The sequence below is a fragment of the Zeugodacus cucurbitae genome, chromosome 3, assembly GCF_028554725.1.
Source record: "Zeugodacus cucurbitae isolate PBARC_wt_2022May chromosome 3, idZeuCucr1.2, whole genome shotgun sequence".
NCBI classification, from domain to species: Eukaryota; Metazoa; Arthropoda; class Insecta; order Diptera; family Tephritidae; genus Zeugodacus; species Zeugodacus cucurbitae.
Window position 1 is genome coordinate 41554182 of NC_071668.1, and position 72089 is coordinate 41626270.

General features: G+C 36.6%; 1 protein-coding gene and 6 long non-coding RNA genes across 12 annotated transcripts; 3 read left to right on the plus strand and 4 right to left on the minus strand.

The window, feature by feature from the left end:
- Nucleotides 1-7426: 7426 nt before the first annotated feature.
- LOC105219448 (uncharacterized) lies at nt 7427-14653 on the plus strand. Of its 3 annotated transcripts, none has more exons than XR_008470422.1 (4): nt 7427-7527; nt 9384-9587; nt 9656-9760; nt 9820-14653. It is a non-coding gene; the product is annotated as an uncharacterized LOC105219448 (long non-coding RNA). The 3 variants fall into 3 exon arrangements; XR_008470421.1 differs by having other exon boundaries at nt 7434-7527; nt 9283-9587; XR_852168.3 differs by lacking the exon at nt 7427-7527 and having other exon boundaries at nt 8885-9587.
- Nucleotides 14654-14709: 56 nt separating this feature from the next.
- LOC128920357 (uncharacterized) lies at nt 14710-17030 on the plus strand. Of its 2 annotated transcripts, none has more exons than XR_008470423.1 (3): nt 14710-15216; nt 16075-16354; nt 16433-17030. It is a non-coding gene; the product is annotated as an uncharacterized LOC128920357 (long non-coding RNA). The 2 variants fall into 2 exon arrangements; XR_008470424.1 differs by having other exon boundaries at nt 16078-16354.
- Nucleotides 17031-26480: 9450 nt separating this feature from the next.
- On the minus strand, nt 26481-28281 carry LOC128920352 (uncharacterized). 2 transcript variants are annotated; one of them, XR_008470415.1, is made up of 4 exons: nt 28161-28281; nt 27906-28106; nt 27394-27795; nt 26481-27312 (listed from the first exon to the last, which is right to left on the minus strand). It is a non-coding gene; the product is annotated as an uncharacterized LOC128920352 (long non-coding RNA). The 2 variants fall into 2 exon arrangements; XR_008470416.1 differs by having other exon boundaries at nt 27906-28091; nt 28161-28279.
- A 6256-nt stretch (nt 28282-34537) lies between these two features.
- On the minus strand, nt 34538-40540 carry LOC114805089 (uncharacterized). Of its 2 annotated transcripts, XR_008470418.1 has the most exons (6): nt 39945-40540; nt 38694-39872; nt 38414-38556; nt 38142-38349; nt 37787-38063; nt 34538-37537 (listed from the first exon to the last, which is right to left on the minus strand). It is a non-coding gene; the product is annotated as an uncharacterized LOC114805089 (long non-coding RNA). The 2 variants fall into 2 exon arrangements; XR_008470417.1 differs by having other exon boundaries at nt 34538-38063.
- A 6965-nt stretch (nt 40541-47505) lies between these two features.
- Nucleotides 47506-49628, minus strand: LOC128920440 (uncharacterized). Its single transcript, XR_008470512.1, has 4 exons — nt 48596-49628; nt 48357-48529; nt 47926-48302; nt 47506-47854 (listed from the first exon to the last, which is right to left on the minus strand). It is a non-coding gene; the product is annotated as an uncharacterized LOC128920440 (long non-coding RNA).
- LOC128920441 (uncharacterized) lies at nt 49511-51446 on the plus strand. Its single transcript, XR_008470513.1, has 3 exons — nt 49511-49567; nt 49622-49822; nt 49933-51446. It is a non-coding gene; the product is annotated as an uncharacterized LOC128920441 (long non-coding RNA).
- A 13153-nt stretch (nt 51447-64599) lies between these two features.
- On the minus strand, nt 64600-65587 carry LOC105220070 (ER lumen protein-retaining receptor). Its single transcript, XM_029045593.2, has one exon. It carries the CDS (start codon nt 65396-65398, stop codon nt 64760-64762), a length of 639 nt encoding a protein of 212 aa, XP_028901426.1. The 5' UTR covers nt 65399-65587; the 3' UTR covers nt 64600-64759.
- Nucleotides 65588-72089: the final 6502 nt, after the last annotated feature.

Genomic DNA, 72089 nt, shown 5'->3' on the forward strand with positions numbered 1-72089 from the left:
GGAGTGTGGGAAGTGTGTATCTAATAAAGTTTTTATTGAATCCGCCATGTCTAAAGCCCTGCGTCCTTGGTTGTCTACCATTAGCGCGGTCTGCATGTGGTCTTTAGATAAAAATCTTTTAATTTTTGCTGCGCCGCTTACGCTATCGACTTGTTGATAGAACAGGCGCCACGAATTACGTTTTGCTATTCTGAGTTTGTATTTATATTTGCGAAATGTGGTAGAACCCGCCGTTCGAAGAGGACAAGCATTTTCAAATGCAATAATAATACAATATGTGAGATTCTCCACCTCTAAGTCAATAGATGATTTGGAGTTGAGCTGATCTGTAACTGCGAGTCTACCTACCAAGCATTTTCAAATGCAATAATAATACAATATGTGAGATTCTCCACCTCTAAGTCAATAGATGACTTGGAGTTGAGCTGATCTGTAACTGCGAGTCTACCTACCAAGCATTTTCAAATGCAATAATAATACAATATGTGAGATTCTCCATCTCTAAGTCAATAGATGACTTGGAGTTGAGCTGATCTGTAACTGCGAGTCTACCTACTAGGCGCCCGAGTTCAGACAAATATTTGCACCAATTGATTTTTGATTTATTCCTAAACATCGGTTGCTCTGTGCCCCCGATGTTGACACTAAAATCAATGTACCTATGATCGGAAAATGAGTGTTCCAAGGAGACCCTCCAGTCCGACACTTGGCCTACCGCATTAGTATTGCATATCGTTATGTCTAAGACTTCCCTTCTACGCCTATTAATAAAGGTGGGGGTATTACCTATATTCGTGGTCAGAAGGTCCTTAGAATTAAAGTATTCGAACAGGGCTAATGCCCTAGGATTACGGTCTGAGCTGCCCCAGGCCGTATGATGGGAATTAGCGTCCGTTCCAATGATTAGCTGCATACCTGTTTTTCCTGCGTACTCCGTTATCTTCCTCAGCTCTTCCGTGGGGGGCGGAGACGAGGAGTCGAAGGGCAGGTAGAGTGCCACCAAAAGCAGTGATTGGTTGGTTACTTTAACCACAGTGATGTCCTCCGTCGACAAGTCTGCTAAATGAGAAAAGTTATAGTGTTTTTTGCATAAAATGCAGGTCCTTGGTCTGGATCTGCCATTAGCATAAAATATTTTAAGATTTGCCGAGCTTAATCCAGTAAGTCGATTACCAAAGGTACTGGGTTCCTGGATTAGGACAATATCAGCCTTACCTTTTTCTAGTCTGTCGACCAGAGTCATGGACGCCACACTGCTACGGTGTCAGTTGATCTGTGTGATCAGCATTATAGGGGGCTACTCAGGAGCTTATCCTCCTGAGAAGGGGTCAGCCCTGAGGAGCCTACCATTTCCGCGTCAATTCCAGTCGCCTGTCCCGATGCGCTGTTTGTTGCACGTGGTGGTACCTCCTGTGTCCTCGCACTAGTCTTGGTAGAACGGTCCTCGTCTGGGCGAACCTTCCCCGAAGGAGGTTTGCTTTCTACCTGACGGTGCCCTATTCTAAATTGGACAGTGGAGAACAACAGGTGAGCCCTACCACCTACAGATTCCAGGTACGAGTGGGAATCTGGGTCTATAACCATCACGATAACGTCCCATTCCGGAGTGCTACTGCGATGGAATATCTCCCACAGTTCCGTCCTCAGTGCCGTGTTCTGTTTGGCCAGCATCTTCACAATGGACTCCGTGGACATGACCGCCGCTCGTCCCCTAACGAAGATGCGAGTCTTTAGGAGTCTAGGGATCTCATCGTCGCGCACCATGCGTAGCTTGCAGTTATCCCATAGCTCCGGCAGACTCTCCACTATGAAACCAATGGCTGAAGTATCCTGCACGTCACCAAAAGCCGCCTCAAACATGGACTGCTGCCCCGTCGACATGCTCCCCCGGGTCTACCCGTGTCTATTACCGCATAGTTGAAAGGATGGGCCGCCTCTGCGTAAGACCTCTTGTCCTTTTCTATACTGGCGTTGCTCTTCTTGTTGGTCCCGGAACCTGAGGGTCCATTGCTGTCCCGCTCTGGTGGTCCCTTGCAAGGAGCTTGATGTTTAGCTCTCTTCGAGCTTTTTGGTTCCTCCGGTGTACGGAGTCTTTTCCCTGACTCCGAAGGAATTTCGTTTGTACTGATCGGGGGGGTCCCGCTGCCCTGAAGGCTTGTTCCGGCAGCCAGTAACCGCTGTTTGCGCGCTGCGCGTTACCAGAGCGTTTTCCAGACTTTCGGGCAAGTTCCCTGCCCCCTCAGCTTTTTGTTTTGACGAACATTTTTGTTCGTCTTTGAGCGGGGTTGGGGCCTCCAGAATCCGTGCCCCTGCCACAGCCAAAGCTGTGGGTGGATTACCACTTGGTTCCACCTGGAGTAATAATCATTTCGTTATTACCTTCGCTCCTTATTTTGGGTTGCATTTTTACCTTATGCTAAAGGTGGACGAGGCTTTTCAGAGGGCATTGTTCGCTTCATCCTCTTACTTCCCGAGACGCTTACTAGAAGCCATTGGGGGTGCCTCGTCCTACCCTCCTTCTTTTACAACACGGGCTTGGGACCGGCTATGGCGGAGTTTGTAGTTAATTTTAGTATTGTAAGAAATGCATTTAAAATAAAAACATAAACACTTTTTTATTAAAGTATATTATTTTAAAACATTACATATGTAGGTGGGTTTAAACATTTTGACGACAAATATGCCTCTGAAATCTCATAATTTATTTGAATTGAATAAATTTTGCATGCGGTCATCAATAAATATCATATTAGCACATATGATTGCATATAAATGTATCAATATATAAGCAAACGGGCTAACATTCGGCTATAATAGAAATGTAAATCTCTGAGCGTATTTTTCATTTAATGCTCAACAATGTTAACGTGGCGCTGTTAAAATTTCTCCTTCCGCGTTGGCTGTGGTGAGACTGGCTCATAGTGTTTTGTTACATTTTGCCAATTCACACGCTAGTCCGCAACAATGGACAGATGTTATTCGATAATTTAAAACAAACAAATCGATCCATTTATAAATTTTTCGTACAAAAAAATCACTTTGAACAAAATATATACATTATATTTAAGTGAATGGCTTTAGTACAGCAACAATTAAATTACTGTATGATCGTCTTCAAAATGTTTAAAAAGCTGGCTTCAAGACGACAACGACAAGTGCAGTCGTGTATGTGTTCAAAGCATTAGATTTTGTAATGAACCAACTCTATGAAACATTTGGAAAAAAATTCCTTCATCACGCTAAAACCCTTCTCTGAGTTCGATCACTGGATTCTGAAATATAAGTCACAAGTTAATGGTTATACACTTATCTTTATTTCTAATTCAAACAACTTAAAACTTTATTACTCAATACTCTACTTCACAACACCTAACTATAATAGCTGTCATCGATTGGTCACTTCTCTGCTCGCTATCTTTGGGCGCTGCTCGCTTGTCAAACAATTTACATGTGAAAGCACCAATAAAGTTATCTAGTTGATTTCGTGTAGGATAGTATGCGAATACCTCATTAAAATTTCTTTCGCCGCTTGCTGAGTGCTACCAAATTTTGTTTTACACATTTTAGAACCATTTTGCTATTGTGAACGGCTCAAAGGACAAATCAGTGTCAAAATAAAGAAATTGTTATACACAAATTTCAAATTAAAAATGACAGGCGAAGATAATCGTCAGTATTTTTGTATTAAATTTAGAAAAAGATGTGTAATACAACAACAAATACAAGACATTTGACAATTGATAATCTCATTTGCCTATATGTAAACGGTTAGATTATTGAACGAGTTTAGAACGAGATTATTTTCATATCTAAACATACTATTACTTGACCACTCTCTTATTAGAACTGAGTCTTGCTGCCAGTTTGGCAGCCCTTATATAGTCGATTGTTGGCAATACATCGCCACTCGAACACGTGGTACCCATTTTCGTTACAAAACACAGCCCCTCGGACATTCTGGCAACTACGAAATCGTTCTCTGGGTAAATCTGACAAGCTGTCGATTTCGATTGTTGTCTCTGGTTTGTTCTGGTACCCATTTTCGTTACAATATGCGTGTTTTATTTGTCCTGCAAATTAAGCTATTAGCTTATTTTGTATGGAAGACTCAGCCATCATAATTATGTTGGCTTGTCATAAGCTATCATAGCGTGTTTTATTTGACCACCACAAGCTAATAGCTAAATCATGAACTAATAAAACGCATTTAGCTTATTTCATATCTTCGCACAATGGGCCAGAAGGTAGGCAAAAGCGGCCAAAACTAAAAAATTGATCAAATTCGTTGGAAAATCCTTACTCGGGGGTTTTCGGGGTCGCTGATTACGAATCTGAAGTTAGTTTTTAAAAATTCAAAATGGCGGACCCAATATGGCGGACGACTTTTTTAAAAAATCATCGAGTTCACTTGCAAATAGTTACTCGGGGGTTTTTGGGGTCACTGATTGCGAATCTGAAGTTAGTTTTTGAAAATCCAAAATGGCGGATCCAATATGGCGGACGAAAAATTAAAAATTCATTGTATTCGCTCGAAAATCGTCAGTCGGGGGTTTTTGGGGTCGCTGAACACGAATCCGGTATTATTTTTCCAAAATTCAAAATGGCGGATCCAATATGGCGTATCAAACAATAATAATTTGTAAAAGAATGTAATTGGAACTCATATATACATGGGGTGCTTTTTGGTGTGAGTCTCCTTGCCTCTCACAAAATAAATACGATTTTTTAAGAAACGAAATTTTAAAATTCGGGGTGATTTTTGGTTTGAGTCCCCTCGCCTCTCACTTTGAAAAAATAGAAGAAACACATTTAGTCATATTCTTCATCTGTCAATTTAATTTCGTCTAATATTGAATAATCTTCGAACACACTTCTATTAATATGGTCTTCGCCATCATTATCATCATCATCATCGCTCTCTTGAGTGGTGGACACTGATTGTAATTCTTCGTCCTTGTTCGATTCTGGCGTTGCAAACAACGCTCTAACTTCTGCTGGAATAGTTAATACCTTCTTTTGATTATGTCGCATTTGAAGACTCATGCTAGATATAATTACATCTGAAGTATCCATTACTCTATTAAATACATCTATTCTAATTGAAAAGTGAAAACGGGCAAAAGTGGGCAGGATAAACTTAAAGTATATGAAAAAATGAATCGATTAAAACCTCGGACTTTTTTATATACAGGGGAATCTCGGGGAATCTGCATTCGGCAGCGAGCATAGTCGAAAAATAATATGCACCGGTGAATAACAATCTTGTGTATTATGCTTTATATATAAATTTTTAAAAAAATTTTTCTTGCAACTTACTTCTTTTTCCATACAGACTAAGAGACTAATTCGAAATTTTATGAAATATTTATCAATTTTAAACTATATTCATTATTTTGCGCAAAAAACGTAATCAAATTTTACTGTCGAATTGAAATTCAAAGTACTGCGGAGTTAAAAATATTTTATTAAATGTAACAGAAATTGGCTAAAATCTACTTTGATATGCGTAGATTACTATAAACAAAACAAAAATTAAAATAAAATAGTCGAGTTTTGGCCGCTTTTGCCTACCTTCTGGCCCACTGTGCTTCGCTTAAAAATGAATTGTGTTGGCAATGCGGGCTCGAACTATCAGCAGAATGTAAGTAAGTAAAAAAAAAGTTTAAATATAAATCAAATTTCCTTTTGTTTACCGCTTTTCTATAATATTCTGATCTTTTAAGGAATCTAAAATTAGATCCGGGATGGTCAAAATATATATGGATAAAGTTCAAATGAATTTAAAAATTTGGTTTGTTTACATTTTGATCTGTCAAAATGGCGTTTCTCGATGTTGCCAACTACAAACCAAACCAAACTATTGTGAATGAAAAAAATCGATGAAATGGCAATGCCTCTAGTTATAATATTTTGATCTTTTAAGGAATGTACAATCAGTTTTAGATCCGGGATGGTCAAATTAAATATGGATAAAGTTCGATAGAATTTAAAAAATTGGTTTGCTTACATTTTCATCTGTCAAAATGGGGTTTCTCGCTATTGCCATCTACTTTTTTTTGGAAGAAACCAAACTATTGTGAATTAAAAAAAGCGGTGAACTGGCAATGCCTCTAGTTCAATATACAAGCAATCATAGCTTATGACAAGCCAACATATTATGTTGGCTAAGCCTTTCATACAAAATAAGCTTAATTTGATGGTCAAATAAAACACGCCTATTGTTTTAGTATGTTTTTTTTTCATATATAGCAATTAAATCACAAAAAATTATTTAACTCTGTAATAATAACTAAATCACCTCTGTTTATTTTGGACGACCGATTGATTTCAAAATGCCAAAAATATTGCATTTCAATTTCTGCAACATAACAAGCTATTGTGTTTAATGCTTAAAAACAAAATGGAACAGTGAAATTCAACACATGTCTTTTCGTTTTCGATGGCAATTTCATTCGAAAACGAATGGCAGGGAATCTTAATAAAGGGAATAATTTAATTTCAAAAACATTATACAGAATAGGCATGTTTTATTTTATTAACACAAGGTAATAGCTAAATCATGTACAAATAAAACACAGTTAGCGTATTTCATATTTATTCTTTATAAGAAAATGAGTTGGCATTGCGGGCGCGAAATGTCGAGTGAAATTTAGTATATTTAAAAAAAACCATTTTCCCAGCTCTTTACCGCTTTTTAAAAAAAGGTGATATTTTAAAGTCTACAATCATTGCAAGTTCCGGGATGGACAAAATCAACATCGATAAAGGTTGTATTTGATATGAAATATTATATCAATTTATACATATATAGTTTTTTTTGGTTTGTTTACATTGTCATCCGCCAAAGTAAGATTTCTTGGTATTGCCAACTCATTTTTTTATGGAAATAACTGATGATTCACTACCGGTGTTTTATCACTGTGACTAAAAAATTACTTGTAGTGACAGTTACTGCTAGGCCATAATACCAGTGATTGCGGATTTTTCTACAAGCCACTATTTTACTGTAAATGAAATTTATCCCTGGTACGAATTTATTAACAGAAAGCGTATGCGGTGATTTGTTGGTGTTAGTGCTAGATATAGTAGATTTGTAGTATTAAGTAATTTATTGTGAATTTAATACTCTTCAATGGTAGATTTACGAAGTTTGATTTGCTGAATCGCGTTTATATAAAATTTTGGATATGACCTCTAATAAAAAATAAGAAGTGAATTGTGGCAGTCTTTCGACCCATGATTCAATTATACAAGGTTTGATAAGTAAACAGCTTCCTCACTCTTTTTTGACAACCCTTTTGCATTAACAAAACAATAATGTTTTTTTAAAAAAATTGTTAAAAATATTGTATATAGTAGCAGATTTTACCAATGCAAGGCAATACTGCTTCATTTTTATTTGTTTTTTTTTTTCGAATTTTTGAAGTGAAAACTTCTTATTATATTTACTTTATACATATATTATCGTACTACACTATCTACATATGAAGAATTGAATAGTTGAACAATTTTTGTTTTGTTGTGCTGGTAAGCCCAAAAATACTGCAAATGCTTTGCCCTCTAGCTCATTGGCAAAACCCAGTTGACACACGTCGTGTCGTTCCAACACGTGCTTGTGTTGACCAAAAGGTTTAATTTCACGTAAAAAAAGTGACATTAAACCTAATATCTGGTGTGTAAATGATTTGTGTTCGATGTAGCAGCGTTTGCATCCATAGTTCTGGATTTGCTTGCAGCATATATTCCTATCCCTTCGAGAGTTCTTCGCTGCTACCATAAGTGACAAGGTTGCGTACCTTTAACGCGCCGTATGAGATTTGAAATATCTGTATTGAAAATTAATTAGAATTTAAGGCAAGACAATATTATTATATTCAACAATTATTTACGTATTCCATGGTTTCGCCCTTGATGTTGATCATTGAGGAGATCTTTGATCTTTGTTGGCGAAGCTTCTATTGCGTGCTTCGAATTGACAGTGAGATGAAGTATGTATTACTGTATCACCCTCTTCAATTCCATCTTTTGGCTTTAGAAAACTTATATTTTACGTTTAACTTATTTAAAAATGCGTGGTTAAATAATTTAAACTTTAATTAGTCTGATTTAAAACTGATTAAAATGAAACACGCAAAATAATACTTCACAAGCAGTCATGGTATATGTAGCTCAAAACAAAACTTGATCAATCAAACACACGAGAACTTGCATGCGTGTTGCATATAGATGCATGCGTGCCTCATATACATGTATGTGTGTTGCATGTATGCGTGCAACATCCCTGCCAGCCAAAGGTGCTAAAAAAGCTGGTTAAACCGAAGCTTTTTAAACCCACAAAAGTGGTAAAAAAAGTGGTGAGTTTGCCATAGGCCAGCATAGCTGCTTGTGAGTTTTTAACCACTATTCCCCTCACACGTACAAAAACATGTGATCTTACATCTCTGTTGCGCTCGTTATGTAGTGTCATATAATTTATATACACAAAAATATAGCTGAACTGCTCTAATATCCCTAATCGTCAGCTGATGCAGGGTTGCATTTTTTTCATTTGTATTTGCATTTGTATATACATATATACATAATGAATGCTTGTTGCATATAAATGCATATATGTTTGTGTGTTTATTTATGAGTACAAATTTATGTTTATGTTGTTGTTTTAAAAGTATTGAAGTGATTGAAGATGGAGGAAGTTGGGGCGGTTGTTTTCCTCTGCATTACTTCTCTATTACTTTTTGGAGAGTAATGGAGTATTTGTTAGAAGTAAATAATTTTCATAATGTAATATATTATTATATGAGGCAATAATTGGTCCACTTCCCGTTCAAGCTCCATTACTTCTGGCATCGTCTACTCAGACTTTTCCTGCTCCAGCTCCAGCCCTCTCCCCAACAGCCACATCACTTGCTCCAGCTTTTCCTGTTTATTACTCCTCATCATTATTTTCTAATTCATCTTTAATTGATTCGTCTTCCGTTGTATCACCCTCTTCAATTCCATCTTTTGGCTTTAGAAAACTTATATTTTACGTTTAACTTATTTAAAAATGCGTGGTTAAATAATTTAAACTTTAATTAGTCTGATTTAAAACTGATTAAAATGAAACACGCAAAATAATACTTCACAAGCAGCCATGATATATGTAGCTCAAAACAAAACTTGTTCAATCAAACACACGAGAACTTTTGTTGTCTCTTTCTCTCATTCGGGGTGCTGTACGAGAGAAGAGTTGAGTTAATGTTTATGCACATTTTACCCTTTGTTGCGTATGTGTGTATGTAGTGGTGTTATTTGAATGTGTTGGAGTTTCAGTACCTATGACTTGCTGGGTATAAACAAAATTCGGAACAACAAAGCGAAAAAAAAGTTTTACTCCCATATAGGAAGGTAGCTATACTCGGTATGACCGCGGGGAATTCTACCAGCAGTTCTTCAACACATACAACGGCAATCGCTCATCAATCGTACAATACAAATTCGAACGAGAATTCGCCGTATGATGGAAGAAGAACTCGTAGTCCTTTGTGTCAGGAAGTAACAAAAATTATGCACCTAAAAATTCAACACAAAAAATGCTACAACAACAGGTATCATTGAAATGAATTTAATTGCAAAACTAAAACAAAACAATTTTGATTTTCTTATTATTTATCAGAGCATGAATATTGGTATTACTACTTCCCATGCGTATAATAATATTGGATAAACGCAAAATGGTGTAACATGAGTAACAGCAATAACAAATAATACAAATAACAAGGTTTGTTCTACGAATGCAAATATTTTAATTATTTCTAATCAACTATAATAATTTTTCAGGCATCGGATGATATACAATAAATTAGATCGGACTTTTGGAGTTTTGGAGTAGCAGTTTCAGTACTTATTTTCGACGTGCTAAACACAGTGTCTTCTATGGTACCCTTGGACCTACAATTACACAACGGAGAGTATAAATTAGCACAATCGTAATAGTAGTGAAATTTAATTTGTATTGTATAACAACACAAAAAATCAATAGTTAAAACTTTTGAGAAATTGCAAATTATAAAAATTTAATATTTAATACTAACTTCAATTATAGTTTACTTCGTACTGAAATGCTATTATTTAAAAATTAATCTATAATAATTATTAATAACTAGCAGACCCGGCCACACGTTTTTGTGGCTAAGGTATACATTAAATTAGTAAATCTTTCAATGCAGAGAAAAAATTCTTACGCATAAAGACGAAAACGTTATAGCCGATAAATTTTAAAATGATTGATAGACATTATTGCAGATCTGTGTTAAGCGTAAATCATCATAAATTGTAAAACTTTGATGTTTTTAATCGTATATTGGAGAAAGTAACAAATGACCAAATTTCATAGTTGACTTTATCTTGGCTTTGGTGACGATATTGATTACCTTCTTCACAGCCAGTCTTGTTCTTTTGCAACTCACACTACTTTTAATTGCAAGTGAGTGGGGATAGTCCAGCAATTTAAAATAGTCTGTGGGATAATTGAATACGTCATCCTGGTTTGTAGCTGTGTTAACGAAATTCTAAATTGTCGCATTAAGATCAAAAAAATCCTTGTTTTTTTACCACCAATATAGGTCATTCAAGCAGCCATTTATATGTTATGTCAGGAAAAACACGATGAATAAGCTCCCCTTTCGAGGCCATGAAGTGACAGAAACCCGTTAAAAAATATGTTGGAAATGTTATTAATCCCTCGAGGTGTCAACTGCGTCGCTACCATTTCCAACTATTTCTACAATCGTAGTATGATATTGATGGAAAAACACTCGTATGTTATTTGTTAATTGGCGATTCTTTATGTGTTGCCACAAATTAGATGGTTTTAGGAAAGTGATTAGTTCTTCAGCAACAGTTGATCCAGGAATAGTCTGGCGAAAATCACCTGTCACAACAGAATCATGTCATCACCAAAAATATTTTCGTTGTCGCGTAAATCTTTTAAAGTCCTGTGCAGTACCTCCAGCGACTTGAATATCTGGAAAATCTTCTTTATAGCTCTTTTTTTGGCGATTTTGCAGACCGGTGTTTCGTTGATTTACAATTTAGGAGTAATTTCAAGGCCGAATTGCCGTTGTCTGCCTACTAACAGGTGCCAAGTTGTCCCTATTCCCATTATAACTGGGCGTTGAAAATGAGTGAAATCGGTTCCGGAATTACCTCAACCCTCATGTACTATATATGCTGATTTTCGTTATTCTATTGCACTTTATTTCAAATTGTGTGTAATAAAATTACATCAATAAATTGCGAGAGTATAAAATGTTCGGTTGCCTTTCCCTACTTGTTACAAATTGTTTTGGGCTATCGACACAGCCTTATACAATTGAACAATGAGAAAAATATTTTAACAAAGCAACAACGACAACTTTCAAAATATTATTATTGTCGAGGTACTCGACGTTGAGTTGCCGGTGTGCCAAATAAAATAAGATGATTAGTTTTGATATAATTTAAGTTTTGTGTATTTGGGTGAGTGGGGTATAAATGATATACAATTTGTGTGTGTTAGTTTACAAACGAGTGGGTGTGTGTGTGGGTTAGATTATAATTCAATCTTAGATTTAAGGTAATATTAAATGTATATTTATAACCTGTTGAATGGGTGGGTAATCCCGCGTTGGTTGGGTGTGTTATCTCCTGGTGCTCTAGGGGTGGTTGAGTGATCCGCGGTGATCTCACTTGTTTTGGCGCCTTTTTGTCCGTCCGTGGATTCTTCTTCTCTTCTTGGGTTGTTATCTTATTGTTGTGTATATTCGCGGGTTATGTTGGCGCTGTTGTGCATTATTGCATTGCCCTTTAATTCGTATTATAGGACAATGTAGGGTTGTGTTCATCTGGCATGAACATCCCGGCCGCCTTGAAGGGTCTGCGAATAAAAATTATTAGTTAAGGGTCTTGATACGGGTTAATCAGTAATCTTGGGGTCTAAATCGCACAAGCACCGGTTAGAGTCCAACCGAGTGCGGTGTTTTGTGCGATCACGATAGAACTTTTCCTGGGTGTGTCCGTTCTTAGGGTCAAAGCGTTATATTCCTCCTTGAAGTACTTTCTTCGCGTTATAATATTTAGCTTCGTAAGGGTCGTGTTGTTTTTATATAACTTCTCTTTGTGGTATTCTCGTTGGGGCACAATGGTTGTGCGTAAGCATGAGGGCTTGCTATTGTAGAGTCCGTCCAAAGTTGAGTGCGATACTGGGTGTTGTTTAATTAGGGTAGAGTCGCATCCACTAAATTTGCTAGAATAACGGCTCCGCTTTGTTTTTGGGTAATTGTGTGGGGTCATTTTATTAAAGAATGACATTACCGTGGGTGAGATGTTTATTTCGGGAGTGGGTCCAGACAGAATCCAGCCGAATTCTGTTTCTTGGGCTAGTAGTGTCCCAAAAACATTCCTTTGTACTCCACTGAGTACAATTCGTGGGTACAAATCACTACCAATTATGATGTCCACGGGTCTGGGTTTGTAGAAGTATGGGTCCGCTAAACTAAAACCGAATTTTGCATTGACAATTGTTGAGTCGAGTGGGTGAGTGGGTAAATTATCGGTTAAAAATTTTAAGATCAACGCGTGGGTTGTTATCGTAAACTCTTTATTTGTTGGTGATCGAAGGGTGAGCTCGCAAGTTTTGCTAGCTGTTGCGGATACTGTGTTGTTTAATCCAATCACTTGCGCATTTCTATGGGTAGTGGGTATGTCCAATCTTCTTTGGAAATTTTCAGAAATTAATGTGGCTTCTGACCCGGAGTCTATGAGTGCTCTGGCTGTGTATAATTTCCCTTTGTTGTACACTTGCACTATAGCAGTACCTAACAAAATCTGCTTCCTATTTGAGTTGAGTGGGTCTTGGGTTCTATTTTGAGTGGACTGTAATAGGGTTGTGTAGGCTTGCGGATTTGTATTGAGATTGTGGGCCTGGGAGGTACTGTTTGGGTTTGAATCAAGAGCCGGGTTTGAGGCTCTTGGTCCTTGCGGGGGAGAATGTGATCGGGGTGTGATCTCTCTATGCAGAAGAGTGTGGTGTTTCCCTCTGCATATTCTGCAAGAATATTTGCTCTTGCAGTCTTTGAAATTGTGCGATAATGCGAGGCAATTATAGCAGTAGCCATTATTTTTTACTGTAGTTATTCGGGTTTCAACACTCATGTGTGAAAATTTCGGGCATTCTCGAATGGAATGTTGTTTTCTACATAATATACAACTCTCATTGTTTTGATATGTGTTTGATAAGCTGCTATCTCTTGGAGGGTTTTCAGTTGAGTAAAAATGAAGGGTCGAAATTCCAGAGACGTTTGGGTGAAAGCCATTAAGTTTCCTGTCCTTTCTGTAGGGTCCACTGTTGGATGGGGTAACTGGAGCGGGGTCAATCAGATTTTCTACTGCTTCCATAGATTTGTATTTGTGGGTGAGAAACGCATCGAAAGTTTTCCATGATGGTATTTCTGAGTTGTCTTCTAGGGTGTCTTCAAACTGATGAAGTAGCAAGACCCTACTAGTAGTTTCAATCCGCATAAGAATATTAAAATGGGGTCCCAGCTACTAGTGTCTATATACATATTATGCAGATTCGTAAGACAATTGTTGATGGTCCTCTGGAGGTGTTTAATCGCGCTTGCATTTTCTTGGGTTGCATAGGGTAAATTGAACAAAACTTTCAATTGCGCGTTAACTTGTACACGTTTGTTTTCGTATTGTAATACGAGGTCCCTCCATGCCATCACGAAACCATCATTTGTTAAAGGGGCGTTTTTGACTATGTCTCTTGCTTCTCCTCGGGTTTTTTGAACAAGATGAAATAGTCTCTCCACGTTGCTAATTTTTGGGTTGTGTATATATACAGCGGTGAACACGTCCCTGAAAGAGGGCCATGTTTCGAAATCGCCATAAAATATATCCGTGTCACACGGGGGCAGCTGCATTGAGGGTCTCGTGTCCATCGACGAGTTTTCTTCTGCAGCGGGTTCCTTTAATGGTATTGGGGTCTTGAGATCATCAATAGTTTTATTGATTGATCCCAAACATTTTAGATACGATTTATGCCCTTTTTTAAATTGTTCTTTGACTTTTGCGAAGTCAATATTCTCGGGTTTGTGTGGGGCTCTGCGAAAGGCGTCGTACGATTTATTTGCCTTATCGTAAATAGCATTCAGTTCAACTCTTTTTATTTCCAGAGTATAAACGGTTTCATCTTCGGGTGAGGTCTCACTATGTTCTTCGATGTATTCGAACAAATCGGACATACAAAATTTAAAATCTTCCATTTTCAATAAAAGTGTGAAGTATTTAAAGAGTCGGGTCGGAATAAATATTAAAACTTAAGTAAAACAAATTTGGAATTTGAGTTAAAGTTCTTTATTTGAATAGCAAAAAAATTAATTCCGAAATTTGACGAGTAAATATCTTTGGTTTGTTTTGTCCTCTGGGTGGTTAGAGGGTTAATTATTAAAATTTTTTTTCTTTGTGTCTGATATGTACACAATATTTGAGTTTGGGTCGCGAAAATTTTTAAGTTCCGATGAACAGAAAAATTTCCTAATGGGTATTTGCTAATTTTTCCTACCGGGTATTGTGGCTTACGCGCAGTTTGTTATGCGTGCACTAGCAATGCTCTGAGCAAAGCGGCTAATGCAAGTAGATATGTATATACGTGTGGGTATGTATGTATGTTTAGTTTTTTGAGAGGAGAGCTCTCGGAGAATATGTAAGTAAATATGTATACTGTACTGCACTGTACGTAATATACAAAGTGCAAGGCGGAATAAGGTATAAACGAAATTACAAATAGTTTGTATTTAATTCGTGTTAAGTACAATATTTGCTTCTTCACACTGTTATTCCGTTTCGCACTTGTAAATTATTTTTAAAAGAAATATATTTAAATATATTTAGGGTCACTTTACTTACAATATTTTTCACGTATCCTGAGTATGAGTTTGTTGTAGTTGGTAAGTGTTTGTTGTTGCGGTAGGATTTGCCTGCGGGTTATTCCAACGATGTTATTGTTGTTGGTGGGTCGATGAATATTCAAATCCCGAGTACAAATGTTGGTTAATTGGGTGGGTTCTTATTTATCGAGCACCGATCCGGCTCGAATGGACCAAAATGTCGAGGTACTCGACGTTGAGTTGCCGATGTGCCAAATAAAATAAGATGATTAGTTTTGATATAATTTAAGTTTTGTGTATTTGGGTGAGTGGGGTATAAATGATATACAATTTGTGTGTGTTAGTTTGCAAACGAGTGGGTGTGTGTGTGGGTTAGATTATAATTCAATCTTAGATTTAAGGTAATATTAAATGTATATTTATAACCTGTTGAATGGGTGGGTAATCCCGCGTTGGTTGGGTGTGTTATCTCCTGGTGCTCTAGGGGTGGTTGAGTGATCCGCGGTGATCTCACTTGTTTTGGCGCCTTTTTGTCCGTCCGTGGATTCTTCTTCTCTTCTTGGGTTGTTATCTTATTGTTGTGTATATTCGCGGGTTATGTTGGCGCTGTTGTGCATTATTGCATTGCCCTTTAATTCGTATTATAGGACAATGTAGGGTTGTGTTCATCTGGCATGAACAATTATTATTATTATTTTTTTTTTTTAATTTTGTTGTCAATTCAAATAAAATCATCTTTTTGTTATCTTCCTCACAATTTTTCGATATATACTTACTTTCTAATCCTTCCCTGGCCTTCCATAAATATTTCAAAACTAAAATTAGCCAAATCGGTTTGGCCCTTCTCGACTTTTTTCGAGACTAACGACACAAATTGTTTGTATGGGTGTTTAGAAAATTGTGGATTTAATACTTTTTCAGGCAATTTTTCTAATTTTTATTTCCGTAAGAACCATCCCGGTACCTCTAAAAACATTCTAAACAAAGAATTTGCGAAATCGGTTCAGCGGTTCTCGAGTTATGCGCTTAGCAACACATTTTGCGATTCATTTTTATATTATAGATGTAAAATACAATACTAATTTATAAATGTAAATACCTCATACAATTAAATAAATAAAAATAAAATAAAAATTTCAATTTTTCATTTTAAACGAAAAAGTAGGTGGCCTATAGATTGAAACTGGGAGACCATTAAACCAAATTGAAGTAACGAAACGGTGACCCAATCAATGACCAACAAATATCTTTCCTGTGACTAAAGGATGAGCCTGAAAATGATAAATCAAAAAATCTCCACTGATTAAATAAAAAGCTACTACAGAGGGCTCTGCTACCCACAACTTTCCAAAACAATAGAAAAATTAGAGCAGACAAACGTATACAGGATATGCACCAAATTCAATAAGAAAGAGCGAGCAAGATAATAGCACAGACATGCCGTAAGAGTAGAAATGATAACTATTTTCCTGCTGCTAGAACCAGAGAGACCAATAAAATAATACAATCTTTTTTTACAGGTAACTAATACGCCAAAAGAAAAGTAACTCTACTCGTCTTGTGCTTAAGGCAGACATATCGTTTCCGTACTGCGATGTGTACGACAATAAAAGCTGAAGAAACCATGTATCAGCATAGTGACACACATGTAGTATTACACTATGTTTACATCCATCAGCTGATACAAATAAATTCAAGCAAAATATAATAATGAATAACAGGCAGGAAAATTGATCCCGACTTAGTTATAACTTCATGCAATCTTAAAATATTATTGTCCATTATATATATGGCGCGTTGGGCACTTTTGTGGGTGAGCATTTTCAGCCGTTCTCGCGACTGATGAGATTTTACACAGATATACTCCGCGTGTATTCTTATAATATATGTATACTATACACACTCTTTGCATGGGCATTCGTTCGTACTCTCGCGACAGACGAGATTACATACCTATATGTTTACTCAGAGTGTTTAGGTATGCGAGAGCGCTGCATGCTATACGCAATCTTTGCATGGGCATTCGTTCGTGCCCTCGTGAGAGATGAGATTGAGAGTTTTTTATATTTATTTATATTATATTTTAATGAATATTAAACGGAAAATTTATTAATTTAAATATTTCATTTGACTTGTGTTGCTGCTATGGTATTGTGTTAAAAAAAAAAAAAAAAAAACAAATCTAAAGTGTTAATAGAATTAATAAAAACATTGTTGTAGTGCTTTTGTATACTATAGTGTTACTATATTTTGTATACAATATTACAACTGCTGCTCGTCATCACGTAAGTAAATTATTATTTTATTTGGTAAATTTTGTTACGTACATGTTTCGAATATTGGTGATATATGTATTTCCCAATGCCATTCTAATGGACAAACACTAATATTGGCTGCCGTTTATATTTCACCAAAACATTCTTTTCTTGTTGAGAGTTCTTGTATTCAAATTTATTCATTTATTCTAAAGCTGCTTCCGCACTATTTATGATGAAAATTAATAAAAGATTTGATCATTATCCTATGATTTTGAGTGGAGATTTCAACATAAACTTTGCAGATGTCAAAAATCAATCATTAATTGAATTTTTATATGAAGAATTTGATTTACCGATGTCCAATGATCGCAATCTTCTTCTTCATGACTGGCGTAGACACCGCTTATGCGGTTATAGCCGAGTCCACAACAGCGCGCCACGTATCCCTCCTTCTGGCAGTTTGGCGCCAATTGTTTATACCAAAGTCCCTCTCCACCTAGTCCTTCCATCTGAGTGGAGGTCTCTCTCTTCCTCGGCTTCCACCAGCGGGTACTGCATCGAATACTTTCAGAGCTGGGGAACTTTCATCCATTCGAACAACATGACCTAGCCAGCGTAGCCGCTGTCTTTTTATCGCTGGACTCTCCCTGGTTGGCGCGCTGTTTTGGACTCGGCTATAACCGCGTAAGCGGTGTCTACGCCATTCAAGAAGAAGAAGATGTATATGTCGTCGAATAACACATACAGCTCATCGTTCCATCGTCTGAGGTATTCGCCGTTGCCAATGTTTAAGGGACCATAAATCTTCCGCAAAATCTTTCTCTCGAAAACTCCTAGTGCCGTCTCATCGGATGTTGACATCGTCCACGCTTCTGCACCGTAAAGTAGGACGGGAATGATGAGAGACTTGTAGAGTTTGGTTTTTGTTCGTCGAGAGAGGACTTTACTTTTCAATTGCCTACTTAGTCCATAGTAGTACCTGTTGGCAAGAGTGATTCTGCGTTGGATTTCCAGGCTGACATTGTTATTACTGTTAATGCTGGTTCCCAGGTAGGCGAAATTATCTACAACTTCAAAGTTATGACTGTCAACAGTGACGTGGGAGCCAAGACGCGAATGCGCTCACTGTTTGTTTGATGACAGGAGATATTTCGTCTTGCCTTCGTTCACCACCAGATCCATACGCTTCGCTTCCTTATCCAGTCTGGAAAAAGCAGAACTAACGGCGCGGGTGTAGTTTCCAATGATATCGATATCATCGGCGTACGCCAGTAGCTGTACACTCTTATGAATATTGTTCCTTCTCTATTTAGCTCTGCAGCTCGTATTATTTTCTCCAGCATCAGGTTAAAGAAATCACACGAGAGTGAGTCACCTTGTCTGAAACCTCGTCTGGTATCGAACGGCTCGGAGAGGTCCTTCCCGATCCTGACGTAGCTTTTGGTGTTGCTCAACGTCAGCTTACACAGCCGTATTAGTTTTCGGGGATACCAAATTCAGACATCGCGGCATAAAGGCAGCTCCTTTTCGTGCTGTTTAAAGCAGCTTTAAAGTCGACAAAGAGATGATGTGTGTCGATCCTATTTTTACAAGTCTTCTCCAAAATTTGGCGCATGGTGAATATCTGGTCTGCTGTTGATTTTCCAGGTCTAAAGCCACACTGATAAGGTCTAATCAGTTTGTTGACGGTGGGCTTTAGTCTTTCACACAGTACGCTCGACAGAACCTTACACGCGATGTTGAGGAGGCTTATCCCACGGTAATTGGCGCAAATTGTGGGGTCTCCCTTTTTGTGTATTGGGCAGAGTACACTGAGATTCCAATCGTCAGGCATGCTTTCTTCCGACCATATTCTGCAAATAAGCTGATGCATGCACCTTATCAGCTCTGCCGGTAATCCATCGGCCACCGCCGCCTTATTGTTATTCAAGCGGGTAATTGCTATTCGAATTTCTTCACGGTCGGGCAATGGTACATCTGCTCCATCATCGTCAAATGGGGAATCGGGTTCGCCATCTCCTGGTGTTGTACTTTCACTGCCATTCAGCAGGCTGGAGAAGTGTTCCCTCCACAAACTCAGTATACTCTGGTCATCAAGCGGGTAATTGCAATTCGAATTTCTTCACGGTCGGGCAATGGAACATCTGCTCCATCATCGTCGATTGGGGAATCGGGTTCGCCATCTCCTGGTGTTGTACTTTCACTGCCATTCAGCAGGCTGGAGAAATGTTCCCTTCACAAACTCAGTATACTCTGGTCATCAATAACTAGATCACCTCCGGGGGTCCCACAGGAGTGTGCTCCGGTCTTGAAACCTTCAGTTAATCGCCGGATCTTTTCGTAAAATTTTCGAGCATTACCCCTGTCGACCAGCTTGTCAAACTCTTCATACTCACGCATTTCGGCCACTTTCTTTTTTTGTCTGCAAATGCGTGTCGCTTCTTCAGCTCTTAATTCGTAGTCCTTTAAACGTTTGCAGTGGTCGTCATCAAAATTGGGGTCTCTCATCCAAGGCTTTTGCTTCCTTTTCATTGGAGGGTATTTAAAAAAAAAAAAACGAAGTACCAGGGCATACACCTGGAATGTCCGGACCCTTAAATGGGAAGGTGCCTCTGCCCGGCTGGTTGTTCTCCTAATACGACTAAAGGCTGATATCACCGCCATCCAAGAAGTGCGATGGACGGGACAAGGACGGAAGAAGGTGGGTCCTTGTGACATCTACTACTGCATCCATATAAAGGAGAGCAAATTTGGTGTTGAATATGTGGTGGGAGAGAGACTATGTCGCCAAGTCCTGGCATTCACCCCGGTGGATGAACGTATAGCCACAATCCGCATAAATGCGAGATTCTTCAACATATCGCTTATTTGCTCCCACGCTCCAACGGAAGAGAAGGACGATGTGAACAAAGATACATGAGCGCCTAAAACGCACCTACGAGCGTTGCCCAAGCTACGATGTCAAAATCGTGCTTGGCGATTTCAACGCTAGGGTGGGTAAAAAAGGTGTCTTTGTCACAACAGTCGGAAAATTCAGCCTCCATGACGAAACATCGCCAAACGGCCTGAGGCTGAACGACTTCGCTGGGACCCGAAATATGGTAGTATGCAGTACCAGATTCCAGCATAAGAAAATACATCAAGCTACTTGGCTGTCTCCTGATTGAAGCACGCGTAACCAAATCGATCACGTTGTGATAGACGGAAGACATATCTCAAGTGTTTTAGACGTGCGTACGCTCCGAGGACCAAATATAGACTCGGACCATTATCTGGTTATAGCTAAGATACGCACCCGCCTCTGTGCAGCAAAGAACGCCCGTCAACAAACACAAGGTAGGTTCGACGTCGAAAAGCTGCAAACGCAACAGACAGCTACGAAATGCTCTACTCGACTTGCATTCCTGCTCTCTGAGAGCACTCATCACCATCTCGGTATGAGGGAACTGTAGAACGGCATTTAAAACTCACTGCTTACAGCTGCACCCGAAACAATTGGATTTCGGCAACGACAAAAAACAAGCTGGTACGATGAGGATTGCCGTCTCGCAGTGGAGAGAAAACAGACTGCCTACCTCGCAACGTTGAAAACGACCACAACACGTGCGGGATGGGCTAGATACCGAGAGCTGATGAGGGAAACGAGACGCATCTGCAGACAAAAATGAAAGAGGCCGAAATGCGTGAGTACGAAGAGCTTGAGAAGCTGGCAGACAGAGGTAATGCTCGAAAATTTTATGAAAAAATGAAGCGACTTAACGAAGGTTTCAAGACCGTAACATCCTCATGTAGAGACCAAGGTAGTTATCTGATAACCGATATCCAGGGAATACTGGGATTATGGAGGGAACACTGCTCCGACCTGTTGAATAGCAGTGAAAGTTCAACACCAGGAGATGGCGAACCCGATTCCCCAATTGATGACGATGGAACAGATGTTCCATTACCCGACCATGAAGAAATTCGAATAGCAATCACCCGCCTGAAGAACAACAAAGCGGCGGGGGCCAATAGATTACCGGCCGAGCTATTCAAATACCGCGGCGAAGAACTGATAAGGTGCATGCATCAGCTTCTTTGCAAAATATGGTCGGAAGAAAGTATGCCTGACAATTGGAATCTCAGTGTGCTCGGCCCAATGCATAAAAAGGGAGATCCCACAATCTATGACAATTACCGTGGGATAAGCCTCCTAAATATCGCTTATGAGGTTCTATCGAGCGTACTGTGTGAAATACTAAAGCCCACCGTCAACAAACTGATAGGACCTTATCGCCAAATCTTGGAGAACACCCGTGAAAAGAGGATCGACACATACCACCTTTTTGATGATTTTAAAGCTGCTTTCGACAGCACGAAAAGGAGCTGCCTTTACGCCGCGATGTCTGAATTTGGTATCCCGGCAAAACTAATACGGCTGTGTAAGTTGACGTTGAGCAGCAGCAAAAGCTCCTTCATGATTGGGAAGGACCTCTCCGAGCAGTTCGATACCAAACGAGATTTCAGGCAAGGTGACTCACTATCGGGTGACTTCTTTAACTTGATGCTGGAAAAAATTATACGAGCTGCAGAGCTAAATAGAGAAGGTACAATCTTCTATAAGAGTGTACAGCTGCTGGCGTACGCAGATGATATTGATATCATCGGAAGCAACAACCGCGCCGTTTGTTCTGCTTCTTCCCGCCTGGATAAGGAGGCGAAGCGAATGGGTCTGGAGGTGAATGATGACAACACGAAATATCTCCTGTCATCAAGCAAACAGTCGACGCATTCGAGTTTTGGCTCCCACGTCACTGTTGACAGTCATAACTTCGAAGTCGTAGATAATTTCGTATACCTGGGAATCAGCAACACGAACAATGTCAGCCTCGAAATCCAGCGCAGAATCACTCTCTCCAACAGGTGCTATCGGCGAACCAAAATCAAACTCTACAAGTCCCTTATCATTCCCGTCCTGTTTTATGGTGCAGAAGCTTGGACGATGTCAACATCAGATGAGACGACACTAGGAGTTTTCGAGCGGAAAATTTTGCGCAAGATTTATGGTCCTCAGAACATTGGTAACGGCGAATACCGCAGACCATGGAACGATGAGCTGTACGAGTTATACGACGACATTGACTTAGTTCAGCGAATAAAAAGACAGCGGCTACGCTGGCAAGGTCATGTTGTCCGAATGGACTAAAACACTCCAGCTCTTAAAGTGTTCGATGCAGTACCCGCCGGAGGAGAACGATGAAGGGGAAGGCCTCCACTCCGTTGGAGAGACCAAGTGTAGAGCGACCTGGTTACACTTGAAACAGCGAAGGAAAGAGAGGAGTGGCGCGCTCTCATCGATTCGATGATTACATACATACATACATAGCTTTTCGATTTTCGCCATTTTGTGGGCGTGGCAGTGGATCGATTTTGCCCATATTCGAAAGCAACCTCCTCAGGGTGCCAAGGAATATGTGTTCCAAGTTTCATATCTCTTAATTTTTACTCAAGTTATCGCTTCAACTCCACTCGTCATCCTGATCATTTATATATATATAAGCCCATATCTAACTCTTTTATTTCTTGGTGACTCAAACAACCGTTTTGTGAACAAAACTGTAATACTCTGTGCAACATGTTGCGAGAGTATAAAAAATTAATACAGACACATACTGATATGAAGAAATTCAGATATGTCAACACGGATGTAAGCCATCAGATTTATTAAGCCGCGGTATAGACCCTTTAGAGATTATACATGAGACGGTATAGCTGCAAGGGCCGCAATGGTTGTCGTTTAATCCCGAAAAGTTGCGGAGATTCCAGATGGATCAAGAGTAGTATAATGCATCATGCGCATATTGAAACGAAACAGTGGCATTCATATCATGAATTTTGGCAACCTTGGCGGCTAAACCAAGTAAATTGTTACGTGCTATAAACTCAGTGAATATTTTTCATGAAAATAGAAAAATCAAATTCTATAAGTGACGAAAATCGAAAGTGATAGTTAGGAAACCCGGCAGGAAGTCGAAGTGAAGTGTCACGACGCAGAGAAACAGCTGTTACAAAAAAATCCAATTCGGACAGCAGCTAATAAATTCGGTCTCACCATCTCTGACCTATGAAAAGACTATATACAATAAGTACACTTATCATATTTTATTTTATTCTAATATTCTTATCAAAAACACAAACCATTGTAAGCCATAAACTTTATGTTATCTATTACTATTGAAGGTAAAAATATTTTCGTAAAAGTATACCCAGAAATATTTATTTACAAAAACTATTGCAAAGGCAGAATTGCCATTAGTTGTAGCATTGAAATCCTTGCTGAAAATTGTGGTCAGAAATCCAAAATAATTTATTTATTTAACATATAAGGCCATATAAAATAACTGTATTATGTTTCGTACCCCACCCCCTGGAGGGGTTCAGGAAATACCACCAAGCCTACAGAAAATATTAGTTTCTGAAATAGATGCATTAAAACAAAAATTGAAAGAAATAGAACAATTATGCCAAGAATTAAAAGCTGAAAATCATATCAAATCAAAATAAAGAACAAAATAATCGCCCACTTGAGTCTAAATATAGCCAATCGAAATACGAAACTGATGTAGAGGAATTGGCTTTGGAGACAGGCCTAGTAAAAAGCGTAAGGATGAAGCTTCACCAGAAGTGATAACAAAAGAAAAAGCAATATCATCGAACGGTGAAAACCACACCGTAGCTAAAAATGATAAACCGAAGTATGAACAACGGCCTTCGCCCATTATGATTTCAAATATCTCTGATTATCAGGAACTAAATACCCAAATTAAAGCTATTACCAAAAGTTATTTTGTTCTAAAACTCCTAAAAACGACATTCATAAACTAAGTGTCACATCAAGTGATGACTATTGATCGGCGAACGAAAATGTTGTCTGCTTCCGGAGCATCATAGTGTAACGAAAATGGCACCAGAACGAACTAGAATTGACAATCGAAATCGAAAGAGTTCCAGTAAGAGTCCTTAATGAGTGTAAGTCCCTAATCACAGTCTCCAAAGTAGTCATATTAGGGCAGTGTCAGGAGATTGAGGCCGTAATAAATTGCGAAACAGATCTTGAAAGGAAAACGATATTTCGAACGAGATTAAGGCTTGGGCCGAGGAACTGGAGGTATACCATCAAAATAAGGCCTAACAACTTCTTCTCAGATACTCCACCATACTTGATAAAGATGAATCCAAACCAAAATTGTGAAACATTTCATCAACACTGGAGATGCAAGACCAATTCGCCTCCTCACAGCGCTCCATTAGCCAAACGTGAAGTTGGAAGTTAGCCAGACCAAACGTGAAATGAACGATAGCGTACTTGATAGTACTTGTGAAGAAGAAAGATGGCAACGTTAGGTTCTGTTTGGACTACAGAAAGGTGATTGATGTTACCAAGAAAGACAGTTATCCATTTCCTAGAATAGATGCAGCATTAAAATGGCTTCTGCAATTCAAGAATCCAGAAGGACAATTGGCATGGTGGATTGAGAGACTCCAAAGTTTTTTCTCTATAGAATATCGCAAAGGCAGTAGTCATGGGAATGCGGATGCAATGACCCGTCGCCCTTGTAATTTAGAATGTAGACATAGTTCAAGAGCAGAGGCCAAAGACATTGTAGATATCCGATAAACGTCAATAACTTCGACAGAAGGCTGGAATCCAAAGGAATTACGAAAATGTCAGCAAGAAGATCCAGATTTGGAACTGGTAATGCATGGAGTGGAGCTGAACCAACGTCCAACGAGAGAGGAAATAGCTGCAGAGTTGCAAAGGCATATTGGGAACAGTGGAACAGTTTAAAGTTGGTATCTAGCTGCTTGCATCGAGCGTGGGAAAGCGAAGATGGACAAAGTTCCCGAGCTCTTATAATCGTTCCCAAAGTCAGAATTCCTAATGTTCTCAAGCAGATTCATAACGGTCCATGTGGAGGGCACATGAGAATCACGCAAATGTTGGAAAGAATGTTAGGGAAGCCAACAGTGTCCTAGAAAACGAAATGAGAGAAATTCATGCTATGGTGAGACAGCGGACACAAATCATGAGTGATAAAATGAAGGCAAAATACGACAAGGCAATGAACTTCGAAGGATTTGTGTAAGGAGATTGGGTATTTTTTAATAACCGACAACGGGAGAAAGGACTGTCTCCTAAAATTCAATGCAGTTGGGAAGGACCATACCAGGTTGTTAAACGGATAAATAATGTAGTGTACCGCATACAAACAATTGGTAGACCTAGGAATAAAATGAAGGTGGTTCAACTAGAACGGCTTGCAGCATTTGGTTCTGGAAGTATGTCTAATGGGGACGATCAGACTTAATTGGAGGGCAGTGTAACGAAAATTACACCAGAACAAACTAGAATTGACAATTGAAATTGATAACTTGCCAGATGTATCTAGACATCAATAATCGTAGTTGCCAGAATGTTCGAGTGGCGATGTATCGCTTACAATCGACTATATAAGGGCTACCGAATTAGCAGCAACCCACAGTTCTAATTAGAGAGTTGCCGAGTAAAGTGCAAGAAACTAGAAGTAAAAAGTTGTAAACTCGTATAACGTGTAATAAAGTGTTAAGTTATTTGAATTAGAAATAAAGATTAGTGTATAGACATTAAAGTGTGTCTTTTATTTGGCAATCCAGTGATCGAACTCAGGGTAGAGTTTCAGCGTAAACAATTTTTTTTGGAAATCCGTTACATTATTTTACGGTAATCTTGCAAATATTCTCATATCATATCATACCATTCCAGTGGCAACCATGCATAGTTTACTCAATTCACAATCAGCTGATAATTCGAAGCGTTCATTTGGTTTAAAAGATAAGATTAAAAGATAATTTGGGGTAATATTAAATATTTATGTGTTATTAACTCATTTTACATTTCAGGATTTTGTTTTAGAAACCAACCCGGCAAAACGGGTAATTTTCAGCTAACATATTACAGCTATATTACTCTAAAAATTAGCAAAAATTAATTTGTATGTTACTTTTGTTCGAAGAGTCGGAAAGAAGTAACAATATTAGTAACAAGTACATTTGCCCCCTATTGGTCAAGTTTTGACAACTTACAGTCTAAAACATTCATATATTGCATAAAAACATAGGCATTTTAAACTTATTATTAAAATTTAAAATTTACAATTCATTTTAATATTTTCCTAAAGTAAACTATACAATTTATGTTCTAATTAAACGTTACAAATATGCATTCTTACTTGATAATTTTATTTTAAATACATAAAATCTTATTTTATTCAAAATTTAAATATATGGGGCATTCTCTGAAAAAAAAGGCACTTGAAAAAAAGTTCTTTATTTTCTTTGGCAGTTATATATCTTATAGTACATGTAAATCCTAAAATAAAACGTATGGTTTTAGGTCTGTGTAACGCGGGGTTGCCATATTATAAGGGGCCAAAGTTTATTGTAAAAAAATTTTCGAACCGCTATAACTTTAAAACTAATGAACATATTTTAAACCACCATGTGACTTTTTGGTACAGAATTTCTCAAACTTTGAAACTGTATATCGTAAAAATTTTTAAAATTAATATTTCATAGCAAAAAATGAAAAAAAAATTTTTTTTGGAATTTTTAACAACTTATGCCCCCTTTGATTTTTTTCGAAAATATCTTAAAATGTTCCTTATTTCATCACCTTTATACCCCCCAAAGGGAATTTTGGGACAGCAATATTTGTATGAGCTACAAATAAAAAACCAACTCAGAACATGATGAAAAATCATTGATTTACGCACTATTATTATCAGAATTTAGCGTAACCCAGGATTAACGACGTGGACGTAGTAGACATTTAATCCCTTTTTGTTTGTTATTTTGATTTTTGCTTTTTTTTTAAATTATTACGTAGACTAGATTCAAGTAAGTAATAATTTTAAATGAAAACCTGGCAACCCCGCGTTACACAGACCTAAAACCACATGTTTTATTTTAGGTTTTACATGTACTATAAGATATATAATTGCCAAAGAAAATAAAGAACTTTTTTTCAAGTGGATTTTTTTTCCAGAGAATGTCCCATATGTATTGACATTGTTTGCAACATATAGCATTGATCTTCTGTGAAGTGTCGACAGGTTTTCCATTGCCTGTGGGTAGAAAATGATTTCTATCATTAAAGAAATATATTTTTGGCATATGCTAAATTAAGCAAAAACACTTCCACGTACTGTAAATTTGGCTATATAGGCGGTTTCCATCAACGATATTAGCGGCAGCACCAGAAACCAAATTGTTTACATAAATTAAGCCTTTTTTATGTCCAGAGGCTGTTACATTGGCCGACATGTGGAATGGAGGTGGTCTTATGGCTGGCCCTGTAGGATGTAGCCAATAATACCGAACGTTGTATCAGCTGTGCAATATATACCCCAAAATGCCGCAAGCAAGCACTAGTAGGGCTCTCAATAGATTTATATTTTGACATAGACACACAAATATGCAGGATAAACGCTCGTTAATTCGACCAAAAGTGTTGCTAAGGTAATCGACCTGAGCTGAGTGTAGCGCCGATATGTTGCTTTTTGTTTGATTAGCGGTTGTACCACACGGTTGGTTGCCATTGAAATGTTCTGAAAATAATATAAAATATGGATCTGCACATATAAATATATTTCTAAATACACTACATATTTCACTAATTAGTTTATTTAAAATATTGTCCATATACAATGTTACTAACCTGAATTTCATATTTGGGGTTCGTTCCTCGTTAATATTGCAAACAATTTTGTATTTGTGGCCTAAGTATTACAGTCAATTAAGCGGGAAAGGCACTTAGGCGGAGGCTCTTCAGCGGGCAGTTTTATATGTAAATTTAGGGAAAAACATCGTGCCGCAAAATATGGTCACATAAGCGGGAAAGGCACTTAAGCGGGGATCGCTGTACTTGTAATTATAAACATATAACAAATAAAATGTAAATAGGGGTACTTACTTTATCGCGCTGTTTCCTTCGTACTTCTTCTATATATAAAGAAAAATAATTTAATTTTTATAAAAATAATTACAAACAAGTAAGGAAAGGCTAAGTTCGGGTGCAACCTAACATTTTATACTCTCGCAATTTATTGATATACTTTTATTAAGATAACACACAATTTGATCCATATATTCGACATAAAGTCCAATAGAAAAACGAAAATCATCATATATAGTATATAGGCTGAGGTAATTTCTGAACCGATTTCACTAATTTTCATCACCAACATACATTTTATGTAAGATTATATGCTCATTTAATTTGGCTAAGATATTTCACATATTAAACGCCCATCGTATTTTTGAAATCCTATAATTAGGTATATGAGAGCAAGGGGAAGTTATGACCGGATTTTAAACATTTCTGGTACAGAGACACACAATTGGAAGAAAAATATTTCCTCTGAATTAAATTAAGATACCTGAGGGGTTTATCGAAATTTTCGTTGAAAAATTCTTCATATTCGATATCCGGGGCATTGAAAAGTTATAGTCCGATTTCGACAATTTTTTCACAAGTGATATCACAGATCATATACACTATTTGTGTAAAGTCTTATTCCGTTATGTTCATTGGTTCCTTATGAATACATTGTAAAGTGAAGGAATAAGATAGAATTCAAAATTGAGTTATATTGGAAGTTGTCGTGGGTGTGAACCAATTTCATCCAATTTTTTTTATTGAAATCTGTCGAGTACTTCCTGAGATATGGATTTTACACATAAGTGGGCGTTGCTACGCCAATTTCCATTTTGTAAAAAAATTTGAGTGCAGCTCCTTTCTGCTTGATATATATTACCCTATATATATCTCGTTTTTGACTCGTCTCCTCAATGTGTTCAGCACTAGATGCATGTACTACAATGAACCGTTCAAAAATTACCGCCATAGCCGTCATTCATTTGAAAAGAAAATTTGAAGTGAGTGGATGTGAGTGCGTATTAATAATTAGTTACTGATATTATTTTCTATTTATAGTAAATTTTCTTTTTACAGATCGATATATGTTTGAGTGGGTGCTGCAGAGTATTTCAAAGGAATATAATTGCAGAAAAAGGTCTTGGAAGGCAAAGCGAGCTGCAACGCACATCTGGTGGGTACATGCAAACACAAACATGCCAAATTAAAAATAGGAGCAGAACAAGGATTATGCCACTGGAGGCAGATGTGTGAGTCGATAATACATATGTATGTATATACTATAACATAAAATCTTTTGTTAGAATATAACATAATACTACAATAGCGACTCCAAGCAGAGGACTCGCAGAAACAGATTAGATTGCATTAATATACACCAACATTGCAATAATAACAACGTAATGAATGCTTATGGTGACAACATTGACAAGAGCTGAGGTCAAAGAAGACATTATAGATGTCCGATTAATGACAATAACTTCGACAGAAGGCTGGGATCCACAGGAATTACGAAAATGTCAGCAAAGATCCAGATTTGGAACTGGTAATGCATGGAGTCAAAGATTTTATTAGGTTGGTTGTCGGCAATCAGTCACGGCAATCAACTCGTTTCCCTTTTTATATCTTAGGATCTATCCTTATATATACCTTATACCTTACGTGCAGTCGATCGCAACGATAGGCACTCTGTTCTTTCTTCACTGCGAAACGAAAATCCTCATCGTACTTGCTCGTTTTCTACGCAGTGAGCTTGATATGCCGTTTCATAGTTCACTTATATCGAGATGCCGATTAGTAATGTCAGAGAGCAGAAAAGCCAAGAAGATTAATGAAATTTCTTGAGCAGGAATCCGGTACTACAGACAATCATATTTCGGGCCCCAGCGAAGTCAGACCGTTTGGCTGGAGGCTGAATTTTCCGACTATTGTACCGTGTCTTTTTTAGCTAACTCATACACCACTACACATGCAAAGATTTTCAGCTTTTAAGTTCTGAACACATAGACGACGACAAGCGACGAGCGACATCTGTCAATCATATGTGAAATGTAAAATTATTCAAAGTTCTAACAAGTATGACGTTATTTTGCCAGCAGAAGCATAAAATAGCTTTGATATGTCATTTATATTAACAATCGATTATTTAAAACAAATAAATCGACCTATTTTTACATTTTTTGCATAAATAATTTCACTTTAAACTAAATAAGTAATTTTATTGAAGTGAAAGATTTAAGAACGGCAACAATGATATTTGATATGTAGCTGACGTCTTCAAAATGTTCAAAACGATGGCTTCAAAATGACATTTCCCTACAAGACGGAGCTAATTCATACACCACTATACATGCAAATTTTTTCAGTTTTTACCAACACATACACAATACCAAAATTTGAATTGAGTGGATGTAAGTGTGTATTAATAATTTAATTTTACTGATATTATTTTATATTTGTAGATCGATTGTTATAGATCGATACTATGTTTGAGTGGTTGCTGCAGAGTATTTTAAAGGAATATAATTGCAGAAAATGGTTCTTGGAAGGCAAATCGAGCTGCAACGTAGATGTGGTGTGTACATGCAAACACAAACATGCAAAACCAAAAATGGAAGCAGAACAAGGATAATGATACTGGAGGCAGATGGGTGAGTCGATAATATCGAACCTTACATATGTATATACTACTAGCGGACCCGGCCACACGTTTTTATGGCTAAAGTATACTTTAAATTAATTCTTTATTTTTTCAATATAGTGAAAGACTCTTACACATAAAAATTAAAACGTTAAAGTCGGTAAATTTGAAATTTATTGATATAAGTATTTGTAAATTTTTTTAATCGCAAATGCACATAAACTGTTTATTTTTTATTTTTATTTTTAATCTTATATTAAAGTAAGTAACAAATGAGTAAATTACAAAGTTGTTGATGATATGTAACATTTAATGTTATTAACTTCGTAAATTACAATTGCTAACTATTTAAAATTAATACAATATTCGTGTCTACATTAAATACAACAGAGTTATCATCGTCATTATCATATTGGCTAAAAGATGTCCACTACTGTACAAAGTAGTTAATAAGTGAAAACTCAATATATTGTATCAATTTAGCAAAGAAGGCGGTCGAACATCCCATTCATCTCTAAAATTGCCATTGATTATGCAGCGTATGAAACTCGTTTGCGCGAGCGCTTAAAAATATTTTATAGGCTTTATATAGAAGATCTACATATCTATCTTAAAAGATCTACGGAACAACCGAAACAAATTTGGTGGTGCATTGATTTTATTATCAGAGATTTTCGGCAAACATTGCCGGTGGTTCCACGTTCAACGCCAGCTGATGAAATTAATGCATTCATCCAATTTGTGGAAATATGTGAAGGTATTGCATTTATGTGAGAATATACGTGTCATGTTGCAAAATGATCAATTTAGAGTAATGTTCTCTAAACAATTCATAGATATCGGAAATGGAAAATTTCCTATAGATGTACTAACGGGCTGTATAACTTTTCCTGGAAGTTTTTGTCAATTACCTCTAATGTTGCTCAAAATTACTTTTTTCATAATTAGTTGTATTGAAAAAATTAAAAAATCAACTCTTAGGCGGTTCGAAATTCACCGAATCAGGTAGTTGTAAATTAAGTTTTATTATTATTGTAGTACTTTATGGTACACAATATTTTTTGTTTGATTATCTGTCGCGTAAACATACAATTGACCATGCGAGAAACATGGGTTTTCCAAATTAATACCACAAACACCTAACGACTGCCCCTGGGATTTATAGCCATAGCGAAAGCAAGCCGAACTGGAAACTGTAGTCGTTTAAACTCGAATGGTACGTCAGTTGGAATCATTGGGATGCGAGGTATCAAAACGTCCTCTCCTTTATACTTTCATTTCAATATTATTGCTTCTATTACGTTATTAAATAATTTCTTTATCACTAATCGTGTGCCGTTACAAAGTCGTGGTTGGTTAATATTTCGCAACATTATAACTACAGATTCAACTTTTAATTGAAGATTGTGAGGCGGCAATCCATGCAAATCGAGCCATTTAAAAATTCAGCTATCCACCAGATCATCTTCATTAGTTGCCGTATCAACTGATTTATATGTCTTTATTTCACCTTATTTGCCATTGCAGAATTTTTTGAAATATTGCAGGTTAGCGTTTCGTTGCTTTGCATATTCAATGGCAATTTTAGAGCTGAATGGGCTGTTCGACCGCCTTCAAGCAAAGTTGCTGCAATACCTGACGACGCCAGACCAAGAGCAATTTCATTTTTTGAGCGAATTGTTGCCAATATCAAACTAATCAAAAACGTTTTTCCTGTACCACCAGGAGCGTCCAAGAAGTAAATCCCTCCGGTTCCATCACGTATTACTCTCATAAGAGTATTAAATACATACTTTTGTTTTTCGTTCAATAGTGGAAGATTTATTTGAATTGATTCTTTCAATGTATTTAGATCATACAATTTTTCACGTTGTATCTCTTGATCAAAAGCATCGTGCATTGGGCGACAGGGCGCGGCCATCCCTAATTGACATAATTGCTTGTTTGACATCATCAAGCACATATCCTCAATTGAAATTAACGCTTCATTGTAAATTTCTTCACCTATTTGTAAATTCTGATTCCCTGTTCTTTACGTATTGTAAACAAAATATCGTCACACATATTATCTTTGTATTTTAACCACAAATCAATTGGTTTTGATGGGAAGCATGTTGAAATGATAATGGAAAATAATGTTCGCATTTGATGAGCTCGTGATGAAATTACAGCTTCATTAAGGGTTTGATCCCAATGTGCATCGTTTTCTAGCAATTGCAAACGATGACATGCTTCTCTGTAAGATCTACACAATTCACCATTAACTGTTCGTAAATGTTGAAAGGATGTTGGACCCCTTACATTGACCAATAGCAGCCGTAAATAAAAACATTCATCGTTGTTTGGATGAACGGAATAAATCCGACCTATTGCATCGGTTGAATATATACCTGGGTATCCTGGAACTGGCTTTCCTTGTTTTCTTCGCATAAACTTTTTTGATGACTGATTCCAAGTATAATATATCGCCATTTCAGAATAAAGTAGTGTTTGTGCAAAATTATCATTTTGACACGTCTCGAAAAAACTGGTTAAGGTAGTAGATGGGGGCTGGTGAGCTCTTTGTATTGCATTCTGGGAAGTGAAAAATACTCTTTGTCTATTTTCTAAGTGCACGGCTAAGTGAACAACTGTTGGGTGTCTTTCATGAATTGGAAAAGAAAAAATTCGCCAAAATGCTTCATTGCTGCTAACATATCGGCCCATTTGGTATTGTGTTACTTCATCATTTGAATTCTCTGCACCAAATCCAATCACAGCCATATCACTTCCTTTAATTACGTATTTACATATGTACTTGATAGATTTGACTGAATGGCAAGATTCAACATTGATGTGTGCTTTAAAAGTTTTGGATAAGATCGGTGAATATGGAACAATCCAACGATTATCTATTTCAATTTCTTGCTGGTTAATTTTGACAATTGTTGATCTTCCATTGTTTGCTAGTGATCGGCGACGATATAGTGGATAACCATCATTTCCTGTAATTGTTTCCGATATTAATGTCCGTGCATGTGTGTGCATGCGGCAATCCACGTTTCTGCCACTCTACAGAATACATCCAACAGCGTGTCTCACCAAACACACAATGTTTCACAATGAAATCCATTAAAGATTTCAACCTTTGTCTGAAGACTCTTGCTGTAATGTCATGACGATCAATGGGCGATTGACCAGGGAATAACGCATGTTTAATTTCTATCCATTGTGGATTGCATGTAAACGTAATGAACAAATCTGCTGTGCCGTAATGACGAACATAGGACATAGCGTCTTGAGCATATTCATGCATATGCCGAGGACAACCGATATAGGTTGCAGGAAGAATGGTCATCCTGCCAACATTTTCTGCATTCCCATCCGAATTGATTACATCTCGAAGGTGAATATACTCTTCAGATCGAAGTTTGGTCTGATTCAACCTGATGAATCTCCCTCTCAGTCTCAATCTTAACATACATATCAACAACATATTTGTGACATAATCGCCGGCATTTCAATATGTGATTGTCTTCATTTTCTCTGACCATTAGGCGGTATGAATAATAGTTCATTGAACTAAATTTTTTGTTGATTTCAAAACCTGTAATTGGATTTATCATCTTGATTGAGAAATCGTAGCCATCTTCACCTTGCCAAAATATAATGGGATATTGCAGAGCATCATATGAGCGATGTGTTTCCTTAATACGTTGTAATTTATTATTTCGACGATGTAAAACAATATCACGTGATTCTAAATTTTCTCCAACTACAATAATAGGTGGAAGTAATGGAATCAATTTCACTTTTCCATTTGCGCAACACAATCCATTGGCTTCATTTTTGTATTTCAATGCCTTGCAATATTTGCAAACCGAGTTCATAGATCCAATACGAACGCAGTTGTAGGCACTGTAATCAATTGTCATATCGTAACAGAAAGCAGCCCGATTCAAACTTGCTCCATTATTATTTGATTGTCGCGCTTCACGGGTCTGACTTACCCGAATCCTTTCACGTTGATTGCGATCTTCATTTTCCTGGGCAGTACGATTATATTGATAATTAATTTGATTTGTTGCATTTCTGATTCTTCTTCCTAAATTTGTACGTCTTATAGGAGGCATGTCGTGAATAAACACACACACTACACTTTTTATTTTTATAAGAATTTTTTCTTTAAATCTGTATATATTTAATATGTACTTCAAACAGACTTTTGTTTTCATGTGAAATTTTATTACAGACGTGATGGAATATCGGCACAAATAGCAAATGTATACTCGATCATCATCAATCACATACGGTTAAAACATTCAGTTGTGTTTTACATTTCAATTCATATTTTTTTACTTATTTTTTGAATGTTTGAAATATATATGTTATTTCAAATACAAAATTTTTCATTTGTTTTTAAATATGTTGTCAATTCACATATTTTTTAGAATTATTATCTTTTCCGCCATTTTCCATATTTACATAGTTCGCATGACTGCCATAAATCGGTTCAGCCGTTCTCGATGTTTTGTTCATTTTAACATCTAAAGATTACCAATTGTTTGTATTTGAAATTTGAAAAGTATGGATTTTAGACTTTTTCAAGGATTTTTTTAATTTTTCTTCCCGTAAGAACCATCCTTGCACTTCAGGGAACATTGTGAAAAAAGAATTTGCGAAATCGGTTCAGCGGTTCTCGAGTTATGCGCTTAGCAACACATTTTGCGATTCATTTTTATATTATAGATAACATAAAATCTTTTGTTAGAATATACGATAGTACAACAATAGCGACTCCAGGCGGAGGACTCATAGAAACATATTAGATTGTATTAATATACACTAACATTGCATTAATAACAACGTAATGGATGTTTATGGAGACAACAATAACCAGAATACGGAACAACAAAGCGGAGATAAAGTATTACTCCCATATAGGAAGGTAGCTATACTCGGTATGACCGCGGGGAATTCTACCAGCAGTTCTTCAACACATACAACGGCAATCGCTCATCAATCGTACAATACAAATTCGAACTAGAATTCGCTGTATAATGGAAGTAGCACATGTAGTTCTTTGCGTCAGAAAGTAACAAAAATCATCCACCTAAAAATACAACACAAAATATGCTACAACAACAGGTATTATTGAAATTAATTTAATTGCAAAACTAAAACAAAACAATAAAAAATCTCTCACACTATAGAGTCATCTTTGAACCACCCTGTAATAAAGTGAAAAAGTTTACACAATTTGATATGAGCAACTTCGCCCACATCATCGAGAAAACCGCGCCCAATAGTTGCGATTATTTTCCTATACATAGCTTTACATCCTTACATAGAAGGTGTGTAATCGATTATATTCTTTGCGACTTTAGTGGTTTTAAAGCCGCTTGACTATCCTAGAATATGAATATGTGTTTAGTCGTTAACACTATTTTTGACAGACAGGCTTTCTTTAATTGCAGTGATCTCTGCTTGGAAAACACTGCAATGATCCGGTAACCGGAAAGCGATCTGGTATCCAGTTTCTCTGAAAATACCCCATCTCCTACTCGTTTGTCTAGTTTTGAACCTCTGAATCTTTGTCCATTTTTTCCATTTCCCACTCGTCTCTAGAGGGGAAAGATATGTGTAGATCCGAGTTTAGATTAATTTCTATAGGATGGCGAAATTCCGTAATATTTGGTAGAAATGGGAACTTGCCGAGTATACTAGAATGTCCCCTATTGCAATTTTGCAGTAGCGAAAGTGCCGATTTCGCCGCCTGCTGCTTACAGAATAGATCTATAGGCAGTAAATACAAAATCGCATCTAATGCCTGGCTAGCGCTGTTCTGAGAGCTCCACTGATACATATACATGCCGCTCTTTGTAAACATACCATACGCTTTACTGCGTACTTCTTGTCAATTATTGGCAACCAGACCAATATCCCATATATCATGATCGGCCTTACCACAGCTGTGTAGAGCCAATGTGATACGCGGGGGTTAGTCCCCATTTTGGTCCAACCATCCTTTTGCAAGTGTATAGTGCTAAAGCTGCCTTCCTTACTCTGGCATCCAAGTTTGGTTTCCATAATAGCTTCCTGTCTAAAATTAGCCCCAGGTAGCTTGCTTTCTCACTTATAACATGTACTCCCCCTTTCTCTAGATCTAACAACATACTGTTCATTGTTAAGATCCATAGTAGTGGGGATAGCACGCCTCCTTGAGGTGTATCCCTATGGACAGATCTGCACATCGTTGAAGTTATGAACCTGCCTAGAAGCATTGTTAAGATCCATAGAAGTGGGGATAGCACGCCTCCTTGAGGTGTATCCCTATGGACAGATCTGCACATCGTTGAAGTTATGAACCTGCCTAGAAGCATCTGTTCTATAAGTTTCATGAGTGATTCTGAGACATCCAGATCTTTAAGCGCGTTGACTATGGCCTTAGGCTGGATGTTGTTAAACGCGTCTTCTATGTCTAAGAAGGCTATGCGAGCGTATTCCTTTACTTCCTTCCTGAGCCCTTTCAATCTCGGTCACCACCGAGTTTAAAGCTATTTCCGTGGTTTTTCCTTTGGAGTACGCGTGTTGTGAAACTGCTAGCTATTCCGGAGTTAGCCTGCATCTTATATTAATTTCTATTAATCTTTCCAGTGTTTTTAGTAGAAATGAAGAAAGACTGATTGGTCTAAAATCCTTTGGACTAGTATGAGAGCTTTTACCCGCTTTTGGTATGTATAGTCCCTTCGAGAATGGTTATTAACCAGCCCGATACGTAACTGAACGATTTCTGCAATTGAGAAGATTTAGAAGGCTTGAAACTGTTAATTGCCAATCTTATTTTGTCAATTGATATTAAGTCTCCAATATTAAGATCTGTGTCCACTTCAGTATCTAGTGTATACTCAGCGGTTAAGCTCTCTGAGCTGCCCGGGAAGTGAGTATTCATCAGCAATTTTAAGGTTTCTTCACTGGATTCCGTCCAGCTCTGATCTGGCTTCTGTAGGTACCTAACGTTATGTGTAGCTTTTGCTATTACCTTTCTTAACCGAGACGCTTCTGTCGTGGTCTCGATTTCTTCACAGAAGAATTTCCACGATTTTCGTTTTGATTTCCTTTTTGTATGACCTTAGAAGGCTGTAGTATCGTTCACAGTCCTGCTCTACTTGGGATTGTTTCGCTAGAATAAACTGCCTCCTGGACTCTTTCTGAGATTTCTTAAGCTCGGGGGACCATCATCTATGTCTGGTTTACGAGTTACTCTTTCTATCAGTTCTTCCGACACAAGTGTTATATCTAATACTTCTTGTCGATTTCTAGTAATAAAAGTTGGCGTGTTACCTCTATTGTACAACAAGAGCTTGGTGCCTAATAATAATTAAAGAGCAACTCACCTCTTGCGTAGGTATCTGAACTACCCCATAGTGAATGATGTGCGTTGGAGTCGCATCCAAGTATAAGCTCTTGGACATTTCTCTTTCTTGCACCAACCTTTTTATTTGCAGTGATGGTACCTGCTCCTCATTATACGTCATGTGACAAGAGACAAGCTGGTAACTACCTCTACCCGTCTCCCAGCTTACTGCCGTGGTGTCTTTGTTACTATATTTGTACAATATAAAAACATTAAGACCCTTTTAAGCCAATATAAATGTCCTGTTCTTACCTTCGTAATGTGACATGTATAGTTTATAATTCGACGTCCTCAGGCCGCAAATCTGCCCTCTATTAACCCATGGCTCCTCAATGAGGACAAAGTCAGGCTGATCTGTTGCCATGCGGTTAATTAGGGCTACTGACGCTACTTTGCTGTGGTGAAGATTAATTTGTAAGAGATGCATTAGTTAAAGTTACATCTATATCATCTTGAGAATCGCTTAAAAGCTCTTTCTCAGAATATAAATTAGAGAGCCTGTCCTGCATTTCAGACCTTGAGGAACACTCACCTTATTCGAGGCTATCGACATCGCTCGAGGACTCCATAGGATCTTCCTCCACTTCACCCATCTCATTATCCGAGGTAAGATGGTTGATAGCGCCGGCATCTATTTTATATGTCTTTAGTGAAGCCATAATTAATTTCACCGCTACTTTTGTTCAGCGGTTCGATTGAGTCATTCGTTAGCAACAACAAAATCTGCATCACCCGATTCGGTTGTCGCTTCGTCGAATGCCTTAACAAACTTCCAACCCTCTATTAGTAAGTTATTCTACGAATATAGATATTTTAATTATTTCTAGCCAACTATAAATATTTTTCAGGCATCGGGTGATGTACAACAAATTACTTCGGACTTTTGAAGTAGCAGTTTCACTACTTATTTTCGAAGTGCTAAACACACTGTCTCCTATGATGCCCTTGGATCTACACATAGTTAACAATTAACAGATCTCAAAAAAACATTTTGAAGCGCCGAAGTTGTTCATCTTGCTTCTGATTTGACTATGCAGGGATTATTAAGCTGAACTTACAATTTATCGTTTTCAATATTATGATTGTTAATTTATAAATTTTGAACGTTCGCAATAGCACTAAATTTATTAATTTAAATGTAAAATATTGTTACAATAGCATTTATATACAAATGAACGTACGAATATTTGTAACAATCGTAATAGAAGTGATATGTAATTTGTATTGTATATCCTGCAAGTCAGGTACCAGCGAATTCTTCTGTGAAAGGCCAGGGAGCGGTACTAGCAGTTTCAATGAAAGTTTCTATGCGATCCTTAAGGATGAATTGACAAAAGTGTCCGAAACTCTTGTGTACGTATGATCGTTCATCCCTTTCTTGCACATTACATTCATCATTTAAAAATTTATATATATATCTTGCACAATTCGGGGTATGATCTTGGTACAATCACGAATGAAAGACCCAAAACTGCGAACGAAAATTCCCCGTGCACTTTCAGTACTGCGACCCACAAAAGCCCTGAAACTATACCCGCTATTTAAGGTTAGTTCTTCTAAAACCCGAAATGAAAATTTAATAACAAAATTTTTGACATCTGACAAAGGCTGGAGGAAGAGTGGCAAATATCAAATACTCTGTGCGGCCAGGAAGTGTAAGATGCGCGCATTATGTGAGGACTCTTTTGGTTTCTTTAGATCCATCCAATTTCTGGGAGGAAGATTTTTATAAAACATAAAGTAAAATTTGAATTTTTACAACATAAAAGTTGGTAATAATTACCTTATGTTTCAACACTGGCAACGTTCTTGTCTTAACATCCATTTCCATTGAACTAATTTCGGTGAATCCTTGTAAAGCAATACGACAATTAAATTTACCCTTTAGTTTCTGTGTTTTAGCTGCTAATGGCACGGCCAACTCATTGGCAAAACCCAGTTGACACACGTTGCGATGATAAACGGCAAAAGCACCTAAACCATGCTGTTCCAATTCTTCCCGTGATTGTGTTGACCAAAAGGTTTAATTGCACGTAAAAAAGTGACATTAAACCTAATATCTGGTGTGTAAATTATTTGTGTTCGATGTAGCAGCGTTTGCATCCACAGTTTTGTGTTTGTTTGCAGCACCGAATTTGCTGGATTTGCTGCACCGCTTCTAGAGTTCTACGCTGCTACCATAAGTGACACCAATTAGGTTACGTACCTTAACGAGCCGTATGTGGTTTGAAATATCTGTATGGAAAATTAATTAGAATTGAAGGCAAGATAATATTATTATATTCAACAATTATTACGTATTCAATGCTCAAAACAACACTTGTTCAAATACACGAGAACTTCGGTTGTTTCTTTATCTCATTCAGGGGGCTGTACAGAGAAGAGTTGAATTAAATGTTTATGAACATTTTACCCTTTGTTGCGTATATGTGTATGTAGTGGTGTTATTGAAATTTCTTTGAATGTGTTGGAGTTTCAGTACCCATGACTTGCTGGGTAACAACATAAAAAACCAATAAAAAACTAACTTTATAAGTAAAATTTGTAATTGTATCAATGTATAGTAATGTATAGGTACAAAAATGTTTGTAAAAATTAAAGTTTACATTGCTCTGAAATTTATATTTAAAAACTAATCTATAATAATTAATAAAAACGTAAAACACTATACAATTCAATAAATAAATATAAAAATAAAACAACTTTTTCAATATTTTAATTTTTAAACGAAAAGGTAGGTGAACTACAGAATGAAACCATGGAGACCATTTAAGCAAATTTAACCCGAATTAACCCACGATTATCATATGGTAACGCAAAATTTATCCCTATCTTCATAAATAACATGAAAATTACACTATAAAACTACACACTACGTTGGTTTTTTGCATTTTCCGGAAAAGTTAAATATTGAATATCTTATATTTACATCTTACATCGTAAAACAGATTTAATTTTCGTGCTCAGGGGGCCAAAATACTTGGGTGTATTTCATTTCCTAAAAATCTGAAACGTAAAAAGTTCTGGGCAGTACCGGGTTAAGTAACGAAACGGTGACCCAAAAATAAGCAGTACATTTACTGTGACTAAGGAGTGACCCTGAAAATGATAAATCGAACATTATCCACTGATAGAGGGCTGATTAACACCTCAATTGTGGAAGGCTACTGGCGAATAATCGCCATTGTAGTTGCGTTGCCTACTGAGACTAGATTTTTTATTATGATAATCTATTTATCTCAGTTGCCAAGAATATGCAGATAACAGCCCTGAGTTAACATTTTTGACAATTATTTTGAAATTATTTGGCAGCATTGTTCAAATGTGAGTGACAATTTGTGCAGTTACAAAATACAAATACGTGAACAAAAATATTTTATTTGAATCATAATATAAAAAAGAACTATAATGGGTAGTTATTAACTATAATTCATGAGTCGGGAAGAAAGCTTGAATGTCGCATTAATTCGACGGCTAAATAGAGATCGTTCCAATCTTTTGTATATTTCACTTATGAAGTACGCTAAGAATTAATATGTTGTTATTTGTTATGTTCACTATATTTTGTATATTTTCAAAAAGATCAAACAAATCTGGTAACACGTCAAACTGTGAAGTTTAATTTTTTCTCGGTTCTTGAATTTGTGCTTAAATTTATTAATATAATTAAAGAAAGTTTACTTTTAATAAGTGTAATCTAAAGCTAAGTATTTGTGCTAATTTGCTTTTGTGTTATATTTAAATTTTAATTGTATTTTAACTATTTTCTTAAATTCTGGTGCCGAGTCTTTTAAATCATTTGTTGTTTTTATCAATTATCAATTTTATTTCCTACTTTGCAATTGTTTGTGCGATTGCATATTGTTTTTGTTTTAATTTGCTCTTTTTCTTTTGATTCGTCTTTTTTTCTTTCATTTTTGCTCACAGCTGTTTGCGTGTTATTTTTAAGTGGCTCAGTGCTTCTCAAACTGCTCACTATTATATTGGTTGTGATCTCGGCTAATTCAGTATAACTATTATTGTTTTTCTATTTACTATTATATCATATTTTAATTTTTATTATTATTTACTATTCTGTTTTTTCCTTCAATTTAAATTTTTTTTTTTTCATAATGACTTGCAATTTTCCGAATTGTACTATTAAAGACGATTCTGATCGTTTTGTTTCTTGTTGGCTTTGTGACGAGCTTGCCCATCTTAAATGTGCTGGATTGACAGGTAGAATCTTAGATTCTATTCTCGATGGAAAGGGTCTGCGCTGGTCGTGCTTAAAGTGTAGACCGACAGATATTGAATTATTTAAAGTTTTTAAACAGGCGCGCAATAATTTTAAAGAAATCGGTCGAGAACTTCAAAACCTTACAGAAAAATTTAAGCATTATGAAGTGTTGTTTCAATCATTTAAATGCCTGAATGATCAAGATGATAATGCTAAGCCTTCATCAAAACGTAAACGTCCGTCTAATGAGGAACCTGCCACTTTGTCCGTGAAAAGTATGTCACCGGTGAAATTAGACCTTATTAATCTCTCATCTCCTTGCCCTCAAGGAGAGAAGCCTTCCTCTTCAAAAGTGCTTAATCCTCCGAAAACAATTAACGATAACCTTAAGCGGAAAACTATTCAGGATCCGCCTCCTATTAACTCTGAGTTTGTGGCAAAAAATTTGGTAGTAATACCTCAACGAAAATCAATTTTCGTTTCGAGATTCGCTTCGGATACCACAATCGAAGATATAAAGTTTTACATCTCGTCGAAATTAAAAATTAACGATATTGATATTGATGTCAGAAAATTTAACTTTAAATACGAAAGAAACATATCTTCTTTCAAGATTGGCGTTTCAGCTGTTAATTTTCAATTGCTACTTGATGAATCATTTTGGCCACCTGGTGCTTTCGTGCGCGAATTCGAGCAAAAGCAACAAAAACAAACTGTAATTGCTCATATTCCAAAAAATGCCGCGGATTCAAAAAACTAATTATAAAAAATTCATTACAAATTCACTATCAAAATGTAAGGGGTTTAAATACAAAATTAAAAGAATTGTATTTGAACAGCACTAATTGTAATTTTAAAGTCATCGCTTTTACTGAAACTTGGCTTAAACCTCATATCTTTGATAACGAAATATTAAATAGTGAATTTCAAATCTTTAGATGCGATCGACTGGACAGAGTCGGGGGGGGGGGGGGGGGGTGTACTATTTGCTGTGCATTCTTCAATTCCATCTGAAGAAGTAGAAGTTCCTCATGCGGACTTTATTGAATTTAAGTGCATACGAATTTGTATTAATAAATGTTCTATTTATCTAACTTTATCTTATATTCCGCCTCAATCGGACTTATCTGTATATACGCAGCATGTTAATAAATAATGTTAATAAATAATGTTTTTTCAATTGCTAAGAATACTGATTATATAATTGTTCTAGGCGATTTCAATTTACCGTGTGTATCTTGGAAATCTGTTGACGATTGCATTACCCCTTTTTGCACTCGTTTAAGCTTTAATGAGTTTTTGGAAGAAATGTCTGGGATGGGTCTTAACCAAATTAACTTAATTCCGAACAAGTTTGGTAAATTCTTAGATTTGGTCTATGTTGATAATACTTCAACAGTTTCTGTGGTCCGATCTGATCCTTTAGTTTTGCCAGAGGATTCTTATCACCCTGCCTTGGAAATTAATATCGAAATCATAGACGAATTACTTGTATGCAACAAACAGGACCTTTGTTCTCGGTTCAACTTTGCGAAAGCTAACTTCAAAAAGATTAATTGTGAACTTTCAAAATTGACTTGGCCTGATTATAGTGGTAATATTGAATTAAATGTATCACATTTTAATGAAACAATTTTTAATATTTTTGAAAGATTTGTTCCGAAATGTTTTATTATCAAAAGAAAAAGTTTAAATTTGTGGTATTCGAATGAGCTATGTAAATTAAAAAATAAAAAAGCTCGTGCTTTTAACTTTATAAAAGAACTGGAGCTCTTGTTGACTATTTAAAATATTCTAAATTGTGTCGTCAGTTTGAGAAACTTAACAAAAAATGTTATAAAAACTACATAATCAAAGTAAAAAATAATATTATTCGTAATCCGAAATTGTTTTATGGTTTCGTTAACTCCAAACGCAGGATTTCAAATTTTCCGTCCGCGATGAAATATAAATCAACAATGTCATGTGACAATTATATTATTTCTAATATGTTTGCAGAATTCTTCAAATCCAATTATTGTTCAAACTACCCTATGAATGTGCCATATCATCAAGTGTTATGTCCGAGTACTGTAATTAATACACCAATTATTTCTGAAACAGATGTCTTAAATTATTTAGTTACGTTAAAAAATTCGTTTAAATATGGCCCTGATATGATTCCCTCAAGCTTTCTTAAAAATTGCGCAAAATATATCTATCTGCCCTTAACTAAGCTTTTTAACCTATCTCTTAAACAAGGTATTTTTCCGTCAATGTGGAAAAACTCTTTTATATTACCTTTGCATAAAAGTGGAGTTAGATCATCTCTTGAGAACTATAGGGGGATAGCTAAAATGTCAGCTATACCCAAACTTTTTGAAGCTATTGTCACTGACCAAATAACTTTCTTAATCTCTCCTTTAATTTCATTCTCTCAGCATGGATTTTGTAAAGGGAAATCTACAGTAACTAACTTGCTTGAATTTGTAAACCATGTGTCAATGGGTTTTAGGGATAATAAGAATACTGATGTTATATATACAGACTTTAGTAAAGCATTCGATAGAATAAACCACTCAATTCTTTTGCAAAAACTGAATCTTCTTGGTTTTCAACCAAGACTTCTTGAATGGGTATCCTCATATCTTACTAACAGAAAACAACAAGTTTTATTTAATAATACATTATCCGATTCAATTAGTGTCACTTCAGGGGTTCCACAGGGTAGTCATCTCGGCCCGATTCTGTTCTTGTTGTTCATCAATGATATACCTTCAGTAATTAAGTTTTCAGAAATTTTATTATATGCGGATGATGTAAAACTTTTTAAATCATATACTTCTCATAACGAAAGGACTGAGTTGCAATCGGATTTAAATAATTTAGTTACTTGGTGTCACAAAAATGATATGCCACTGAATCTTAAAAAATGTAAAACGATGTGCTTTTCCCGTAGAACTGTTGATCTTTCCCCCTATGTAATAAATAACTTCAGTTTAGAGCAAGTTTTTAGCTTTGTTGATTTAGGAGTTAATATGGACCCTAAACTAAATTTTAATTCTCATGTAAATTCAATTGTCTTAAAAGCTAAAGGTGCTCTTAGCTTTGTTAAACGTTGGTCTAAAGAATTTAGTGATCCGTATATTACTAAAATTCTTTTTACAACATTGGTAAGGCCTATATTGGAGTATGGTTCTGTGGTATGGAATCCTAGCTATCAATCCCATTCTGATAAGCTTGAGTCCGTTCAAAAACAATTTTTACTTTTTGCTTTAGGCCACTTACATTGAGATTCAAGATTGAATCTTCCCCCGTATACTAGTCGTTTAAAACTTATAAATCTTCCCACACTCACTAGTCGCAGAGAAATGCTAGGTATAATTTTTCTAGTAAAACTTCTGAATGGTTTAGTTTGTAGTTCATTCCTTTTGTCTGATATTAAGTTTAATGTCCCATTGCGTTCATCCAGGCAGTTTAGACCATTATTTCTAAAATCTTCCAGAACAAATTTTGAGTTAAATGAACCATTCTGCCGAATATGTCATGATTTTAATTCGCATTCCAGCACATTTGATCCATCTGACTCAATATTTAGCATCAAAAAAACTATTTTGTCTTCTCTTAATAAATAATATTCAGAAATTTTTAACTTTTTGTTTTTATAAATTTTTAAAACTCAGCTGTTGAAATGTTTCTTTCTGTAGCTGAGCAGTTTGAGAACCGGACGCTTAAAAATCTCTTGCCTTTCTAGACTCGGCAAATTCCGCTCGTATGCGGACTGCGCCCCACGCGTCGGATGGGCGGGAGGAGGGTAATCGTTTGGGTTAATAATAATAATAAAAAAAAAAATAATTTTCATATCTGTTGGCCGCGTTTTAAATTCATCAACCGATCAACTTCTGAACATTTGAGCAGCGCTACGATTCTTTTTATTGAAGGTAGCTATTAGAAAGGTCAAGGGAATGACTTCGGAATTTCACAACTTAAATACGACGATGTCTGTGATTCTTACAGAAGTGACCACATTTATGTAACATGTGCACATTTCATATGCTTAAAATATTGCTTGAAATATTGCTTAAAAATATAGTATTATTAAAATATTAGCTTCTGCCATTCTTTTCCAGTCCTATAGGGTGACCTGAATCTATTTATTTCGGCTTCGAAACCATTCCATAGTTCTGCATTTTTTAAATAATATTTAAAAAGCAACTCATTCAATTATATATTAATGTAAATACATTTTTTTTATTTGTATTTACAATTTCTACGCCATCTGAATATACTGCTTTAGTCAAAACTACAATACTGGTCTTTATCAGTAGCCTGCTTTTGACAAATTTGGATACTATAAAAAGGGTTAATAGTAATAGATAATATGCAAAAAAATGGCGACTGGCGATTAGTAGCCTGTCATATTCGCCAGTAGCTTCTCTTAATGTATTTTGCGGGCTACGATAGCCTGAAGGCGACTGAACCAGGCTATTATATGTAGATACATAATATGGGTGTAAATAAAAAACTACTACATAGGGCTCACCACAACTTTCCAAAATAAGAGAAAACTTAGGGTGTGTTCATATCCCTGCAAAACGGATAGTGTTACTTATCTTATGGTGCATTGGTTACCAGTAAAAAAGCTCATATTATTTTTGTGGTCACGCTTGTTCTAGCATCTGGAAAACGGTTACCACTTCTCCTCTTTTACAACACGTCGGTGTGGTTATCTTTCTCGCTCTATCTCATTAATTTTGGTGCAAATGTCCTTCTGCTCTCATTTTTCTATTGTTTTGGAAAGCCACACGTCACTCTGTGGTTCGCAGAGCCATCTGAAGTCGTTTTTTTGCTTCATATTATTTATGTTCACCCCTTAGTCACAGGAAGTGGTCATTTGTGTGGTCACCGTCTCGTTACTAAAATTTGGGTCATCTCGTTCATGCTACCGGTTACCTTTTATTTCGTTTAGAAATAAAAACAGAAGTTTATAGTTTTTATTAATTTCTATGTATTTAATTGTATGATGTATTTACATTTATATATTAGTATGGTATTTTATATTATTAATAATTATTATAGATTAATTTTTAAATATTAGCATTTCAGTACAAAGTAAACTTTAATGTTTACAAACATTTTTGTGGTTATCATATATACATTGACAAAATTTACATATTTTACATATAAAGTTTGTATTAATTATTAATTTTTTATAATTTATAATTACAACCTTTAAAATTATTGATTTTTTGTGTTATACAATACAAATTACATATCACTACTATTACGATTGTTACAAATATTCGTATATTCATTTTTATATAGATGCTATTATAACAATATGCAACTGCTACTCCAAAAGTGCGATGTAATTTATTGTACATCATACAATGCCTGAAAAATATATTTAGTTGGTTAGAACTAACTAACTACACATGTTACAAGCGACTGTCCACCATTATTTATTATAAGCATGGGAAGTAATATTACCAACTCTGTTAAATGATAAAAATATCAAAAATATTGTTTTGTTTTAGTTTTGCAATTGAATTCATTTTACTAATACCTGTTGTTGTAGAATATTTTGTGTTGTATTTTTAGGTGCATGATTTTTGTTACTTTCTGACACAAAGGACTACGAGTGCTTCTTCCATCATACGACCAATTCTAGTTCGAATTTGTAATGTAAGATTGATGAGCGATTACCGCTGTAGGTGTTGAAGAACTGCTGGTAGGATTCCCCGCACCCATACCAAGTATAGCTAGCTTCCTAAATGGGAGTAATACTTTATCTCCGATTTGTTGTTCCGAATTCTGCTAATTGTTGTCACCATAAGCATTCATTACGTTGTTATTATTGCAATGTTGGTGTATATTAATGCAATCTAATCTGTTTCTGCGAGTCCTCTGCTTGGAGTCGCTATTGTAGTATTATGTTATATTCTAGCAAAAGATTTTATGTTATAGTATATACATACATATGTATTATCGACTCACACATCTGCCTCCAGTGGCATAATCCTTGTTCTGCTCCTATTTTTAATTTGGCATGTTTGTGTTTGCATGTACGCACCAGATGTGCGTTGCAGCTCGCTTTGCCTTCCAAGACCTTTTTCTGCAATTATATTCCTTTGAAATACTCTGCAGCACCCACTCAAACATATATCGATCTGTAAAAAGAAAATTTACTATAAATAGAAAATAATATCAGTAACTAATTATTAATACGCACTCACATCCACTCACTTCAAATTTTCTTTTCAAATGAATGACGGCTATGGCGGTAATTTTTGAACGGTTCATTGTAGTACATGCATCTAGTGCTGAACACATTGAGGAGACGAGTCAAAAACGAGATATATATAGGGTAATATATATCAAGCAGAAAGGAGCTGCACTCAAATTTTTTTACAAAATGGAAATTGGCGTAGCAACGCCCACTTATGTGTAAAATCCATATCTCAGGAAGTACTCGACAGATTTCAATAAAAAAAATTGGATGAAATTGGTTCACACCCACGACAACTTCCAATATAACTCAATTTTGAATTCTATCTTATTCCTTCACTTTACAATGTATTCATAAGGAACCAATGAAGATAACGGAATAAGACTTTACACAAATAGTGTATATGATCTGTGATATCACTTGTGAAAAAATTGTCGAAATCGGACTATAACTTTTCAATGCCCCGGATATCGAATATGAAGAATTTTTCAACGAAAATTTCGATAAACCCCTCAGGTATCTTAATTTAATTCAGAGGAAATATTTTTCTTCCAATTGTGTGTCTCTGTACCAGAAATGTTTAAAATCCGGTCATAACTTCCCCTTGCTCTCATATACCTAATTATAGGATATCAAAAATACGATGGGCGTTTAATATGTGAAATATCTTAGCCAAATTAAATGAGCATATAATCTTATATAAAATGTATGTTGGTGATGAAAATTAGTGAAATCGGTTCAGAAATTACCTCATATATACTATATATGATGATTTTCGTTTTTCTATTGGACTTTATGTCGAATATATGGATCAAATTGTGTGTTATCTTAATAAAAGTATATCAATAAATTGCGAGAGTATAAAATGTTAGGTTGCACCCGAACTTAGCCTTTCCTTACTTGTTTGTAATTATTTTTATAAAAAATAAATTATTTTTCTTTATATATAGAAGAAGTACGAAGGAAACAGCGCGATAAAGTAAGTACCCCTATTTACATTTTATTTGTTATATGTTTATAATTACAAGTACAGCGATCCCCGCTTAAGTGCCTTTCCCGCTTATGTGACCATATTTTGCGGCACGATGTTTTTCCCTAAATTTACATATAAAACTGCCCGCTGAAGAGCCTCCGCCTAAGTGCCTTTCCCGCTTAATTGACTGTAATACTTAGGCCACAAATACAAAATTGTTTGCAATATTAACGAGGAACGAACCCCAAATATGAAATTCAGGTTAGTAACATTGTATATGGACAATATTTTAAATAAACTAATTAGTGAAATATGTAGTGTATTTAGAAATATATTTATATGTGCAGATCCATATTTTATATTATTTTCAGAACATTTCAATGGCAACCAACCGTGTGGTACAACCTTTAATGATAGAAATCATTTTCTACCCACAGGCAATGGAAAACCTGTCGACACTTCACAGAAGATCAATGCTATATGTTGCAAACAATGTCAATACATATGGGACATTCTCTGGAAAAAATCCACTTGGAAAAAAGTTCTTTATTTTCTTTGGCAATTATATATCTTATAGTACATGTAAAACCTAAAATAAAACATGTGGTTTTAGGTCTGTGTAACGCGGGGTTGCCAGGTTTTCATTTAAAATTATTACTTACTTGAATCTAGTCTACGTAATAATTTAAAAAAAAAAAAGCAAAAATCAAAATAACAAACAAAAAGGGATTAAATGTCTACTACGTCCACGTCGTTAATCCTGGGTTACGCTAAATTCTGATAATAATAGTGCGTAAATCAATGATTTTTCATCATGTTCTGAGTTGGTTTTTATTTGTAGCTCATACAAATATTGCTGTCCCAAAATTCCCTTTGGGGGGTATAAAGGTGATGAAATAAGGAACATTTTAAGATATTTTCGAAAAAAATCAAAGGGGGCATAAGTTGTTAAAAATTCCAAAAAAAATTTTTTTTCATTTTTTGCTATGAAATATTAATTTTAAAAATTTTTACGATATACAGTTTCAAAGTTTGAGAAATTCTGTACCAAAAAGTCACATGGTGTTTTAAAATATGTTCATTAGTTTTAAAGTTATAGCGGTTCGAAAATTTTTTTACAAAAAACTTTGGCCCCTTATAATATGGCAACCCCGCGTTACACAGACCTAAAACCATACGTTTTATTTTAGGATTTACATGTACTATAAGATATATAACTGCCAAAGAAAATAAAGAACTTTTTTTCAAGTGGCTTTTTTTCCAGAGAATGCCCCATATATTTAAATTTTGAATAAAATAAGATTTTATGTATTTAAAATAAAATTATCAAGTAAGAATGCATATTTGTAACGTTTAATTAGAACATAAATTGTATAGTTTACTTTAGGAAAATATTAAAATGAATTGTAAATTTTAAATTTTAATAATAAGTTTAAAATGCCTATGTTTTTATGCAATATATGAATGTTTTAGACTGTAAGTTGTCAAAACTTGACCAATAGGGGGCAAATGTACTTGTTACTAATATTGTTACTTCTTTCCGACTCTTCGAACAAAAGTAACATACAAATTAATTTTTGCTAATTTTTAGAGTAATATAGCGGTAATATGTTAGCTGAAAATTACCCGTTTTGCCGGGTTGGTTTCTAAAACAAAATCGTGAAATGTAAAATGAGTTAATAACATATAAATATTTAATATTACCCCAAATTATTTCCAAAAAAAATTGTTTACGCTGAAACTCTACCCTGAGTTCGATCACTGGATTGCCAAATAAAAGTCACACTTTAATGTCTATACACTAATCTTTATTTCTAATTCAAATAACTTAACACTTTATTACACGTTATACGAGTTTACAACTTCTTACTTCTAGTTTCTTGCACTTTACTCGGCAACTCTCTAATTAGAACTGTGGGTTGCTGCTAATTCGGTAGCCCTTATATAGTCGATTGTAAGCGATACATCGCCACTCGAACATTCTGGCAACTACGATTATTGATGTCTAGATACATCTGGCAAGTTATCAATTTCAATTGTCAATTCTAGTTTGTTCTGGTGTAATTTTCGTTACACTGCCCTCCAATTAAGTCTGATCGTCCCCATTAGACATACTTCCAGAACCAAATGCTGCAAGCCGTTCTAGTTGAACCACCTTCATTTTATTCCTAGGTCTACCAATTGTTTGTATGCGGTACACTACATTATTTATCCGTTTAACAACCTGGTATGGTCCTTCCCAACTGCATTGAATTTTAGGAGACAGTCCTTTCTCCCGTTGTCGGTTATTAAAAAATACCCAATCTCCTTACACAAATCCTTCGAAGTTCATTGTCTTGTCGTATTTTGCCTTCATTTTATCACTCATGATTTGTGTCCGCTGTCTCACCATAGCATGAATTTCTCTCATTTCGTTTTCTAGGACACTGTTGGCTTCCCTAACATTCTTTCCAACATTTGCGTGATTCCCATGTGCCCTCCACATGGACCGTTATGAATCTGCTTGAGAACATCAGGAATTCTGACTTTGGGAACGATTATAAGAGCTCGGGAACTTTGTCCATCTTCGCTTTCCCACGCTCGATGCAAGCAGCTAGATACCAACTTTAAACTGTTCCACTGTTCCCAATATGCCTTTGCAACTCTGCAGCTATTTCCTCTCTCGTTGGACGTTGGTTCAGCTCCACTCCATGCATTACCAGTTCCAAATCTGGATCTTCTTGCTGACATTTTCGTAATTCCTTTGGATTCCAGCCTTCTGTCGAAGTTATTGACGTTAATTGGATATCTATAATGTCTTTGGCCTCTGCTCTTGAACTATGTCTACATTCTAAATTACAAGGGCGACGGGTCATTGCATACGCATTCCCATGACTACTGCCTTTGCGATGTTCTATAGAGAAGTCATAACTCTGGAGTCTCTTAATCCACCGTGCCAACTGTCCTTCTGGATTCTTGAATTGCAAAAGCCATTTTAATGCTGCGTGATCTGTCCTTACTCGAAATTGCTGTCCGTAAGTCCATAAGTACCTTTGGAAATATTTGATACACTTCTGTGGCTTACTTATCGTCTGGCTATAATACGCGACCACTTTCTCATTCCCGTCAATCACTTGTAATAGAACGCCTCCTATTGCATAGCCGCTAGCATCCGTGTCCAAGACGAACGTTGAGCATGGAATTGGATATGCTAACATTGGCGCAGTACATAATCTCTCCTTCAGTGTTTGGAAAGCCAATTCCTGTTCTTCATTCCATTCAAAGGCTTTGTTCTTCTTCGTGGGTTCATGGAGGCTACTAGCTACGCTGGCAAAATTTGAAACGAATCGTCGGTAATACGTACACAGTCCAAGGAAACTCTGCAATTCATGTAAATTTTGAGGTCTGGGCCAATCCTTTACTGGCTCTATCTTGTCTTGAGCTGTACCAATGCCCTTCGTTGTGACTTTGTGTCCTAAATAACTCACTTCCTTCTTCAATAGTGAACACTTCTTCGGGATCAGTTTTAAACCAGCGCTGTCTATGCGTTGAAAAACCTCTTCCACCTTTTTGAGGTGCTTATCAAAACTCTTACCCAACACAATGATATCTTCAAGGTATACCAAACATGTCTTCCAGTGCAATCCTTTTAACACTTGATCCATAAGTCTCTCAAAAGTAGCAGGAGCGTTACATAACCCAAAGGGCATTACAGTAAATTGCCATAGACCATCTCCAACGCTGAAAGCTGTCTTTTCTTTGTATTCTTCGTTTACTTCCACTTGCCAATAGCAACTTTTCAAATCGAGTGTTGAAACCTAATTCGTGCCTGATAGCGAGTCTAGAGTGTCATTTATTCTAGGTAATGGATAACTGTCTTTCTTCGTAACGTCATTCAACTTTCCACGCAGAACCTCATGTTACCATCTTTCTTCTTCACAAGTATTACAGGTGAACTATATAGACTCGATGATGGTTCAATTATGCCGCTATCGCTGATTTCACGTATGGTCTGGCTTACAACTTCACGTTTGAGAAGAAGTTGTTTGGCCTTCTTTCTATGGTCTATCTCTAGTTAGTCGGTCCAAGCGTTAATCTCGTTCGAAATATCGTCTTTACCAACAGAATTTCCTTCAAGATGTGTTTCGCAATTTATTATGGCCTCAATCTCCTGACACTGTCCTAATATAGCTCCTTTGGGGACCTACACTCATTAAGGACTCTTGCTGGAACTCTTTTGTCTTGTCGTGTCATAGCCCGGTTTTTCCTATAAGTAAGTTTGGTGTAGATTCTCTTGCGCCTTCAACAACCCACAACGTGTTTGTCCCATGATCTCCATCTATTTCTGCCCAAATAACACTTGTCTAACGTTGCATTTGTTATCATAACCAAAAATAAGAGGCACTTCCATATTGGTATAAGTCATAATTTTGTTTTCCATGTCTAATTTGATTCCTTTACTGGCTAGAAAGTATACGCCATAATTTTTCTTAGGTGTTTCTCCAGATTTTTCCAGCATTTTATGCATTTCTTCAAAAAATTTCATTGTCCAGGCGGGCTCTTCTATTTCTACACGATGAGCTTTAAATGTCCTATGGCTCAGCTATGGCTAGCATCTAGCTAGTCTTAATCTTGTCTTTCAATTCATCCACATCAGTTTTGATCTTGTCTTGCTCTTCTGAAATCTTTGTTGATACTTCTGCTATTTGTGAAGTCACCTCTGGGTGACTTGTTCTTTCAACTGTGCTGACATTTGGACTGACATTTGCGATGATAGCTCTGTTATTTTTAAGGACACTTGTGTTAATATTTTCGATGGCATCTGGGCTTGCTCCAACACCGATTCGAAAACATATTCGTCAACGTTGATGTTTTCTTCCTCCATGGCCTCTCGCAACCGGGCTTGTAACTCGGCTTTCAACCCATTCGTTGCTAAGCCTCGTTGTTCCAACTCCTTTTTGAGTTGTAGTATCTTTAAATCGTTGAATTTAACCATTATCTATTCTGCAGTTTTATTTGGCAATCCCACTTCTGACACCATTTGTAATGGATTTCCAAAATAAATCGTTAACGCTGAAACTCTACCTTGAGTTCGATCACTGAATTGTCAAATAAAAGTCACATTTTAATGGCTATACACTAATCTGTATTTCTAATTCAAATAACTTAACACTTTATTACTCGTTATACGACAACTCTCTAATTAGAACTGTTGTGTTGCTCCTAGTCCGGCAGCCCTTATATAGTCGATTGTAAGCGATACATCACCACTCGAACATTCTGGCAACTATGAATATCGATGTCTTGATACATCTGGCAAGTTATCGATTTCAATTGTCAATTCTAGTCTCTATCTGGTTTCTGCAAAAACCTTAAATGTAATACATAACATTAAACAACATTCATCACACTAAAGCATTTCGCGCAGAGCACTTATGCAAAGTGCCTCAGCCATGCGCGATGTTCATTCGTTGCTGGCTCAACGACTTAATGATAGAGCGTAAGCGTACGTGTGATGTGAAGTCAGCACAATTGTGCCAAGCAGTGCCGACCACTGATGTAAATGAACCAGAGATAAAGGGATGTCCAACTTATTCCAGTGTGAGAGCGCCTCAAAATTTGCGTTTTTTATAACATTTTGCATTATTACCAGATCAGACAAAATACTAATTTTTGGGCATTTAAATTAAAATACCCAACATTTATTATGGTTAAAAATTATTATATACTGAATGTTTAATATAAAAATAACTTATTTCAATTTCATTTAGCGATATAATGGTATATTAAAATAGCCGATTTCGAAGTTTCAGTAATAAATAAGGTCAATTATTAAGTGTCAACTGAAAATAAATCAATTTCTTTTATAATTTTCCATGAAAAATTAGTTTCTCGATGCTGCAATTCACAAAAATATTCTTAAGCCACTTTTAAATTACGCGTTTTCATTTATATTTATTGTTTTAAGTTCTTATTAGTGATCTTGCAAGGCGGCTAAAAATGTCTCCGTCGCATTATTTTTTTGGCAACATTTCAATCTGGCCTTTCCAGTTTCCCAATTGCGAAACGTCAAAACCTCCTCATCTCGACAAACTGTCAAAGTTTAGGTGGTTTTGACGTTTAATATTGCGCTCTCACTTCCAGTGATATGAGATTTGTACATCTCTTTATCTCTGAATGAACAATCATCATATTCATGCCATTCGAATTTTTCCCGTAGAGACGAGCCGACCGTTTCTCACTCTCGAGTCTCTCACAACGCAGGGTTGCCAGTACCGATACTTTGTAGTTATTAGAAAGTAAACTTTAATATATTTGAAAAATTCGTTAGATCGTTAGACTATTTTTAATTGTTGGATATGAGTTTTGATCTTCTATATTATGAGAAAACAAACCTGAAAATCTATATGTGTGAAAAACAATCTACATATGTATACAAGTTGAGCAATAGCAACATTCATTTCTAATTTTTTCTTTGCATCTACGGGCATAACTTTTGACAAATTTTGGTTGCTACGGGCGACAAGTACGGGCAGGCGGAACGTTTTTGACTGCTTCAACTACAGTGATCCTCGCTTAACTGCCCCCCGTTTGTTTGCAAATTTCCTCTTTTAAGTTCCTTTTAGTATTTTTGACATTGAATGCGCTGAGTACTGTCAAAAGGAAAACATAAGATAGTTTTGTAATGTTTTTTTTTTTTTAATATTAATTAGTATTAATAAGAAATAACTATGACTTTCATTCCGAAAGAAAAAATATTGGATCGAAGTATTTGGGAAAAAGCTTGTGAGCTTAAGCGGGATTCATTTAAGTGCCTTACCCGCTTAAGTGTCTCAAGAGTCTTTCATGTTAAGAGGGGGCACTTAAGCGGGGATTACATAAACGACCGCACTAGGCGACGTAGCGATGGCGAATTTTGGCTACAAATGTCGCTTTGAAGCCAGCGTCATGAACATTTTGAAGACGGTAGCGACCAAAAATTTCTTTGTTGTCGTACTAAAACCTTTCACTTCAATAGAATTTATATATTTTGTTCAAAGTACAAATAAGTCGATTTATGTGTTTTAAATTATCGATTCTTATTACAAATGATATATTAAAGCTATATTTCGCTTCTGCTGGCAAAAAAACGTTGTGTATGTTAGAGCTTTAAATAGTTTTACATTTCACATATTAATAGCAGCTCTACATCTGCCCATTGTCGTCGGCAAAATTAGAAACATTTGTAATTTGGCGACAGCGACAACTACAACCCTGCTGCCGTGAAGTCGCGGTGCTCCCTAAATAACTGTGCCCACTCATGTATTTTAATCAAAAATGAAAAATCAGATGATAGCACAGAAGCTCTAGTTGCATTCTAAAACTACAGTGGCCTTCTCAGGCACTTTCGTTATGGACACTGTAGTAGATTTAATCCTACTTATTCAGGCTATTGCATTCCTAATTAACCCCACCCATGATTTTCGCTTTGCGTTTTCAGATCTTTTAAATTAGTCAATACTTTCAGAGTAGTTTTGTAATTTTGTAATATCTATACATTTATATCATACTCAAGTTGCTTGTTAGTCTTTCTTTTGTAAATATTTTTGAACTAGTTGTAATGTAAAATAAATAATAAACAAAAATGTACTATATCTTAATATATTAAAATCCAGTGTCCGTGTGTATGTTCCGAATGAACTCAAAAACGAGTCAACTGATATTCATGAAAGTTGGCATATACATGTAATTTGGTCCAACTTAGATGATAGGATAGTTATTATTCAAATTAATCGTCTCCACAATTAATAATAAACATTTTATTTTACTTCTAATTTACAGTTACATATGTAAATATAATATAAAAATGAATTGCTGTTCGTAAGTATCGCAAAAAGTCGAGAACGGTCAAACCGATCGGGCTAATTTTAGTCTTGAAATATTCGTGGAAGGACAGGAAAAGATTAGAGAGTGAGTAAATATGGAAAAATTGCGAGGAAGATAATAATAAGAGAATTTTATTCGAGTTGACAAGAAAAATATAAAAAGAGAAAACAAAAAAATAATGTATTGAAGGTTGTCATTGTTGCTTTGTTCAAATATTTTTGTTATTGTTCAATTGTATAAGGTTGTGTCGATAGCCCAAAACAATAAAACAATTTGTAACAAATAACGAAAGGTTAAGTTCGGGTCCAACCGAATATTTTATACTCTCGCAATTTATTGATGTAATTTTATTAATATAACACACAATTTGACCCATATATTCGGCAGACAATATCAAATTGCGATTGTAGAAGCAGTTGGAAATGGTAGGGTCTCAGTTGACTCCTCGATGATGAATAAATGATACATGACTTATTGAATGACCTATATTGGTGGTAGAAACAAAGATATCGATGATCTTAATGCGACAATTTAGAATTTCGGTCCAGGAGAGTTGACACAGCTACAAACCAGGATAACGTAGTCAATTATCCCAAATTATTTAAAATTGCCTGTACTATCACGACTGACTTTGCAATTAAAAGTAGTGTGAGTTGTCATCATGCTGCGTAACATCGACCTCGAGTAATAAATATCGTCGCCGAAGCCAAGATTGGACCAACTTAATTTAATGTATACCTTAGCCACAACAACGTGTGGCCGGGTACATATGTATAATTTTTATACTCTCGCAACCTGTTGCACAGAGTATAATAGTTTTGTTCACATAACGGTTGTTTGTGTCACCAAGAAATATAAGAGTTAGATATGGGGTTATATATACATAAATGATCAGGATGACGAGTAGATTTGAAATCCGGATGTCTGTCCGTCCGTCTGTCCATCTGTCCGTCTGTCCGTGCAAGCGATAACTTGAGTAAAAATTAAGATATCTTAATGAAACTTGGAACACATGTTCCTTGGCACCCTGAGGAGGTTGCTTTCGAAAATGGGCAAAATCGGTCCACTTCCACGCCCACAAAATGGAGGAAACCGAAAACCTATACATTGTCATAACTAAGCCATAAATAAAGTTATGAAATTTGGAACATAGGATCCCATTAGGGAGGGACACATTTGGATGTAATTTTTTTGGAAAAGTGGGCGTGACCCCGCACCCAAATAGGTTTTTTGTATATAACTCGCAAACCAATAAAGGTATATAAGCCAAGCTTTCTGCAGCCGTTTCTTTTAGCCATTTCCTTATACAGTCCAAAAATGAAAGAAATCGGATAATAACCACGCCCACCTCCCATACAAAGGTTAGGTTGAAAATTACTAAAAGTGGGTTAACTCCCTAACGAAAAACGTCAGAAACACGAAATTTAACATAAGAAATGGCAGAAAGAAGCTGCACTGAGATTTTTTTACAAAATGGAAAATGGGCGTGGCGTCGCCCACTTATGGGTCAAAAACCATATCTCAAGAACTATTCGACCGATTTCAATAAAATTCGGTATATAACACTTTCTTGACACCCTGATGACACGGGTGGAATATGGGCGGAATCGGTTCACAACTACGTCTACTTCCCATATAACTCAATTTTGAATTCCATCTGATTCGTTCTCTTTATAATGTATTCATAAGGAACCAATGAAGCTAGCGGAATAAAACTTTACACAAATACTGTATTTGAGCTGTGACATCACTTGTGGAAAAATTGTCCAAATCGGACCATGACTTTTCAAGGCCCCTGATATCGAACATAAAGAACTCAGTGGCTAAGGTTAATTTTTCACCGAAAATTTCGGTAAATCCCTCAGATATTTTAATGTAATTCTGAATTTTTTTCTTATAACAGTTTCTCTCTGTACCTGAAATGGTAAAATCCGGTCATAACTTCCCCCAGGTCCCATATACCTAATTATAAGTAATATTAAAAGTAATATTAAATTAAGCGTATAGTCTTCGATACATTGTATCTTGGTGGTGAAAACGAGTGAAATCGGTTTAGGAATTACCTCAGTCCCCATATACTATTTATGATGATTTTCGTTATTCTATTGAACTTTATACCAAATATATGGGTCGACTTGTGTTATCTTTATAAAATTACATCAATAAATTGCGAGAGTATAAAATGTTCGGTTACACCCGAACTTAGCCCTTCCTTACTTGTTTTTTCAAACATTCATGTCTTAAACCCATGATAAATAGTTAATCTTTGTTGATACTAAATTATTTTAACTCATGTACCACTACACATGCAAATTTTTGCAGCTTTTACCAATACATACAAATTGCTAACTTTTTGTAGTTAAGTGGCAATCTCGGTAGTTAGAGTAGCAACATTGATTAACTCTATTTTTTGTATGTATAAGAGAGAGATGCACTTACTACAATTCAAAAATCGCAGCCATGGCATTTGAAAAGAAAATTTTAAGTGAATGGATGTAAGTGCGTTTTAAATATTTATTTTATTTTGTTAAGTGTTTTTTAATATTTATCGCACTTATAAATGCATTTATTTGTGTTACTTTTGTTACTTGTTTTTATAATTAAAATAATTTCATTGTAGTTATACATGTGTACACAGCAAAGGAGGAGCAAGGAGGTGACGGTGAAATTGGTGGATTAATGGTTTCATATTTTTTTACTACATAATACAAATTAGTAAATTTAAATAATTTCAGGTTTTTGGATTTAGAATTGGTGCAATGGAAAATAACAAAAACAACGCAGAAAACAATGGAAAATAACATGGTAAATATAAATGCAAATATGTGCATGTTGCGTTGATGCGAATTATGATGTACATACATATGTTTAATACTAATGTATTCATTTACTAATTCATAATTTAAATGTTTACCCTAAAACTCTACCCAGAATTCGATCACTGGATTTTCAAATAAAAGTCACACTTTAATGACTATACACTTACACTCTCCATGCACTTCCTGCTGTATTGACACCTCTTCCCTTTGTAAGGTCACCTACATCGACTCCTCCTCTTTCAACTGTGAGGACATCCCATTCACTTCCAATTGTGTTAACAAAATCTTTTCATGCGCTTCTAAAGGTCTTAACATATACGTCTGATTCGCTTTCAACTGTGTGGACATATTCTCTCCACGTACTTCCAGTTGTATTGACACCTCTGCTCTATTTGAGGACACATCCATAGATTCTTCCTCCTGCTTTTCCAACTGAGAGGACACCCTATTCGCTTCCGAATGTTTTGACAAAATCTGCCCATGCGCTTCCCAAGGCTTTGACATACGAGCCTAATTCGCTTCAGTCTGTGTTAACCAAATTTCTTCATGCTTTTCCAGCTGTATTGACTGAATGATTGAACTGTGAAGATACTCCATTCTCTTCCGACTTCCGCTCTTTTAACTGTGAAGAAAATTGAGCTGATATTTGCGTTGACAATTCTTTCATTTGCTGGGACAACTTTGTTGTTAAGCGTGTGCCCTGCTATTCCATTCGCGTTGACCATCGCGCGTCTTGCCCTTCAAACTGGGATTTCATTTCCTTTATTTCTAATGACTGCGCCTGCAACTGTGATGACATCTGCGACACTGCAGACAAAGTCATGTTCATGTCCATTACTCCTGACGAACATGGAATCTTTTCCTCAATTTTCGTTGTCGATTCCTCTAACAGCGATTCAAAAACAAATTCGTCCACGTTGATGTTTTCTTCTTCCATAGCCTCTCGTAAACGGGCTTGTAATTCGGATTTCAAACCATTCGTTGCCAAGCCTCGTTGTTCCAACTCCTTTTGAGTTGTGGTATCTTTAAAACGTTGAACTTGGCCATTATCTCTTATGGAATTTTATTTATCAATCCCACTTCTGACACCAATTGTGACGGATTTCCAAAATCTGTCGATAACGCTGAAACTCTACCCTGAGTTCGATGACAAGATTTTCAAATAAAAGTCACACTTTATTGGCTGCACACTAATCTTTATTTATAATTCCTTATAACTTAACACTTTATTACTAAAACTCTACTTTACAACTCTAACTTGTAACTTGTTTACACTTTACTCGACAACTCTCTCATTAGAACTGTCTCTTGCTGCCAGTCCGGCAGCCCTTATATAGTCAATTGTTAGCGATACATCGCCACTCGAACATTCTGGCAACTACGAGTATCGATGTCTAGATACATCTGGCAAGTTATCGATTTCGATAGTCAATTCCAGTTTGTTCCGGTGCCATTTTCGTTACACTGCCCTCCACTTAAGTCTTATCGTCCCGAATAGACATACTTCCAGAATCAAACGCTTAGCATTTCTTCCACTAATCTCGTCTTCTAGGACACTGTCGTCCTTCTTAACATTCCTTTCTCCATTAGCATTAATCCTAAACCTTAAATCATTCCGTAACCAAAAAATATACTCGCAGTCGTCTACGCCGTTGTTTCCTGGACAGCAGACTGATAAACCAGGAACATGGATATATGGATATCCTCTGTACCTGTGATGATACCTGTCCACCAGTTTTCTAAAATGCTCTTCCAAATTCCGGATTAATTCTTCCACCATGATATCGGATTGTGGATGTAATGCAGCTCCAAATGTTTTCGGACACATAGCTTCTGGCACATTTCCAAATTGTTGATGCACACATCCGCCATCTCGTCAGTCTCTTTACCATGAATTGGGCACTATTCTGTCCTGACCGTCAAAACACTCCTGTTTCCTGATTTACTGAGTAATGGACCAGCTGCAACCATGGCGACTCGCTTAAATTGCGCTCCCAAACTGTACTGCTTCATTTCACCATGACTCTTGGAACTCGACACTTTATTTGCAATGTAATCTCTCATTGATTGACGACAACTAACCCAATACAATTGATTTTCAGGTTTCCGTGATTTTTATGTGCCCTTTACTTGGACCTTTGTGAATCTCGTAGCGAACTTTAGGTGATCTTTCGTTTCGAACAACTATGAGAGATCTGGTAACCAATACACCATAAGATAAGTAACTCTACTCGTCTTGCAGGGTACTGAGTGCTTTAGCACTTAAGCTGAAGATACACAGCTCGCGTATGCGAAGTCGTACGTTTGATAGGTGACTTGAATACACATTTTCTGTTGCAATGAGCTACATAGCTCTCGCATGTTTACACAGCTAACGCTCCGCATTATTACACTTTCGCATTCGCATGCGTGAGGTATGTAGCTTCATCTTTACGTAATAAAGCCATCGCAGCAAAAATGGAGTACAGTTATCCCCGCCTAAGTAGCACTAGGTAGTAGAAGCACTTAAACGGGATTCATTGAAGTGCCTTTCCCGCTTAGTCTTGCATGTTAAGACGGGTCATAGCGGTATTTGTAGGCAGCCGTCGTGTCGTTGTCTTTGTGTTCAGAGCATTATGCAAGGCTTGTATATTTTGCATATTGCGTTTACGAAAGAATCGATTGCCTATTTAAGAAATATTGATTATTCGGACTTTTTTTTTAAATACAATAATTCCATGATTGAAAGACTATACCGGCATTTAATCGGCCCTATTCGCGTTGTCGTTTTAATAGTCGTTTCTAAGTCGTCGTCGTTCTTATCGTCTTTTTTTTCATAAATTGGTATTCTTAAAGTATATCGTAACGCCTGAGATAAGTTATCGAAATTTGACTACATATTTACCTTATATACTTTAAGGCGCTCTTTTCTCATATAAAAATTTGTTTCTAATTTAACGAGACAAATTTTTAAAGCAGTCCTTAATGGATTTTATGTTATTCTCTATTTACTCTAAACAACGTTATCACTGTAATTATTGTCCTTACGTACAACAATGTTAGTCTTCCATCTTTATTTGATTTTTTAAAAGAAGTAGTGGTGACATCTGCGTCCTCCTAACTTTCTTCTAAAATATGTTATACTTCCAGCGTCTCATGCTCCTTGCTTCTGGCTAATCCGACTACTCTAAATAGTGGTCCAGCCAAAGGAGACATGGGTATGTGTTTATTAACTCCTCGTCTTGTTGGAGTACTATTTTTTTCTTCGTTTTGAATTTTTAGACCTTTCATATCTTAAATATACTCTTAGATATAAAAATGGAATTTTATTAATGCTAACAATTTCCGACGCGAGAAAGCGGTGGAATGGATTTAGTTTTTTTTTTTTTTTGAAAAAAAAAAATCCCACCCAAGAAATCGAAATTTAAAGGATTAATCCCTTTTCTAAAGTCCTTGGCATATGCAGGCTATTTTTCCATTTCAGAAATTAAAATTTCAAACTGTTTCCGATTTGGAATTTTCATCTTCACTTCAAATATTCCTTCAAACAACCGCGTCGTTTCTATGTCGCTCACAATTATAGCAACGACAAAAAACGACTGTTTCTATGTCGTTTCTATAGTCGTTTCAAATTGGGGAATCTCAATTTATTTGCGATAAATGTCGTTAACGCCAACAGGAATGCCAAATAGGCGTTCTTAAGTCGTTTTAAAACGATAACGACAACGGGAATAGGGGCGAATATACAATACAAATTTAGATATTCGCAGTTGAAGCTAATTCTTCTTGTTGTCTTTTTTGGGAAATGGTTATTATAGAGGTTTTTAACAAAAAAAAAGCTTATTAAATTTAACTACGTTAACCCTATTTTCTTGCTTCAATTTTTGTTTCTTTATGGTTCCTGTTTTGGTTTTTCATTGCCGATATTGTATCTTTGTTTTAAAATTTATTTTAATAGATCTTACATAGTATACTTAATTTAGATCAATTTCTAAAGCTAATATTAATTTAAGTATTTATTAAAAATTATGATACGGCGCGAAAATTTGTTATTTCAATTGTTGAGTTTAGCTCTTCACATCTCACCAAAAATACCGCACGAATCATTTATTTAATAAAAAAAACAATGTTCATAAATCCGCTATTGTTCGCTATAACAACATTAAAGTATTGAATTAAGGTATGTATGTTAGTTGGTTTATATTTGATGCTGTTCCAATTGGTTCTGCATTAGAAACCTTATTTTCATTAGATGAAAATGTTGCAACAATTTCCATAACAAAAAAATTACATTAAAAAAATTTTCCACTTTTCTCTCAATTTTGTGGAATTGAAGCTCTTACCACACTTTATTAAATTATTCGGTAGCTATTAATGAAAAATTATACGTCTAAATAGCTTTTATGGGAGCATAAAATTATTATTACATATTTAAAACTTCAAGAAGTTGTAGATACAATATTAAAATGCACTCTTAAATAAATAAAAGATATTACATTTGAAAATTGGTTTTTAACGCTAATTTACACTCAAAATGTTGAGACACTCCATGTTTTTATGCCGGTAATTGCAATTTCTTTCCTTTTAGTACTTTAGTTATATATAAATAAAAGAAATCGCAGTATAAAATAGTTTGTACTATCCCGGCAAATATCGCTATTAAATCGTAATGAGTTTCAGCAATGTATCGATGAATCCAGTTTAATAAATAAAGAGCTCGATATGAACCAAGAGCGAAGAGATAGTGACTAGTAATTGATTCAGCTTCTCCGGTTTTGCTAACCATAAATAGCTGTGGAAGAATTGCAACCGACTCCAAATAAATCGAAAATGTCCACAGGATTTCCATTACAGTAAACTCATGATTAATAATCAATGACAGCAAAGCACACGGAACAAGTAAGAACTCAATGCGAAAAGTATCATGATTATGGTCGTAAGTTCCTCTAAATTTTCCATACATCAAATATAGTGTTGTTCCAGATGCCGAAAGGAATAGTACTTTCATAACCGAATTGTAAAGGCTAACATAAGTGGTAAACAAATCCAAATAACGCGTTAAGTAAACTAATGCAAATAGAATTTGAGATTTTCCAGATATTCCTGCGCAGGAGCGGGTTTTCCAAATTTTTAGCAGTAGTATGATTACAGCCACTACGTGTGACAAATCACCGGCTAAGCGAAAGATATTCATTTCTCATAAATGTATTAAGTTGATATTTAATATATAATGTAATTCTTATTCCATAAACACTTTCAACTTTATGTTGTCGAAAATAAAGATTTTCAACACTCGTCAATTCTAACTAAATATTTCACGACAACATTGAAGGAATAAGAACACAAATGACGTGGCTGACAATCGGTGAAAAGTACAACAAGATTGAACAAAAATCCTACAACTTTAGATCCAACATAATGATGCGTTTAGACAAGTTAAATCGTTCTGTTTGCGATATCAATAATTAATGCAATGGTTATATGATAGGTTAAGATTGGGCGCTACACTACACTACACCATCATGCTAGCGGAATCAACTGATGCTGCAACAAGCTTGAGGCATACACTACACCAATATGTTGGTACAATAATATTTTTTTTCACAAATTGTACATGAAAAAGGCCGTTATGGATAGAGACATAAAATTAGTGCGGATTTGTTTATTTCTTCACAACTATTTCCTTGTTGGCCTAAGGATCTATTTCTATTAATTTTTCAATCATTGTCTTATAGCACATGTATTTTATTTCGCGTCTACAATTAATTCCAAATAAATGCGGTAAATTCACAATACACTACTACACTACTATTTTATTTCGCGTCTACAATTATCATCACACATATTTTCCCATAAACACGGCACTGATTCATATAAATCAATAAATTCTCCCCAAATATTCATGAAAATTGCAATTAAATGCGGTAAATTCACAATACACTACGGCAGCATGCTGATACAATCAGAAAAATATCAAAATCGTTTTGGTTTTGCTTCAGCAGATTGTGCAATCACACCACAAGTACATATACGATCAATCAGCTGGCACCATTAGAAGATTGCGCCATTTTGACATTTTACTCTCCCAAAAAACCTGTAGCTGCCAGCAGTTAGTATACAAAGCTTATGTATTCTCCTTTTTTACTAAAGCGGTGTAATTATCTTGCATATTCTCTCTTTAGCGTAAATGCTTCATATATTTTGCTGCTCTAATGTTTCAATTATTTTAGAAAGCAATGTGTTATAGTTTTGTAAATTTTCTTTAGCTGTATTGAATTTATCACTTCTAAGCTCGTTATATTGGGCGATGTTCACTTTTGAAAAGTTTTCATTGGGAAGTAACAACTAAATTATCCATTTGAATTCGTGAAAATTGCTCAAAAGAAAAATTTTTATTTCATATTCAGTTAATTCTGATAGAATCCTAGCAGAAATCCGTGAAATCGAAAAAAATCTGGCAATCTCCATATTTACCAAAATCCGTGATCATTTTTAGACGGATATATTTCGATAGTCGACAACTAGTCGAATTTTTTTTGTAATTTCTATCCAGCCCTTTTATCCACAACCCAAATCGAATTATTATAAGGAGATTTATAATTCCATCAGCAATATTATCAATTCAGTAGATTTCACTGTATTATTTCTTATTATGGCCACAGCCGGGTAATATTTGTAAAACTTTTTTACAATTTCGGAAATATTGTAGGCACAATGAGCTACCGGACGTCAAGACTCGTATTGTGCAGTTTAATTAATTTTAACTGATGGATAGGCGCTAGTCATTGGAAGTCCTTTTTTCTCACGGAAAATCGTAAGATGTTTAGGAAACTCTTCACCCTCAGCAATACTTCCTTAGTTGTAGGCGGCATTGTCTTATTAAAAATTATATCGGGTGCTTGTTTTATAATCCGTACTGGTACTTTATAGCCCTATTCTCATGCCCTCACAAAAATCACCACACTCACTACTGTGAAGCTTTTGAATTTTGTAATGATTTCCTTATTTTGGCGAAAATTCAAAAGTTCAAATGCTCACAATTTTCTCAAACCTCTGTGACGTGTGAAAGCAGCCATCACAATACAAAAATATACATATGTGTTTGTTTTGTTTTACATCAATATTTGAAAAGAAATATGTAAATATTTGAGTGTTGTAACTACCATTGAGGGACTGTTCTTTGAGTGTGCGGCTATTGTTGACGAGCATCATTTATAAATACATTTCGATTTGCCAAATCGATATGTAAAGTTCTGATAGATGAATTAGTGCCGTGATGTTCAGAAACCGAATATTCCATTTACTCTGAGATTCCTGGCGTGCTTATACTTTTACGGGCACGGCTCTTACCAAAAATGCGTTGGGAATAGTTAGATACTTTCTATGAGCCAGTCTTCTGTGTCTAGAGTTCTACATTTTGTATCTAAAGTTAATTAGTTATGGCTTTGAGAAGGTGGTCCTGAGAGTTTTCACTGCGAAGCCAAAACGGACTGCCGTGGCCTGCGCCGCTTGAAACAGAAGCGGTTGGCCAAATGACTATGGAAGTGGACTAGGTCCCCTCGGCCTAGCGTTGGGGGCGGCTCGTCAATCGACGAGTCCGCCTTCGGTCTGGATAAGCTGTTTGACGAAGAGCAAGAAGAAGGCAATCCCAGCTCTGAACTAGCGCTACTGGAGGTAAGACTGGAGAATGTAGTTTCTCCAGATTAACCTGCAGCATGCAAAGGCGGCTTCCGCAGAATTATTGCTCCGCCTGGAACGGGATAGTCATCGTCGTCTTTATCCAGGAACCGTGGCTGAGCAGTAGCGGTATTTCTGGATTAAGGGCGAAGAGCCACAAGCTGCTAACGGTCAGCGATTCAGATAAAAACAGAGCCTGTTTGTTATTTCCGAACGAACTTAATGTGTTCCTTTTGCCTAATTTCAGCAACGGAAGCGTTGCCACCGCTAATTTAGAATGCGAGGAAAGGATTTGGCTGATTTCGGCCTACATGCTCTAATGCAAATTCGCGGCATGAAATCTGGGGCAGCACGGATACAAATCAGAGAGGTGAGTCATTTTTCGAGTTTAAAGTAGATCAAGATCTTTGTATTTGTAATAGGGGAAACTCCCCAACTTTGGTAACTGCGGGTAGAGAGGAGGTCCTTGATCTCACCCTAGCCTCAATCGCGATTGCACCTCTGATCTCAGACTGGAAGGTCCTAGGGGACCATTCCTTATCTGACCATAGATTATCGGGTTTAGTATGGACGAAACGCGTCCACCCAGCAAATATCAGGAAACTTTAGGAAAACAAACTGGAACCTTTATTCCAAAAGGCTCCGATTTGTTCTCTAAGAAGCAACGGAGGAGACAACTAACGCGGTGAAGGATTACGTAGAAATCTTTAGCTCCGCGTGGAACTATGCCCTGGAGAGCTCGTGTCCATTAAGGATGCCGAAGGGCGGAGGGAAACCGATCTGGTGGACTTTGGAGCTCTCTTAAATAAGGGCATCCGTCAGAAGACTTTTCAACAAAGCTCGTAGAAGCGGGTCAGCTAATGACTGGACGTTGTACAGGGTGGGACTCGCCGTGTACAAGTCCAAGATAAGGAGGGCTAAGAGGTCGTCCTGGAAAACCTTCTGTAAAAAGGTAGAATTGTCAAGAAGCGTCTAGATTTAGACACATTCTCGCAAAGAGACCCTCATCCTCGGGATACCTCAAGGACATGAATGGAAACTGGACACTGTGCAGTGAGGAAAGCCTCAAATTGCTCCTGGACGCTCACTTTCAGAGTAATCCTTCCCCTGGACGAGTGCAACTTGGAGCACTCCAGGCAGATTGTGTGGCCTTCCCGGACCTTCTAAATGAGAGACTTCTGGTATGGGCGATTAATTCATTCAAACCGTTCAAGTCCCCTGGACCGGATGGTATCATACCAGCGCAGCTACAGCGGGCCCTCTGCCTTTCCTGTAGTTGGTTGATACCCATATATGCAAACTGCATTGGTAGTTCTTTTTACCAGGAGATACAAAATACCGGATGCGCCGCTGCCGTCGATGGGAGGAGCTTGTCTTCACCCCGCAGACAGCGTGAAGTACTTAGGAGTTGTCTTGGACATGTAGCTTTCTTGGAAAGCTAACATTACGGTAAGAGCAAAAAAGGTATCGGTTGCACTGTATTGCTGTAGAGGAGTCATTGGGAGTAGATGAGGCCTCTCATCAAAAGTTGTTCTTTGGCTATATGAAAAAATAGTCAAGCCTATAATGTTCTACGGGATTCACGTGTGGTGCGAGACGCTTGAAAAGACTTCACTAGCTAAAAAGCTGGTAAGTGTGCAACGGGCGGTTCTCGTAGGTAGTAAATCAAGAGGTAAAGGGAACTCTTTGGCCTAAACAAGGTCAATCTTTCCCAAGTTATAGGAATGCTAACTGGCCATTGTCCAACGGTACTCACGCTGTCAAAATAAGAGTTTTACCGGATGCTAGTTGCAAAAGTGAATCCTCCCATCATTTCCTTTTGGAATGTCCCGCTTTTGCGTACGCTTCGTGGTCCCAACATCGACTCGGACCACTATCTTGTAGCAGCTAAGATACGCACCCGCCTCTGTGTAGAAAAGCGCACACGACAACAAACCCTAGGAAGGTTCGACATCGAGAAGCTGCAATCACAACCGACAGCCGAACGATTTTCTACTCGACTTGCACTCCTGCTCTCTGAGAGTACTCATCAGCATCTCGGTATAAGGGAACTGTGGGATGGCATATCAAACTCCTTACATACAGCTGCAACCGAAACCATTGTCTTTCGGAAAAGTCAAAAAAACAGCTGGTATGATGAGGACTGTCGTCTCGCAGTGGAGAGAAAACAGACTGCCTACCTCGCAATGTTGCGATAGACCACAACACGAGCGGAATGGGAAAGATACCGAGAGCTGAAGAGGGACCGTGAAGAAATTCGAATAGCAATTACCCACTTGAAGAACAATAAGGCGGCGGTGGCCGAAGGATTATCGGCCGAGCGAAGAGCTGATAAGGTGCATGCATCAGCTTATTTGCAGAATATGGTCGGAAGAAAGTATGCCTGACGATTGGAATCTCAGTGTACTCTGCCCAATACACAAAAAGGGAGACCCCACAATTTGCGCCAATTACCGTGGGATAAGCCTCCTCAACATCGCGTATAAGGTTCTGTCGAGCGTACTGTGTGAAAGACTAAAGCCCACCGTCAACAAACTGATTGGACCTTATCAGTGTGGCTTTAGACCTGGAAAATCAACAGCAGACCAGATATTCACCATGCGCCAAATTTTGGAGAAGACCCGTGAAAATAGGATCGACACACACCATCTCTTTGTCGACTTTAAAGCTGCTTTAAACAGCACGAAAAGGAGCTGCCTTTATGCCGCGATGTCTGAATTTGGTATCCCCGAAAACTAATACGGCTGTGTAAGCTGACGTTGAGCAACACCAAAAGCTACGTCAGGATCGGGAAGGACTTCTCCGAGCCGTTCGATACCAGACGAGGTTTCAGACAAGGTGACTCACTCTCGTGTGATTTCTTTAACCTGATGCTGGAGAAAATAATACGAGCTGCAGAGCTAAATAGAGAAGGAACAATATTCTATAAGAGTGTACAGCTACTGGCGTACGCCGATGATATCGATATCATTGGAAACTACACCCGCGCCGTTAGTTCTGCTTTTTCCAGAATGGATAAGGAAGCGAAGCGTATGGATCTGGTGGTGAACGAAGGCAAGACGAAATATCTCCTGTCATCAAACAAATAGTGAGCGCATTCGCGTCTTGACGCCCACGTCACTGTTGACAGTCATAACTTTGAGGTTGTAGATAGTTTCGTCTACCTGGGAACCAGCATTAACAGCAATAACAATGTCAGCCTGGAAATCCAACTCAGAATCACTCTTGCCAACAGGTGCTACTATGGACTAAGTAGGCAATTGAAAAGTAAAGTCCTCTCTCGACGAACAAAAACCAAACTCTACAAGTCTCTCATCCTTCCCGTCCTACTTTACGGTGCAGAAGAGTGGACGATGTCAACATCCGATGAGACGGCACTAGGAGTTTTCGAGGGAAAGGTTTGGCGGAAGATTTATGGTCCCTTACACAAGTATCCACTCCGATGGAAGGACCAGGTGGAGAGGGACCTGGCTTCGCTTGGTATAACCAATTGGCGCCAAACTGCCAGAAGGAGGGATACGTGGCGCGCTGTTGTGGACTCGGCTATAACCGCGTAAACGGTGTCTACGCTAGTCAAGAAGAAGAAGAAGTTTAGATAAAACCTCTGACAGCGAGGTTAGTGCTTGAGTCATTTGGTTGAGCACCACCATCATTTGCTCATTTTGCTGTACAATTTTTTTTTGTATGGTAAGAACCCCGCCTGTCATCTGCTCATTTTGACCACATCGCGATCCTCTATTTTTTTTAGGACTGCAAGCATTTTCGCTACTGTCAATTTCCCTTCGGATGGGATGTAAGCGGCCGGAGATGGGATAGAAGAAGGAAGAATGGGAGGAGAGACGGAAAGAGGGGATACAACGGAAGACGAATCAATAAAAGATGAATTAGAAAATAATGATGAGGAGTAATAAACAGGAAAAGCTGGAGCAAGTGATGTGGCTGTTGGGGAGGGGGCTGGAGCTGGAGCAGGAAAAGTAATGGAGCTTGAACGGGAAGTGGACCAATTATTGCCTCATATAATACATTATGAAAATTATTTACTTCTAACAAATACTCCATTACTCTCCAAAAAGTAATAGAGAAGTAATGCAGAGGAAAACAACCGCCCCAACTTCCTCCATCTTCAATCACTTCAATAATTTTACAACAACAACATAAACATAAATTTGTACTCATAAATAAACACACAAACATATATGCATTTATAT

What these genes read in the sequence shown, in the direction of transcription:
- LOC105220070 (XM_029045593.2), bottom strand. Translation starts at nt 65,398, where the DNA reads ATGAATATCTTTCGCTTAGCCGGTGATTTGTCACACGTAGTGGCTGTA.